A 72,089-nucleotide genomic window follows, 5' to 3' on the forward strand; every position below is an offset into this window, starting at 1 on the left:
TCCATTTGCGGCCCAAATGAACTGGAACCCATCCACATCTGTCTCTGGGCATTTCGTGAAAACATTATTTTGGAATAAGGGAACATTTCCTTCAACTTTCCCAATGGATTTTCATTGCAAAATGCAATGAGATTCCTTTCATGTTCCCCAAACTGTTCCCACCACAATGAATGATAATGGGAAAAAGTCCACCCACTTCATGTCACACACTGAGTACCAGAACACCTCCAATTCAGGGCTATTCCACAATGCTCAGCACACACCTTCACCCAGTGGACCCAAGAGTCCCCCAAAATCCAAACACTCTGCCTGCTGAACGACATTGCCATTCTCAATCCTCTCACAACTCCTACTAACAAAACTCTTGCTTCCCTCTCTTTCTGTACACCACACCCAGGAAACCTGATTGGCTGATCCTCCAATGTCCGCGGACACCACTTCTGTCTGCAGTGTCTGCAGTCCCCTTTCCATGCCAAGCAACTGCAAAAGAACCAGATGTGGCACGTGCCGTCCATGGACTACTGCAGTACTGTGGACAGATCGTCCAATTGAAGAGAGTGGAGAGGGAAATTAAACACAATGGGCCTGATCACGACCTCGGCGGTAACCCTTAAATCCGGCGGTAGCACTATTACCGCCGGATTTAAGAGTCTGCCGAATCAGGAAATCCACCGGCAGTAAGAGCGCAAAATTTCCCCATTGAGCCCAATGGGGAATGGGGCATTCCCGAATGGGCTCAATGGGGAATGGGGACTTCCAAGTCCGCCCAACTCGTGATCCCGCGCTATTAGCGCGGGGACTATGGCGGTCGCGCTAATAGCCCACGCGCTAATAGCGTTAGCGTTACCGCCAAGGTCGTGATCAGGCCCAATGTAAGTTATTTAATCTTTAGTGGTGGTTCTGAAAAATCAACACTTCCTTTTTATTTTTTTTTGCTTTTATGTTTTTTCCCTTACAGGTGCCTCTTCAATACATTCCTAAGATTGTAAAGGAAAATTGCATTTCCAACGCCTTTGAAGTGAACTCCATCTGGACAATAAAAATCACACCCTGAGAATTGATATTATCATTCTCAAAATGTAACATTCCTGCAGCATACAAAAAAGCAGAAACACCTTTATTGACAATCTGCATTGATTGTTCAATTTGCGGACTGAAAAGGTTTGTTGGATATCTCCATGTGCATCTCTGGTTTGTTTCCGAAAAAATAATCTAAGCAGCAAGAAACAGTTGCACTAGGCTTTTAATAAAAAATCCTTCAGCGCAACTTACAAAGACACTGGAGTCACACACACCAAACTGTCCCCTCCACAATGGACTATCACAATATCTGAATATTTAAAGTGAGCCATACTCTCACAGAATGAAAGCAAGTTTGTCCAGTTTGAGCCACAAACTGCATGCCAGGAAACTTCAACTTCTGCCAATCTAATATTTCCAAGGATGCCCTGATTATCAGCATATACCTTCAATGACTGAATTGAAGAGTCCCCCAGAATCCACACAGTCTGCCTTCTCAAACACATAGCCATAGCCATTATCACTGCTCTCACAACTCCTGCAAACAAAACTTCTACTACCCTCTCTTCCTGTACATGACACCCAGCAAACCCGATTGGCTACTCTCTACAGCCTGTTTCCATTTCAGGCATTCTCAAAGGAGATGGATGTGGCACGTGCCATCCACAGACTACCGCGGTGTCTGCACACCCGCTTACAGAGGGCGGCCCTGCCACCCTTTCCACGTTCATGTTCTCAACACTCCCTCATTGGCTGCTTTCAAAGAGTCACACGTCCATCCACCAATCACATCCAAATCCTCTACACCTAACTCTGTCATCTCACTTCAGCACTTCAGATGTACACTTGAACTCTCAGAGTACATATCTCCAGTTAATGAAACACATCCTAATCAAAAACTACTGTGCAACTGCCCAAGATTAATATTTCCAGATTCAAAAAGATCTGCATGCAATGCAGCATTCATCACCTGCTCACATGAAGCAGCAAACAATTAGAATGCTCTGAATTTCAAAATGTTTATTTTTACAAGCATTTTGATGAAAGTTAAACAATGCATATATGCATGTACAGCAGCACTGTGTCACCTTTCTATAAAATAAGGGAAAATACTAGATAAAATAGACCTGTAGACCATTTTGAAGTGGCCCTTCGTGTCTCACAGTTCAATATGTTGGCATCACATGCATACATCCCAATATCACTCATTCCAATGTATAAGTGCTTCTTAAGTCTTTCATTTTTCCTTTGAATTCTGTCACTTCCAGTTGACATTGCCCGTTATAAATCTGAAACTACAAGTCCCAGAATGCAACAAACAAATGACTGAACTTCAAGATTTGAAACTGTTAATGCATATCAAATAAACATATGAAATGCTGTGCTTTTCCAAATTATTCTTGGATGCCTTTTTAAGAAAGTAAAGAAATGCATATATGCATTTCCAGCAGCACTGTGTCACTTTTTCATAAAAGAAAGTAAAAGCAGAAAAAATAGATGTGTACACCATTTGTAATTGGCATGTGGCATGTTGCAGTTTAACATGTTAACAATACCTGGATACTTCCGAACATAACCCATTCCAATCTTCAGCTGCTCATGCACTTGTATGTTTTTCTCTACATTCTGTGACTTGTACTCCAACTTTCACAATGGTAAAAGTGGAACTACAAGTCCCATAATGCAAACAAAAACTCTAGCACTACATAAACACCTACATTTTAGAATGCATCATGTTGGCAAGTATGCATATACTCCTAACACATACAACTTATACACACCATCTGCCATTTACAAGTGTACTACAACTCTTTTCCATGAACTTTTCCTCTCTTTTACAAAATCTCAGAGTTTCTGTAAATGCACATACACATTTCTTAAATTTCATGAAAATGATCCTAAAAGCAACCATTTTAACCGTCCACCAATTTTATTAACTTGTTCCTCACCACTCCTCCGTCCATTAGAAATATAAACCTTGCTTCCTAACAGTACTTCGCCATTCGTAAATTTCCCCACTAACTTTTTTTTGCAATTATAGGAAAGATACACTTCACAGCAATCAACAACTGAAAAATGAATACACTTCACATCTGACAAAGTAAGTACATTAATGTACCAGGTATATGTATGTAATTATAGCAGCAAAGTTCCAATATATATGTTACGTCAGACTACTCTTTCAAACCAAAATTTCTTTCACTCTAGCCCATTATATTCCACAATTGACATTCCTACTATTCCCATCTACACACCACCATTGCAACACCCACTATGTTCCTCAAAACAGCACAAACACCATACAGATTCTATCACACCACCACTGCCTTCTCACTAACCCAACACCAACACACCACTGTACACTCGTATTCTCACAACCTTCCGAATCACACCTAATATACCACCTCACAATAAAACAGCACTCCATTCATTTCTACAATCACACCCACACACACCAATGCACCATACATGCATATTCATTGCACAACTTTCCAATACAACCGTTTTCTTTTCCTAACAGACACAAAAAATGCCTACTAAACAGCAAATACGTAGAAAAGAAAGAAAAGGTAGAGCAAATAAGACTAAACTGACACTACATACTCATCCACCTCAAAAACAATTTATAGAAAACATTAAGACAAAAGTTTTAGTAACCTCACTCAAAACAAACCTAAACCAACCATGACTAAAAAAGGTAAGGCCCCTCTTGCAAAAACAAAAGTAAAAATTATATACAAACAAAAGCATTCCTACTAATGAACCCAATCCTCTATCTACCATTGTTAACATAGTCACGGTAAAGCAATCCAAAACAATGATGTTACAAAAACTTTTCCACCATAGAGTTTGTCCCAATCTTATAAAAAGCTCTGAAAAGTCACAATATTCCCTTAAAATCTACCGCAGGAGAGTAATGCTGCAAGCTCTAATCGACAGCACTTTTCCACTGAAGAAACATTGTTCATATTAATTTTAAACATAATGAAACCAACAATTAAATTAATCAATACATTACAAGTACTTCTAAACATGTTCAGTGTCAATATAGAGACCTTCTCAAACTTCTATGATGGTGAATGGATTCACACAAGCAGCACAGAACCATACTACAATGAATAAGCGTATGAACAAGAACAAACAATTGCCATAGACAATAGTGGTCAAGGGTATTAAATGGTGGAACAAACCATTATGGCAAAAGAAACCCTTATTGAAAAAAAAATCCCCAACAAACTTTGAACCAAATGCTCCTGTCAAACAAACTGTCCATTGTACAAATGGTCATGCAGCTCAATGTCCAATGCACACCAACAATCCTTTAAATCTTTATAACAGTTCCTCAATCACTATGTAAAACTGAAAGACAAAAGTAAAATGAAAACTTTCCAAACCATAGACTCCTGTCCAGTGCACAGCCACACAGGTCTGTGAGGACATTCATTAGCCAACATTTTAGTGCTGCTTGCAAAAGCACTTTCGACCACATCAAAATGTTAGCGATAAACCATTCTACTATACGTAATCTTATTAATATACCATGCATAAAGTTCTGCTCTAGAGTTGCAACATTTAAATAACATTCTCCTACATGGAAATGCCAAAGAACTCCTTCAAGAAATGGAACACATCCAACGTAAATACTTTAGAACTAAAGGTGACTTATAAAATGTAGTACCTTTTGAAAACATTACCAAAAACGTCATAAATACCAATATCCTAATAAGGACATACAAAAACGAAATAGCAAAGTTTCAAAACACATCTGCTGAAATACCAGACCAAATATGTATCTGTTGCTGTAGAACATTTTATTAAAAGAGCACAACAATAGTATCTCTAGCTTACAAAATAGAAGACAATGAAGAATCCAAATGGTTCCCATTAGGTTTATATCTAAAAACAGAAGGTAAATATTAAATAACTAACCCCTCAAGAGTGTGCACGTACTGCAACACAAAGTTTGGCAATAACCAAATGCCATAACGTGCTACCACTAATAACTTAGAGCATTGTAATACAAACAGTGCACCCATTTCAAGCTACAATACATCTTCAACCAAAATCAGCCAAATTACCTTCATTCGAGCTACAAATTGGCATCCGTGGCAAAGTAGTATATTTACCATTGGATCTAAAAGAAAATGTTCAAACTCTAGGACTACAAGGGCAAACAGAACAATCTTTGATTGTACTAGTTAATGGTGTGCCAACAAAAGACAAAATAAGTTGGCAACAACTAGTCGACTTAAACAAAGTTAGATAAGCCCTAAAATATCTAAAAGAAAACAATGAATACTACAAAGATATAAACATAAAGGAAAACGGAAGAGAAACCATACACATTATTCAAGAGTTACCAGAAACTGGCCAATTTGAAGCAGTAAATCATGTTAAAGCAGCCAACATTTTAGACCAGTATACCATTCACCCTCTGCTCTCTAAAGACCCAATTGATGATGCAACATAAACATATGAAATGCATCATACCAAAGGATCCCCAATGAGCATATGAGAAAAAAGTGTAGAGGCACGTTCTTTTCCTCTACTCTTTCCTACAGAAAAAGGAGGAACATGTGACGAAAACTCCACAATCAGTGCATCAGAATATCGCTCTTTACGAATGTATTCTGAAGACCCCAGATTCAGGCAAAACGTCTAATACATTTTCCACCTCCTCTTCGAAAGTGAACCAGCAACTCTATGTTATGGAGTTGCACACACACATTCAAAACAGTTTATTGAAAAATACATTACCTGTGACATCCCTTCAGAAGCCACAGCTAATGACCTACATACACAAGTGTAATACTTCCAAAAACATAAATGTGGCAAATGCTGCTGAAGTACATATAAAAACTACGGGAAATACTATATCAAATGTTGGTTTGGCTTCCCTAGACCAGTGTGCAAAAAAGGACAAGTATATAGCTTGATGTTTTCTGTTAGATACAGCATAAAAGGCACATCCCCTAAAAATATACACAACATTAAACGGGACAGAGCATCCAAGTACATCAATGATTACAATTCAATAATTGCCAAACATAGACATACAATACATTGCAGACAATTCCACTGTAGTTGCAAGATATGTCCCAGCCTATCTCACCAAAGCTGAGAAAACAGAGCTAAAGGACCTCTGGGATCACATATCATCTGACAAAACACTATCACAGAAATTATACAGCTTCGGTGTAAAAATGCTCTCCCATTGCCAAATTGAGTCCTACGATGCTGCAGACCATTTAACAGATAGAGCCTTATATGGCAAATCTGAGCACATTGTCTGGCTGAACCTTGGACCAGCTTAATCCCGAAAATGAGTACTAAAATCATAACAGGAGATATAAAACAAAGCCATAAATGATCCCAACAGCCAGGACATTTAAAAAAAACAATTAACTTGCCACATACTACCGAAATAGAAGTACTGCTTTGTAAAACATGTGTCTGCACGACATTTCCCAAAACTACACCTACAAAAACAATGTCACACCAAATGAGACAACTGGCAAATATTCAGTTTCAACTTGTGAAGGAAGCCTAGTGAAACACACCAAACCCAGTATAAGTAATCATGTTAAGTTATCATTGAAAGCTCCACAACATAGAGAACTGTGCTACATGTCCCTACTCCAACCTTTTAAACCTTGGAGAAAAGAAAAATAATTATTAGGTGAATATGACTCATTTGAAGGTGCATTTAAAGCAAATGAAAGCAGTATAACAAATGTCAAATTCAAGCAATCTGAACAAATGTTGGACAATGAACGCCAACAAGAGGAAGACATTGAAGATTAACTAGACAAAGACACTGCTGAGGGCAGTCAACCTTCGCTTACAGGAAGCCAAGACCAACTTGGAGAACCGCTCATTCTAAATGAAGCAGAGATAGCCATGACTGAGGTAGAATATACCATCTATCAATATGAACAATCTGAGGAAGACTTGTCATTTCTGGAATCTCAGCTAAATGATGAACAACTCACCATTTATCTAGAAGTCACTCAAGAAATTGAACATTGTTTAAACATGAAACTAAAATCTGTAGCTGTAAAAATTATAAACCTCTGCTCCTGTATATAAATGGTGATGCTGGTTCTGGCAAAACATTCTTAATTAAAATAATCAGCACATTTCTACAAAACTTAACAAACAACCTTTCAGATGTACTAACATCCTCCAAAGGTTTAGCTGCCTACAACTTTACACCAAATACTACTCCTCCTCATAGAACAGCAAAACAAATTAGAATGCTACAAATTGTCAGCTGCTACTGAGGTACTCAGAATTATAAATCAAATCAAAGTACTCCTGACAGGTGAAATAAGCATGGTGTCCAAACTCATGTGGACTTTAATTCATCTCAGTATGCAAGAAATCCTAAAAAACATCTACGAAGAACTTTTTGGAGGAAAACATGTTATTACTTTTGGAGACCTACTACAGTTAACATCAGTTAAAGTGCAACCTATTTTCAAAACATCAGGACACAAAGGGCCTCATTACGACCCAGGTGGTAACCATGGAGCAATTACCGTCCCATTCCAAGGTTGGCAGGGCGGTAATTCCCCATTCACCATGGCCCTTCCCTATTCCCATTTTTGCCCCATAGGGCTCAATGGGAATGGGGAAGACGGTAATAACGGTACTGCAAATTGCAGTACCGTTATTACCTCTAAAGTCCCTCTGCGGGTCCCACCCTTAACGGCTGGTTTTACCAGCCATTAAGGGAGCACCCGCAAAGGGAACTTGTAATAGGGTGGTAAGGGATTACCGGTAACGGTGCCCTTACCGGTACCGGCAATCCCTTACCGCCAGGGTCGTAATGAGGCCCAAAGAATGCCTCAATACTCTTGGCAGCATTGGAAATGTAAATCTTTGACAACATTTTCACTAAAGAGAACTAACTCAAAACATGCGCCAGTCTGCAGACCTCACATATGCTAACATTTGAAAAAGCAATAGAACTGGGCTGCTTACTAAAAATGCAAAATCCATCTTAAATAGTAGACTAATTCATGAGCTATATGGGCAAAACACATCTGCTCCTGATGTCATTGAACAATTAACTCAACAAAATCTATAATATATGTCCTTAATGCCAACCCTTGCAAGCTTAGTCAATTCAGTGAGACAATGTAGAAAAAGGAAATGCAACCTATACTGCATATCAGCTCCACAGACAAACTAGAAGTGCACGGCATGACACTTTCTCAACAAGAAACAGCACAACTAAATAGCTTAGAAAAATGTATCTCCAACACAGCCGGATTGGAGAAAATATTGACTTTGTGTCGGACCAGAGAGTAATTCTAAAACGTAACCTTGACGTGGAACAAGGCCTAGTCAATGGAGAAATTGGTACAGTTGTTTGCTTCCAGACATATCCGCATGAAAACAACATTCATTTTGCCAACAACCACTTTGACAAACTTGAGAAGTAAAAAAAACTGTCCCGGCAATTGGACGTTTGCTTCTTTTCGAAGACATGTACGTACACAGAGAGCTATTTTCTCTGTTTCTTGCATATCCTGTCAGTATTCACAAACCACAATATCTAACCCTAGCTCAAGCATTGATTGACATTGGCAGAACAGTCTTTAAAGAAGGTATGAGTTACATAGCACTTTCACATCACCATACACTAAATGGTCTATTCCTAGTTAACTTTGATGCAAACAAAGTCAATGCTGAAATTCATTGCATCCTTGAATACAACAGGCTACGGCCATTATACACCCCCATTTAAATATGTACCCTGCAGCTCAAAAATAGGCACTTTTTAAAAGACATATAATAGAAACAAAAGCTATAGCAGATTTCCCAACAATATCACTAAACAAACAACAACCAACTCCTTCTTTATCAAACAATACAACCACAAAACTGTCTAGTACCAAATCACCTACACATTATCAGGAAATAAACACACTTCTCCAGAAACATCTGCAGGCCCAGAAATGATCCACAAACAGAACTCTGTGGTCTATTTAAATTCAGAAAGAGAACTGGAGTAAATTGTTAGGCTAATGTGACAATGAATCTTCTCTTTCAATTGCCACCAATTGTTCACAACAATTACTTAAACGCTCTGACCAGTTCTGTTTGCAAAGGCTTGTCCTTCACAGAAATGCCACAAATAATCTTGGCAACACTTACAGTGTCTCAGGTATAAGGCAAGAATTGCACTATTGTGCAGTAATGGTAACATTTACCATAAACACACAGGAAGATCCACAAGAATTCCTAATGTACTCACTACAAGCATTGGAAACCAAAAGCATCCCTGTCAAAGAAATCTTCCAGATTTCATACATGTGGAAACATACATGCACTCTCTGCATACCAAATTATGAATCCGTTCCATTTCAGCAGCTTCTGCAGAATACAAAGCATGGCATATTATGCCCTGTTTGCAGTTCATACAATCGTTCTACCATACAAATAAATTCACATAACCAATATGTCATCATAATGCATCTAAGGTGCAATGCAAATGATACCAAAAATAACTAAGATTACAGGTGCCACACACAGCCAAGTATCACTTGGAAAAAAAAAGCTTCACAACAGTTGGTATAATATACTGGTTCCGCAACCACTTCAGGGAACTACACTGCATATGTCAAATAAATAAGTGGTAGGTTTGAATGTAATGATTCCTCCATTACTCCAAAACATAGGTTACCAGCAAATTTATCAAATGCCTACTTAATATTCCTTCAACTCAAAATGAGTGACTAAACTATAGCACAATTAACAGTTAGAATATGCCAGCAGGTATCTAACTGCATCCATACTACTACAATACCACTTTTAAAAGTCAATGGGCCTCATTCCGAGGTTGGATGTAACCATGGAGTAAATTACTCCATGGTTGCCTCCAATACCGCTCCGACTCCTCCATGGTGAATGGAGTAATTTCCGGTCCATTCCAGGGTTGGAGGGACCGGAAATTCCCCATTCACCTTTTGCCCTTCCCCATTCCCATTTCAGCCCCAGAGGGCTCAATGGGAATGGGGAAGGAGTAAATTACGGCACCGTAAATTACGGTGCCGTAATTTACTCCAAGGTCACTTTGCGGGTCCCGTAATTTACTCCTGCTAAAAGCAGGAGGTAAAGTGGGACCCGCAAAGGGAACTCGGAATACGGAGGTAAGGGATTACCGGCATAGGCACCATTACAGGTGCCGGTAATCCCTTACCTCCAACCTCGGAATGAGGCCCAATCTAGTTAGAATACGCCAACAGGTATACAACTACTTGAAAAACACCCTTCAGTGCAAAGTACTTCAAAAATGCCATCTCAATTCTTATATATAAACATCTTCTAACCTCCAATGTAGTTAGAATATGCCAACAGGTATCTAACTATTTCAAGAATTCCCTTAATTACAACATGTTTCAAACAAACATTCTATCACCCTTACACTCATGTAACTGTAATCCTTCTTTTTTTTATCCAGGATGGATTTTTTCTCAATGATTATGTAATATCAAAACAACAGCAGTGTGTCATACACTAATGTTTTACCAAACATAGTACTTACAATGTACTGTTTATGAGGGTCTAAAAAAGAAAGTGTATATTTAAAACTGTATTCCACTACAGCTTTTGAACTAACATGTGTAACCAATTGTACTGTTTTGTTTCCACAGAAAAGAAACAAGTGATTGCAGCTTCATGACGCTACAACACTAACTACCCACACAATTATGATATGATATGATATGATATGGCATTTATAACACGCCTATACACAAGTGTTTCAAGGCGCGATGAGGCAAGGGGGCACAACAAGGGAGGACAGACAACGATCCTACTAGGGCAGGTGTCATTTAGATCGCGCAATTGCATGGAAAGGGGGGACAGGAAAAGTGCGCGGGGGAAGGGAGAGGGGAAAGTGCAGTACACGGGAAAGTGGAATAAATAAGATTAAAAAAAGACAAATAAACAGCCAGTTATTGGCAAGTGCAAGGAAGTGCAGACATAAGTGCTGGTAGGGGGACTGAAGGGATACAGAAAAACGGTCCCCAAGTGCAGGCGTTGCTAGGGAGGCAGTGCAGGTGGGAAATTGACGGGTCCAGGGCCAGAGATCAGAAGAGGGTGGCCAGGTAACCAGTGCAATTTCAGTCAGGAATTCAGCAAGGGAGGGGAGGAGAGAAAGCAGAAGCAAAGAGGAAGGTTTTGAGGTGTTTCCGGAACTGGAGATGGTTCTCCTCAAGTTTCAGGGAGGCAGGAAGGCTGTTCCAGAGTGAGGCCCCTGCTGAAGAGAGTGATCTGCCACCAACTCGTTGCTTGGAGAAGCGACTGACCTTGAGGGATTTGGAGGCAGATGAGCGAAGAGCTCGAGAAGGAAGATATTTAGGAAGAGAGAGTTGAAGGTATTGCGGCCCAGATCCCAGAAGGCCTTGTGTCCAATGTAGAGGGTTTTGAACTTAATCCTCACAGCCACTGGGAGCCAGTGCAGAGATTTCAGTCCTGGGGAGATACGCTGCCTGGGCTTGAGGACAAGAACACGTCTCGCAGTCCTGTTCTGGATAAGTTGCAAAGGGCGGAGAGTGGAGGCAGGAAGATTTAGATAGAGGCTGTTAGAGTAGTCCAGCTTAGAGAGGACCAGGGCTCTGGAGACAGTGAGCTTCTGGGGGAAGGAGAGGATAGGAAGAATACCTCTAAGGAGGTGCAGCTGGTAGTGTGACTTCTTAGAGACGTCAGAGATGTGAGGGGAGAAGGAGAGTGCAGAGTCAAAGATGACCCCAAGGTTTTTAGCCTTTCAGGTGGGAGTGGGAGGAGGGCCAAGCGAGGCCGGCCAGAGAGCTGCAGGGAAGGAGGGAGTGGGTGTGCCGATGAGTAGAATCTCAGTCTTACTGGCATTAAGGCAGAGGTCGTTGGTGGCACACCATTCATGGATGGCAGACAGACAGTCAGAGATGAGGGAAGGAGAGGAGGAGGAGGCCGAGGGTAGCCTGAAAATGAACTGGATATCATCCGCATAGCACTGAAAGGTGGGACAGAGAGCGTCGATGCGGTGGGCAAGGAGTGCCAGGCATTGGTTGAACAGCCAGGGAGAGAGATTAGATCCCTGGGAAACACCACAGATAGAGAAAAAGATGTCGGAGAGGAAGGACCCAAGTTGGACCTGGGAGGGTCGGTCGGAGAGGAAAGAAGTCAGCCACGCCAGAGCCTGACCAGTGATACCCAGGTTGTCACGGAGACGGTTGAGCAGGATGGCATGGTTGACAGTGTCAAAGGCAAAAGAGAGATTATAATCAACTACATATTCTGTGAGCACTATCCTCAATTGTACTACAATCATAAGTACCATATACAGTTTAATTACATCATTCCTCCATATTACAAACACTTTGTACTCCCACTACATTACCTATAATTACTGTACACATATTGCTACTATGGTGATTCTGGCGATACTCCTACTACATTACCTATAATTACTGTACACATATTACTACTGAGGTGGTTGTGCCCAGCGCCCAAATTCTTGGGGCAATGGCCTGTGGCCAAGGCCCCACAAATTTGGCCACTGATCACAACACAATTAACAATATAACAAGTATTTGCCATACACTCTCAACTAATAAAAGTCACCCTGACTCTCTGCAATCTAAATGATGTCCGCCGACACCGAAATTGACCGCGGACTCAGCAGCATTTCCAAACCCTTTTTTACCTTTAAAAACAGCTCTATATTACCTGCATTCCGCTTCCCTACCATTTCTATGCCCTCTTCAAGCCATCAATTTACCACAAATCTCTTTTCAGCGCTGCCCATGGATTACCGCTCTGTCCGCAGACAGCTACGACACCTGCCTGACGTTTCTCATCCTACAAAAACAGCACCATATCATCTTTTTCCACTCACCCACCCTCCACATCCCCTATTTCTACCACCAAATGACCCACAATTTGTTTTCCAGACTTTCCCATCCAAACTGTCCGCGGTCAGCTTTGGCTGTTCGTGGATCCAACATGGTGGGTGCTTCCAAAAATATGACACACCTCACGCTCTTCACCATCCAATCAGCAGGCGTGACCGATGTCCGCGGACCTGAGGTCATCCTCTGGACCAATAGGAGGCCCGTCCACGGACCGAACAGGGAAGTCAGTCTACGGACCTTACCCAAACATCACTATTTTCTTTTACCTACATTTTGGTTTTTTTAAAAATTAAAAATACTGGACGGATTTACACTAAATTTACTAAAGCAGCTTTCGGGACCACTCCTGCCACTCCTTCTGCAGATTTGGTGAAACTCCGTCCAGCGGTTTGGGCTGTAGACGTGAGCACATTTGTTTTCCATTGAGTCTATGTGAAAAACCACAAATTTTGGGATCCCCGTATAACTTTGCCCCCCTTGACAAAACCTCACCAAACTTCGCAGGATCCATCAGACAGGGCCATATACTTTTTTTGCAAAATGTTGTGAGGATTCGTCCAAGGGGGGCGAAGTTATAAGCCAATCAAAAAAGTGCTATTCCTTGAGGTTGAGCAACGTAACCAGAACTACAGGCCCTGTAATATACACCAATGATAGGATTTACACAAAGTTAAAATATATGTATTGTCTAACTATATCCCCCTTAGATGATCTAATTGCTGTGTATTTGTGAACGTTCATGATTGAGAAGCAGTTTTATTTTACCAGATACTCTTGGCACATGTTCGCATGGCATGAGAGAACACATTAGCATTCCAGGCTAAGGCACTTGGCAGCCAGTAGCACTACAAGGTGTGAGTAAAGGCTGAACATCAGTGAGAAGGCGCATGTATTTAGCGTCCTGTTTCCTCATATCTGGAACCACCTTCTTTTACAGCCTCTCACTCAGCATTCCACACCTCATCCGATTGCAAAATGATCAAATTTGTCTAGACCGGGCAAGGCCGCACGTTTTGTGGGTGAATGCTTTCATGTCATTAATAACATGTTCTTTGCTCACGCCTTCATACCTGAAACCCTTTCTCAAACATCATTTGGCAAGTGAAACTAAATATTTATTTTTTCTTAGCACAGGCGCTGTTCGAAACAGTCAGCTACTTCAAACTCATTCCAAAACTAGAGCTCCTAATCCCAAATGAAGCAAATCATGATGCTTCGTTATTATTTCTAATTGAATTCCTCCTTAAAATAATATCTTGTTATGGCATTTTTAGTGTCTTATTGTTCTGATGTAATATGGGGGTGGATTGGCTGTAAGCATGTTTTAAGATTGATTGTCAGGACATTATTAGTTGTTTTCTTTTTATGATTTTTAAATGAAATGTTAAACAACAATTTGTGTATAAACACAAAAATAAGTACCTACATTTTTATGCAAAGGTAATTTGCTGGATTGCAATTTCTTTTTTATATCAATATTAAGTACTATTCACTCCACATACAAATGTTCCAAACAGAATGTCTGGTAATTAGAGCAATCGTGTTTATTACATTTCTGCTTGGGTGATATGTGCCAGGTGAGTGGGAAAGCTTGGAAACTATATGCTTCCCACACTTAGGTGGGGAGTAGGTTTGAAAGTAGTGCCATCTGAACTGGTGGGCCGGATTCACAACAAAGTGCCCAAATGGCTCAAAGTCTAATTGTCAAATCAAACGACTACGATGAATTCACTTCTTACTTCCTGACAGTTTGGCTTCTGGACACACCATTCAACAGAAACTGCAAATCTAGCTGTTTCTGAATCCCTTCTTTATTTTCTTTATTCTAAATTGTCTTCCCATTTGGTTCTCCTAAACTTATCAGCCAGGTTTAGTAATTCTTCTTTCTTATATTAGTAAACTTGGTTTTCGTGACTCTGTCCTTGAATGGTTCCATTCTTGTTTTACCAATCACACTTGTTCTGTTCCCTGGGCTGGGCGCTTTTCTCCTGTCTTTCCCCTCTCTCATGGAGTGCCCCAAGGCACTGTCCAATGCCCTCTAATGTTTCTCATTCATACGACTTTTCTTGCTTGTATTATCTCCTCCTTTGGTTTTTCATGTCATGTGTATGCGGATGATTTGCAAATTCATCTGCCTTTTTCATCCTTCTCTGATTCCATGCTCTCTATTCAATCCTGGATGACGTCACACTGTTTACACCTCTATTCGTCTAAAATTGAAGTTCTTTTTTTCCAGCCTCCACCATAATTCCTCCTGTCCCCCTCTACTATACGTTTCCTCCTGCTTTCCCCCTTTTTCTTTTTTCTCCAAGTGTTTATTGAAATCGCGATGAACATGGCATAAGATCAGTGCCATAACATTGAAAGATGAGTTAAAGAAACATCGAAAATTACATTTTACATTTTGTGATTAACCCCCGAAATAAGAAGAAAATAGCTTAAATAGCTACAGAAATAACATAAATATTGTCACAAGTAAACCCAGTCCGTCTTCTGAGTTTCCTAGAATACTGGCTATTCTAAGCACCATAGTACCCCTTCTCATTTCCTTCTCCAGAGGTCTTCCTTTCGCCCTCTGCCCTCCAGCCGGCTCTCTGCAACAACATTCATTCTGAAAGAGGTGTTTCATGACCTGTGGCTGGAAAAACATGTGTTCCTTTGCTTGAACAAAATCCAAGAAGAGATTCCAAGTGTGGGAGAATCTTGCCATTTGTTCTGAAATGTGTGCAGTTAGTTTTTCCATGACTATAATCTCCCACACCTTTACCCACCAGTCTGAAATGTAAGGGCCTTCCAGAGTCTTCCAGAAGTATGCACGATTTATCCTTGCCGCCATTAGGGAATGCAATACCAGCTCCACTCTAGCACCAGTTAGCGAGAAAGAACCATCCTCAGGGACATCCACCAAAAGCGGGGCTAGCGGGTTACATAGGGAGCAAGCTACCTGTAATGTCCTTTATCCTTGAATGAATCTTCTGCCAATACGTTTGCATTATTGGACAGTGCCACCACATATGTGCAAGGTAACCCAATTGCCCACATCCCTGCCAGCAGCGATCTGGATAGTAATGGTGGATTGCATGCAATCTTTGATGTGTCCTATACCACCGAAACATAATTTAATGGTCCCTTCTTTGCAGTGCAGTGCAGCAGGAGCTATTATGGGTACAAGACAAGGGGCCTCATTATGAGTCAGCCGGTCCGGAAAGATCGGTGGTGGTAAATCCGCCTTTCCGTTCTTTCCGGACCGGCTGATCTCAAGTTCTGCAGGCGAGATGTGTCACTCCCGCCAGGTCTGACCATTACAACATGGTGCCGGTGTTTCCACTTCCCCACTCCCATGGTCCTATGGGACTCCATGGGAATGGGGACTTACAGAATTCCGCCTCGGTTACTGCCGGACTTATAATGAGGCCAAGATCTTTTGCCAAGATTCCTCTGAAATGCCAATCCCCAATTCCCTCTCCCAATGTGCCATGCATTGTAATTATCTTCACTGAAGGCCTTTTCTAGACGTTGGTAACAAGTGGAAATCTTACGTGTCTCCTGGCTCTCCAGAACCCTGAGTTCTATCCCCATAGGCAATCTGCAGCCTGCCTGTTTAACCTGGTTATTTGACACCCACTGTTTGAGTTGAAAGTACCTAAAATACTGTGCTTCAGATAAGAAACTTCTTCTTACATTTTGTAAATGTTAGTGGTGTACCCTCCTTATATAGGCCGTAAACCCCAGAGTGACTACCCTTGTACGAATATCCTCCCCTCAATGCCCGGAGAGAACTCAGGATTATGTAACACCAGGGACAGCAGATCCAGTCCAGATGTAATAACTAGTTGTGAGAAAGCTTTGTCCTGATGACCCATGGTAGCGCTGGTAGACTCCAATAGGCTTTGTTGGATTCTCCATGCAGATTTAAGGAGAGACTAGCCTGGGGGTAAACTGAGCCAACCTGTTTTAGTGTCTCCCATTTTTCGACACCTCTCTTCTGATGCCCAGTCTAGCATCGGCACAACCTGTGCCAGCCGAAAACAACTTTGAATAGATGGGTCCCCCAGCCCTCGAGATCTAAGAAGCACTTTCTGAGGAATTCTCGGAGGTTTACCTCACCAGATGAATCGACCCACCACTTTCTGTATTTCTAGTAAATCTCGTTCCGGGATAGTAATTGGCAGAGCCTGGAAGAAATACAGGAGTCTAAGGACTATTGTCATCTTGACTGTGCTGATTCGCCCCAGCCACAAGATTTCCTGCATCTCCCAACGTTGTAGTGCCTCATTTGTCTCCTTACATAGTAGGGGAATGCTGGCCCTTAGAAGTGACCCATGGGTATTGGTGATACGAACCCCTAGATATGTGATTTCCCGGTCAGACCACTGATTTCCGGTGATTAATTTGGAAGCCTGATATCAAGGCAAATCTCTCCAGTAGCTCAAGGAGTGCTGGTAGGGAGGACAAGGGATTTTGAAGAAAGCAGATAATATCATTGGCATATAAGGCCACCTTAAGTGTCCCCCCATAGGTTGGGCCAAAAATGCGGTGATTGCCATGTGTCATCTGTGCTGAGGGTTCTATCGCTAAAGTGAAAACTAAGAGGGACAAAGGACAGCCTTGTCTCATGCCTCTACGCAGGGGCAGGGATGATGACCAGAGAGCATTGACTTTAATACTGGTAGATGATATTTGTAAGTTTGCCATGATCAGCTTAGTGGAGGATGAGCCAAATCCATATGCAGGCAAAAGGGCCTTTACAAAGTCTCATGACATACTGTCAAAGGCCCGATGGCTGTTTAAGGAGAGAAGGGACAGTCCCCCTGGGATTTCCGGGGCTAGAGCAATTAGCTCTACCACCCACCGAATATTGTCATGAGCGCCCCTATTTCTGATGAAACTAGTCTGGTCACTATTTATTATCTGCGGAAGGGCCTCTACTAATCTGGCAGCCAAAATATTACTATATATTTTTGCGTCAGCAATTAAGAGTGCTATGTGACAATAAGAGCTGTAGTCCTCTGGGTCCTTCTTGGGTTTCAGCAACAAGGTTGTTGCTGATTCTGCCATGGATTCTGATGCTTTCCCCAAGCTTAACAAGGAATTAAAGAGCTTAGTGAGTTGTGGGATCAGAAGGCCTGCAAAAGATGTATAGTATTTGTTGGTGAAGCCATCTGGGCTGTGAGCTTTCCCTGTCAGGAGGGATCAAATTGCGTGGGACACTTCTTGAGCAGTTATGCCCCCCTCCAGTTCTTCCATCACTTCATCAGGGTGTGGAGGAAGATTTGCTTGGTGCATACATTCTTGTATATGAACCGGATTCCCTTGATGTGGGGCTGAAGCCTTGCAAAAGAAGTCCTCCATAACCTTCAGATTTCTGTCTCAGTAATAACCTGGTTCCCGTTCCCGCTTCTCAGGGCAACAACACAGTTGTGAGTGGCAGCCTTCTTTAATTTAGCTGCCAGCATAAATTAGCCTTGTTGCATCTGGAATAAAAATATTGTTTTGTTCGAAGGACCGATTGAGCAGCCTTCCCTGTCAGGTGTGTCTCTAGCACCAGCCGAGCTATACAGAGGTCTCTGAGGGACCGCTGATTCCCTTTCGCTGTGTGTTCTTTTTTCTTCTCTTGAAATATTCCTTCTTATGTGGCTTGTTGCTGTTTCTCAGCCCTCCCCCAAGCTGCTGATTGGTGTATGATGATCCCCAGATCACCGCCTTCCCGGCATCCCAAATAGTCCGAACATCTATTTTCCCGATATCATTATCCCCGAAATAATTCATTATAGTCTCTTCTACATGGGCTTTCAAAGTGACGTCAGTCTATATAGAGTCATTGAGCTTCCAGGGTTGCCTATATGGTGGACCAGACTGGACCAACTCCAATTCAAGCCTAAGGGTGGAGTGATGCTTTTGGTAGAATTTCTATCCCCTTAACCATCCTGGATGAGGGTGTTTGAGACCAAAAACATATCTAGCATAGAGAAGCCCTTATGAACAGCAGAATATAAAAGTATAACCTCTTTCCTCAGAAAGAAAACAGTGCCATGTCTCCATTAGCGAATGTTCCCTCAATAGTGTTGTCATAGTGTAGTGTTTCGCCTGTCAGTGCTGGTAGTAGCCAGAAATGTATCTATATCCGGATCAATGACGCAATTTAAAATCGACCCCCCCATAATAAGCTCCCCTTCAGCATGTTCGTCTAGGACATCAGAGAATTCTGCAAGGAACTCTGCCTATTTCTCGTTAGGGCTATATAGAACAGCTACAGTAATTTTACGATCCCCCTTTCGGGATATGAGTAGTAGGTACTTCCCCTCTTTCTCACACAATACCTTCAACACCCTCAAGGGCAAGCCTCTGCAAACTGTGATGGTGACCCTCACCCCCTTGTTTAGGCTGCTAGTAGCAAAGTATGATTGTGGGTACAATTTACTGTAGATACGCTTTTCATCTCCTGTCAATAAGTGGGTCTCCTGTAGGAAGACCACGGCTGCATCCAGAGAGCAGAGGCTATGTAACAATATCCCATGTTTTACTTGTAAATTAAGACTGTGCACATTCAGGGTCAGGCACGGAAAGTCAGGGGATGCCATTATGCTCCACAACCAGCCAAGCTGTAAGTATATATAGCTTTTGCCTATTTGCCAGTCTCCTAGGCAAGAGATCTTGGTATAATTAGAGCCCCCACGCCCCGGAATTCAATTGGCTCTTTCTTTTGGGCTGCCATCATGCTCCCTTCTTTCACCTGAAAGTAGTCGACTCTTGAAAGTACATCCAGCACTACGTTGCGCCGTTGCTGAATTGAGGAGTACATGTGATGCATTCTATCTAGCTCCAGGGCAGTGGTGTCTGGTAGGTTAAATAAGGACCAGAACAGATCCCGAACATAGTCTGTCATCTTGATCTTGTACCTGCCGAGGAACACCGCATATTTGGATGTTGTTTCTCTGCAATCTGTTCTCTAGATCCTCTTGTTTGGCCAAAATCACTTTGAGTTGTTCGTCAATGCCCACCACCCTGTTTGCCAGCTTCGCCTGCTCATATGCCTATCACATAGTGTGTTTTCAACCTCATTCACGTGTGACACTCCCCCTAAAAGATGTGAGATGATATCTGCAACAGTCTTGACCAGTGCCTCTTTCGTAGATTTGATTTCAACTGTGAGATCCTGTCTGAGGGTGAAGAGCATCTCCATAAGATCCTCCATAGTAAATTAGGGATTTAAATGGGATGTTCCGGGCGGGGAGAGTGAACATCACCGTGAAGCTCACGAGCAGATTTGTTTTTGTCTTGCATGCATATAATGTGTTAATGTTGCCCGTTTTCGTTTTTATTGCCATAGATTTAGTCATCTCTCCATGCTAGCAATTATTCAGGCCAATATGGCTTCTTCTGCAAGCCTATGGGCCCCCTTCAGATGGTTCCAAGCAAAAGAGGCTTTTTTCCCTAAAAATCACGTTTGTAGCTACTGTCCAGGGCACCAATTTATATTGTAAATACACCAGTAACATTAACAGGCCCAGGTTCATACCACTGGTATAGGACCCCTTGAGTGCAATGAATTAGAGAGAACTGTCCACCCATTAGCAACTCCCAGATGGCCTCAAAGAACAGTCTTCTATGTGAAGAAGTTACCCCCAAAAGCCAGCACAAGTTTACAACAATGTCCAGGACTTTCTTTTTAGAGATAAATATGGTGGGAGCTGCCAGGCTGTGTGCCTAGTATTATGGTCCCTTACAGCATTGCCCAGCCCCACTGGCTTCAATCAGTTCCAGACCAATATCAGAGCCCTGCTTCCCTCCGAGTCCACACAGGCTGTCGTGGGAGTCGGGGAAGTCAGTGTATGTTGTGTGCAGTCCAAGTAGTCCCCACTAAAGTAAAACAAAAATGTTTCTAGCCCTCTTCTCACTGCTCCAGCCCGTCCTCTTCAGCAGATGGTGCCATGAAGTCACTCAACCTCACATGCAGGCCGGTCGGCGCCTCCTCTGCCCAGATAACCCAAGAGAGGTGTGGGACCAACCTGCCAGCTCACAGAGCTCCCACTGGGCTTCCAATGAGAAGGCTGGTGTCCTGCTGTGTGTGCCACCACCCGGACATCCCAGTGAGTAGAGAGCGCCCCAGGTCCTCGTTGGTTCTAGTCCACAAGCCAAGCGGCCTCCGAGTCACTTGAGTCTCCCACGGTCCGGCTGTGCCCAGGTACCTTGCCGCCGTGGGTCATAATATCTTCGAATAAAATCAGGCCCCCACCAGAAAGCCTCAGTCTGCATTCACAGCAGTTGCTCTATAGGTCTGCAAGGGGGCAATGCCTGTACCACCCTCCTCTTCACAGCCTCTGCCATTCTTGAGTCACAACTGAGACCTTCTCTCGATCTGTCGGGAGTTCTCAATAGAAAATTGCAATGCGAGCAGTAAGGTCGATGTCACCAGGGAAGCTACACTACAATAAAAATTGGGGTTTCATGTAATTAAAGCAGCATTTACAGGGTTTTTCAGGCTCGCACAATGAAGCTTACGGCAGGCATATCCGCCTTGGCGGCTGCCTGGCCACGCCCCCCTGTTCTCCCTTTTTCTACGTTCGCTCGTAATCTGGGCATAATGTTTGACAGCTTTCTCTTCTTCTTTCCTCATATTTCTACTTTTTTGTATTATATTTATTGTGTATGATTATTACATTTTTGTATTTAACCTTTACAAATATTATATCACAGTATGCATTAAATTCATATTCACACATAACTATTCATTTAAAAAGGATGAACCTATTTCATCAGAACTGCATGTTATGAATAATTACCAAATCTAAAAATCATTCATACAACATTCATAAAAAGCATAACTCATCATTAATAAAAAAAACTCCTAAAAAAGGATTATAGGAATTTGATTGTGTCACCATACAAATACATTGCATAAATTCATAACAATTCCACTAACACTTCATATTATAACGTTGGTTGCTATATTTAAAACAGTCATACAAGCATTCAATAAAACCTAGCGTAATTCCTCTTTGAGGGTATGTAAAAAAGCAATTTTCTGATTCCCACCCTTCTTCTTAAGTAAATCATTTAGTATATATTTTGAGACAGTCAATAAAACCCCACACCGCTAGTAAGATCTTCGAATTATCCAATCCCACAAGCATTTGCCACAGTGTGTCATTGACAATAGCATTTGAGCTGTAGACAAATTGTCTCAAGTGCAACAGTCTAAAGAACAAAAGTGCTGTACAGTGCAGTAGCAGATAGTTAAATTCTCAGGTTCAGCCTGATTACCACAATGGCGGCAATGGGGTACATCTTTTCCAATTAGACCTCTACATGCAATAATTTCACTTTTTAGAAGAATGTTAAATCAAAAACACATCCTTCTCCTTCTAACATATCTGTTCGGATAGTGGTTGCAGTAAGGAGCTAATGTCCCCCATTTATTGTGCTCCCCGCTTAAATACGATACAAAAGCATATTGATGCATCTTCTCCATATTGTCAATCCAATCGGCCTGAAATAGAGTCTGCTTAATATAGCAGAGTCGAACAAAAAGGTCCTCCTCATTCAAACCTAGTCCACTCAACATTGATTTAAAATGATCAACTAGACACCATGTAGTCACATTCTGTGGTTGCTGTTGGACCGAAATGTGATAAAGAAAGTTCCCAGAATAATCATACAGTTATGTTACTCACCAGATGGAGGCACATTGATGTAGGTCCCTCCCACCCCACTACCTGCTCAGCGGAAATCATTCCACTGGCCACCTCTTTCAGTGATGTCAGAACCTCCATGTGGGGGTTTCCACCAGTGGATTGAGAAGAACTCTCATTCTTCTTCAACTTCTCCTTCTATTGGTCACTTTGATCCATCATGCACTTCAGAACTACCTTGGAATTTCGGGTTTCCACTCCACATGCATTGATCAGATTTGTCACCTGCTGCCAAAGGTCAACATGTTCTGTCACTGAAACTGTGTGACCAGCACGACTTTAAAGCTTGACAAGATGTTCCTCCTCAAAGTCTCTCAGGATCACAAGCTCCTCATCAGTAAACCTCTTCTTCTAAGATGGGCCATTATTAATCTGGCACTACCCCATCTCATTCATGATGAAATCTTCATCTCTGTCTAGATAGACCAGCACAATTGACCTCTTACTGAAGCACACAGGCACACATACAGGTACTGAGAGTTTGCGATGCAAGTGTTATCCACATGTGCGCCTGCAAAGAGTACTACAGACTACATCCAAAGAGCGCATGGAAAGCACCCTTGACACAATGATGGCATGAACAGCCCATACTAAACAACTGCTAGTTACACAGAGGGTCTTTCTTCACTGCTGCTGCCTTGCTGCACGCATGCTCGACCCTAAATCCTCCTGCGCTTCCTCACACCCCTGTCTGCCTATCCAGTCAGGCTAATGCCTAATGCTGTCTACAAATCTGTCCTGGGTGACACACCACTGGGACTGTCCTGAATTGGGTCTTTCAACATCATATCTAGTCATGCCCTGGTAAACCACTCACTGACCGCTGCACACATAGCATCTACTCCTCCAAGTAGTAATGTCTGCTTCATTTGGAGAGCAACATATCTCCATGGCAAATCACTGCTTCTCTGAACAGCAAAAGTCAGGAACCCCTACCAGCATCCCAGCATCATCCTATCCACAATGACAGTCAAGGTGATGAGGCTGAGGGTTTTCAACTTCTCTGCACCCAAAAGGTGGCATCCTGGATGTCCAGGCCTAGATCTATTATAAATATTTAATTAGCACTGAGAAGCAGCTTGGGGGCAAGGACATAAGTGGATCAAGGACCATTTTCCAGCTGCTGTCAATGTGAAGGGGGTCACAGTATGAAAGGTTGATAACATCAGGAAGTGCCGGGATGATATGAGGATCCAGAGTCTAAAGAAGTCAGGCTCTGAGCGAAACCCAGTCGTAAGTTCCATTCCCATGGACACTGTTGAATGACATCATTGCAGGTCTAGATTCTTGGGAAGGTGAACTCACCCTCCTTGCCCAGGTCCTTGAAATACAGGTCCTGCTCCAAGCTGCTGATCAGTGCCCAAAGGGCACCACAGTGAACAATATTCCCAACGCATGTAAGAGATGACCTCAACGTCTCAGGGGTATAGTCATCCTTCCACTCAAGGGTTTGGGTGGAGGTGCTGTACTGGTTCCCTGCTGGCATTGAGGGATTCTGGATTGGCATCTGTAGGAATGGTGATAGTCACCATGCAATGTCCCATGCAAACAAATACATATGCAACAATGGATGACATTCATTGCTGTGGAAAGTACATTAATGTCATGTGTATTTTGGGGTATGTAGAGAGATGAAATGAGTGGGCCATAGTCATCAAAAAGCCACATGTCACCAAAGGTTCTGGATGTCAGAGCCTGGTGCAGGGCTCACTGGTGAATTATGTAGTTGTGATGTGAGTATATAGGGTAATTTTCATTGGCATGCATGATGTGCTCCTGGGCGGCACATGTGACTTGGACATCGATGGAATAACAATTTTTCCAGTTCTGGTACAGGTGTTATTAATTAATGTATGTATTTATTTTGTCATTTATAAAGCACACAAAGGCCAGAGGCATATAGTTGCATTACTTAATAGATTGGTTACATTGGTAGCTTACAGGTTACAGTCATTGCTGGTAAAGACATCCTCCCCATGGTAGGGGAACAAATTCACAATGTGCAGTACATATTGACATAAGTTCAGGTATATTGCTGTGCCAGTCTCCCCTAGTAGTAGAGGAGTCTCCCCTAGTAGTAGAGAGCTGACTAAGAGCATAAGGGTACAGCTAAGTACATGGCAAGACATATGTTCAGATACATGGTATGGACAGCATCACCTCATGGTATGGGGAACTATATCCAGACATGTGGTAACAAGTAAGTACAAGGTGACGTAAGATCAGGTACATGCTATGGACAGCCTCACCTCATGGTATGGGGAACTGAATCCAGACATGTGGTAACAGGTAAGTGCAAGGAGACCGAAGATCGGGTACATGCTATGGACAGCCTCACCTCATGGTATGGGGAACTGAATCCAGACATGCGGTAACAGGTAAGTGCAAGGAGACCGAAGGTCGGGTACATGCTATCGACAGCCTCACCTCATGGTATGGGGAACTGAATCCAGACATGTGGTAACAGGTAAGTACAAGGAGACCTCATCTCATGGTACAAGAAACTAAATCCAGACATGCAGGTGCTGGTAGGGGCATGGCGACCTGAGTTTAAATGCAAGTTATGTTTAGTTATGTTAGATATGTTTGTTGTGGTGGCTGCAGTGCAACATATGTGCAGTCAGTGGCTCCTAGGGGTATTGGGAAATGTGCAATGGCAAATAATGTATGTCCCACACGTTGCCTTGCCTGTATGGGATGGGCATTGCTAAGTGGATGTGAAACCACCCCTTGATTCATTGCAAAACCTGATATAGGCATCAGAATTGGATGGGTTGTGAAATGCCCAGTGTGATGGCTGTGGTGCACTGGAATGGGCCAGTGGTAAAGAAATGCAGGGCAGATTGCACTTTTAAGTGGGGTATCTTACAAGTGGCCACATGCTGTTGGATGTTGAATGTGATCCCCACTGCCTCATCATGTCCATTATAATGTGTGATGGTGATATGTATACACCACCTCATTTGCCATCCCGAAGATGGTTGTTCTGATGTGGAACAGCCTTCGTTTATTCCTCCTTATAGCATGGTGTGCTTATGCCAGTGCTAGCAGCATAGGATCCACCATTGTGGGAAACTTTCGTTGTACTTGCATACTGTATTTGTACTTTTACCCTATTCTGGAAAGGTAGAACATTTTGGGCCCTTTCCCCGTAGCACAATGGTGCAATTCTTTTTGTTAATTAAGGTATGTTTTTCTACTTTGGTGGGTGTGGCTGTAATGTTGGGATGCACGTTCAGATTCCAGCCACTTCCAAACAATTTAGATTGGGGAAAATATACAAATTCACGTGAAATGCCTATGGGTGGGCAAAGGTGTGAGGGGGGAGCTTGTGATAGATAGTTAAATGGTACAGGACACGCTTACTGTAGGATTTTCATGAATTTAAGGTAGACGAATGACCAGCTTTATAGAGTGATAGGCGAATATATTGCATGCACAGGACACATGCACATAACATGGATCCCAATAACAAGAAATGTAGAAGTGATATTATATACAAAAGTAGGCCTGAATCCCTGCAAGCCTGTTGGAAATACAAAACAATGAAACCCTGTGGGCAAAAGTCCACCCCCAACCCAGGTGAGGTAGGGAACACATACACATACAGATCACAGATATATCTTGTTAGAGCTTTGTGAAATGAGAAAGGAATGTGAATGGCCCAACACGAGCAATGGAGGTGGCTGGTTGTGAAGGGCAAACGCATGGGAGTCAGGGCAGAGGTCTTGAGCTGCCAAAACCCAAGCTAAGATTTAGGACACCAGGGACTCCCAGGATAATGGCCGTCCCATTTGAACTACCAGATGACCCTGTGTAAAACTCCTAAATCCTTCATTATTCAGATTGATTAGTAGGACCTGCAGGGAACCCAGGCCTACCCCTTGGGAGGAGTAGCTGAAAAAGGGGGAGCCGATGACAACAAGGCCCATGATTTGTATCAGGGAGCGCAAAGAGTGGTGCCAACTGTTAGACGATTGCGACAGGCAGGCATAGCAGGGGCGCCTGTGTGTCTGGGATGAGAAAAGAGTTGCTTTATTCACAGACTGACCTCAAAAGTATCCACTGAGCTCATGTTGACGACTAGGTGCACATCACTTGATTAGGCCTTAAGGAAGGGCATTATTCTAATTTTCTTAACCAATCACCTAACAACCCGAGGTGAAGAAGTCAAAGTGCATGTGTGAAGAAGTTGAAGGAGAAGTTGGCGCGGTCAATGACATGGGTGTCTATATGTGATTATAAGCACGTAAATAGGCGGCAGCCAATGAGAGTGGGGGATGAGCACCGTGTATCAAATGTGTCATGAGTGACGATTTCCATGGTTATAACGTGCTGTTAGCTTTGAAGAAGAGAGAGAGATCTGTGGCAGTGGACTTATAATACCCTGTCACCATTTCCTTTTTGTTTATAAATAAAGCTCTTTTTCTTCTCACAAAAGGGTGCACCTAGCCATTTTCGCTAATCTCTTTTCTGTTTTGGTTGTTTAGAGGTTAGCCTACAGTTGCTTTGCCTGTTGCCTAATATGTGTCAGGTTATTTAATGTAAATGGAACACCTGTTACAAAGGAGAATATGTTGTGCACTGCTATATCATCTCTAACATGTATAACTCACAGATGTTGCCCTTAAGCTAAGTGTTAATTTCAAACAACATTCTTTCTGCACCCATGTCACACAAAAATTACCTACAAAGTGTATTTTAAATATTCAAGAAGCCAAACTTGTATTTTAAATTGCAATATGTATGACATATTTTGTAGTAAATACAATTAGCAACTTCTGAAGTAAGTAAAACAAATAGCACATAGCTTCCCTTTCTATTTTACATGTCACTTTCAATTGAAAATTCTCAAACACAGTTGAAAGCTGGGCCGTACTATTTCAAGCAGATCTCAAGATCAGAGATCAGTGCTATGGCAGCACAAAATCACACTATCAATCAGTAAATGATCTATTAAGCCAAGCTGCACATACAGATGGAGTATTCAGAGCATTTGTTACTTTTAAAACAAATACTACAAAATATTGCCTTTTGCATTCCTCCATCCTTACTTTTGCAGTGTTTGAAAGATTGTATGACGACACAGGTCATAAGGAATGCATTTGATTCTTAAGTAAGCTAATGCATCAAAAGGATACAATTTCATCAGGTCTCAACCTTTTTAACTTTGGCAGAGTCATAAATGACCATCTGTACATGTCTGTTTGATGGCAAGAATCCCAAGGAGACTCACATTGCAATTCAGTTAATATCTATTTTAGATGGGTACCTGCAATGCACAAGAATGGAAAAACTTATCACAATAAGTAGATTGAATTGAATTCACTGAAACTAAATCACCTTAGCGGTCATAACTTTGGAATGATTTGCTTGTTTTTAAAACTAAAAACAGATGTTAACTCAGAGAAGCACTGTCCATAATATAAATACACAAGATGTATTAATATGCACACATTATTAGAAAATGCACATATTTCAACAACTTTGTCATATTATAATGCAATGGAACTAATAGGAAAACTACAGGTCCAGAATTCATTTTATTATCCTGAATATATGAACCCAAATAAAGGGAATTTGTGACAAAAGTGAGGGAAAATAAATGTATGTCTAAACTGCCCCTGCCTTTTCCTTGTAGCCCATGCTGATGCCAGTCCATTCAACATATGATTATACATGTCCAACAATTGGGGGCTGATTTCAAACAAATTGTTTTTTTCTCAAAAAATGTAGTTGCATCAGTTTGTGGTTGCACCCACACATAAATTGCTTGAACAAGAAGGTTCATAAGGAATCCATCTTCTCCAAGCACAATTTGCATCAACCACAACAAAAGAAAACACTTGTACCACTTTCAAAGAACATATTTGAAAACATCATTTGGTTCCTGCTGACTTGCCAACATTCCCAGACTGACTTAAGTAAGGTTGTAACAGGCGCACAGTGCTGTAAAATCAATGGGCCCCCCTCTTTTCTGGGAATCAAGATTCTCCATTTGAATTTGAAATCTTGTCCTCCTTTTGAATTGCCAGGCCAAACCCTCTCACCAGACAAGCCCATTTTGAATTTGAAAAGTAAGTCCTAATGGAAGTTCCTCCCACTCCTGACTTTAAAGTCCCATATCTACATGTGCTCAAATTATGAAATCGCAGTGCACATGTGATGCTTTGTGCCCAGTCACAAACGGCTTAATTCAATGCTAGTGAATCAGGTGCAGTTAGCTCAGGGATGAATTCAATTGTTTCCAAAAATACAGTTTGTGACTTAAACCATAGCTATAAGTGTCTCTGCAGCTATGCAAATGTTGTTTCACTTTTCCAGAGGCAATGAGCTGGACACTGCCGCCGATGTAGGAATGTGGCTACACCCTAATATCATCCTGTCCCCTACCTGAAACCCTGCTCAAGTATTTTTTGTCCAAGGCTTTTAAGTCTCAAAGAGTGATTATCAAAGTATGGCTAGATTTTAACATCCTCCAGAAATTCCAATTCTTCCCTCTGAGGTTCCAGCTCAATTGTAAAATAAAGGAAAAGCCAATGGATTGAAATGTTTTCATATTTTCTATTGGTGGTATCTTAGTGAAGACTAAAAGGTGTTTGATCTTAGTACAAAAGTTGATACACACATGTCCAGTAGCTCTATCATGAAACATGTCCCATCTTCTCAAGCTGCCTTTTTAATGACATGTAGCTACAAGCCAGGTCTGCTTCAGAAAGTAGTGTGATTAACTCATGCATGCACTTTTTTATCAAGCCCCTTTCTCAATGCATTTTGCATTCAACACAGCTATACCCTTTTTCCACAAATGCCCCTTTAGCCCTCTTTGGGCCCTAATACCAATAACCACTGAAGCACCATGTTGCCTCTCATTCTGCAACCCACCCAACCCATCAGTGGGTGACCAGAATCAGTGTATTAATGCTTAACTACCATTCCACGGACCTGTAACAAGCTTCCTACATTTCTTCCTTCACTCACCTACCATTTTCTCGCCTCACTCTCCCTCTTTATTTCCCATTGTACCTGCATGTGGGGGAACCCCCACATCCCTCTCTCCTTTTCCTTACTTCTGCTCCCAACATCACCCATGACCCATCAACGGGCCCCACTGCCATGCAGCAATACAAGACCACAACAGCTTGGCAATACCTTATTAAGGTATATACTTCTTGTTTTCTGTCATATTAAAATCTATATGTATATTCAGTGAAAAAACATTAGTTAATACAGAGGTATGAAATTCCCTGTTTGTGGGAACTGATGGCTGTCTTAACTTTGTGTGCCCTGGCAGATGTCCCCCATGATGTCCTTTTCTACCTTACTGTCAATCCCTGCTGTGATGTCATGTATATGTGCTCCTGGGCTAACTGATGGGACTCTTGAGTTAAGATGGTCGTAACTTCCCAAACCCAATGCATATCATGGGTTATGTATAGATAATCAGATCATCTTAACTTGTATTAACTAAAGATGATCACTGAATTTTAAGGGCCTCACCACCTCCCCATCTCTACCTTAATATAAAGACCACCCTTGTTCCATCCTGAATATCATTTTGAAAATGTTAATTATTGGCTTCCCTCGGGATTACTGCAGGAATCGTTTGTGAAAAGCTTTATTAATCCAATGCACCATGGGTGGTGGATAAATGTTTGGGGGACCACAGGCACCATATTCTCTATTGACTAATTTCAGAACTACTGCATGGTTTTACCCCAGATGAAAAAAAAAGCACATCGACGTTGCTTGTTACCCAAGCTGTTTCTTATATAGTGAAAACTCTCCCTACATTGTTAGTGCTACGTGTGTTCAACGCAATTAACTTTTTCTCTAAGAGAAAATGAAAGGGATTAGGCTGAAAATAGCTTTTTTTTGGTTTTTGTTCATAACTTTTGGACTGTTTAGCACATTTTCCCCAAAGTTCCCAGTTTGGAGCAACCCGAAGCAAGCAATGGGTCTCATTACAAGTTTGGCGGAATCCGGCTGTAAATCTGCCAAATTACCACCAAACGGAATTACCACAACTGCCAGTTGGACCCTTGGATTTATTGCAGAATTGCAGGTGCTTGTGGGGTGGTGTAAGACCCATTTTCGGAATCTCCATGGAGGCTCCATGTGGATTTCGTGGGAATTGCCATTGGTGGTATTTCCGCCAGCAGTAATTCTGGCTATTTTGCTGATTTTGGGCAGTAAGGTGTAGGATATACCTCCATCTTTTCGCTGGAGGTTTATTCTCTGCCTTACCACCAAACTGATAGTACGGCGGTGCGGTAACATGCCAGTAACACATCAGTAATGAAATTTCACCACATTACTGCCATTTTTACCAATGCTGTTGAAAAGTTCACCCAAATCCTTCGAGTGGCTCAGCAGCCATTAGGAATAGAAAAGTCGGTGCACATTGGTTTTACCTCACCTATATGGAGGTGATATGGTATCATATCATCCCTTCACAGTCTATTTTCATAGAATAATAACAACTCTATGGCACAATACGTAATTCTCTTTACATTTAAGAGGTAAATCCTTTGAATTTCATTTCCCTCTTGTAAACCTTGACACAGTTTTAAGCTCTTAGTCAAATGTGGTTAACCACAGAAATGGCTAAACTAATGCCGAGTATTTGTGCACTCAAACAATAGACAATGTTTTGCAACAGCCAATCAATGCGTTAAAATCTCGTGGTTGTATTACAAGCCGTCTCTCTTACACTGAATAAACAATAATGGCACATCTATTAAGTTGTAGTGTAATGCTTTAGTGAGCGCCAAAAGCTGTCACTGCAAACCGGAATTTGATCTAGTTAATAGGTCCCACCCGCTTAGTGAATGAGCAAGTGAACTTACACGTTATGAATGGGTTAATGGTTCTGCTCGACTTGTACAGACCTGACCATAACACCCTGAGAGCATTTCGATTGCTTGCCGAGGTATGCAATCCATAATAGAGCAAATAATAATCCAAATAATTCTCAAGGCAGAAGCTTGCCATGCTGTCAGATTGCAATCACTTAGTCGGTGTAGCCAGGAGCATGCGGGTGGATGGCTCATGAGCTAAGCGCAGGTCTCTGACATACGGACCAGTCTGCACTTTGCAAGTTCGGATCATGCGGCATGTTGGGCTCAGTCTTTCCTCCCCCAGAGTTTGATACATTGAGTGCCATGAAAATAGGTAATAATCACATCTGTCATTACGTTGCCTAGAATGGGGCATGAAGTGCTATATAGGAACACAGAGTATTGTTTACACAGAATAGAACAATCATTTGCGAGAGCTTAACTGAATTTAGAGCCCTGGTCACAGGTGCTGCAAAAATGTAAAATGGAAAAGCTTTACTGACAGACGAGTTTGCATTATTTTAAACAACATTGACGTTTTCGTCAAACTGGCACAGTGATGTTCATAATATCGAAACTACATCAGTAAGTGACCTTGACTACCCCCTTAGAAATGTAGAACAATGTGCCCCGGCCATTTTTTTAATTTAACTGGAGCTGGCTTTAACTGCTTTAGAGTGGTACATATGACGCTTGGACCGCCCACAATTGCCCACAATTTCCACTAGAACGTGACCGTCCACTTCCTGTGCAACAGATGGTACTTGCACAGGAAGTGGGCAGCAACTTCCTGTGTAGTTTGCCAGTTGGATTTCAACACTGCTGGTCACCACAAGGATGTTTGACTTAACTTTTAGAGTATTTTTCCAACAGGTCTGCATTTTATTTGTAGCTAATATTATTTTCAGGTTTTTACATCCAAAGATGGGCCCTATTGCATTTTCTGTTAATACCACCATTCCTAACAATGCGGGAAAACGTTTAAATAAACAGAGCACTGACGAGAACAAGACAGAGCCTTTGCCTTTCAAACTCAACATCATGATGTGTTCACGAGGGCACTATGGGTGTCCATTGCTCACCCCCTTACCTCAGCACAGGGCACATCTATGATCCGCCCTTCCTTGAAGCTTTGTAAACATAGTTCCTACTTTTTTTTCCTTCAAATTTGGGCTTCAGAGCACAAGGTATGGAGCTCTCCGATTGTCAAGCAAGAGCCCCCCCAAAAAAATCATTCTATTTTGAAGTCCATTCTCACAGAAGTGCCGCCATACTGTGACTCTTTTTAATTTTAACACTGATTACTTTGGACCAGATGCTTACTCTGGGCCACAGAATTATCTCTTGCGGCACTTGCGCCCCATCGCCAGCTGTGCCTGCTATATTCATCTAGCAAGGCTTGTTGCAGCTTTACCTGTCTTTGCCACCTGGGCACCATTACCGAGGGTGCAGTAGGCGACCATTCCAAGATGACGGCCCAGCCTCGCTGATTCCACCTCCACCTGGCCCCTCCAACAATACCTCTGCCCATTGGTCTACAACGGCTACAAGGTAGCCAATCGGGTGCCGGGAGGCGTGAGCTGGCCATCCTGAACAAAGGCCAGCGGGAACAAAGGCTACTTCCTGTCTCAGCCTGTCTTTGCCTGCCTTGCCTCTTGCCAGGGACCCTGCACCACGCAACCCCCGCCTTCACCGGACAACCACTAACCAAGGTACTGTTGCTCCACAATATCTCGTGGACCTTTATCCCTTCTCAGTTCATAACAGTGACCTCTGGCTACATGCACTGTCATGTTCTGGCTACTGTCTATTCTACCTCTTAGTTCTCTGAACGTCCACTACTTCCAACTCCGCCTTGCCCTCTGATCACGCCTATGTCTATGATGTACTGCTCTATTTACCCACCATATACAACTTTGCTTACAACTTACGACGGTACAACCAAATTGCTCGAACCTTTTCTGTCAATCTAGCCGTTTCTGATTGCATACACAATTGTTGTTTATGCCCAGTCTCCTTAGTCCAGATTCCTCATCCGTACACTGCATACAGTCTAGAGCCTCGTTCTGTACCTGCTCATATTAGACCTACATTATGTATGCCGATCGCTCCTCTCGGCACACAGCCCTCAGCATCGCAACCATCCACTAGGTAGTATACCCCGTCATTGTTGGTTGCAAGTCATTGTTACATTGCTGCATTATGCTGATTACTGCTTCGCCATTCCTGATAGTGAACTGCATCCTGTCTTCAGCATTGGCCGGCGTGCATATTGCCATTTGAAAGCTGCATCTCGCCTGTGTGTATATTGCCATTTGGAGGTTGTATCTTGCCTGTTTGCATATTGCCATTTGAAAGTTGCATCTCGCCTGTGTGTATATTGCCATTTGGAGAACCAGCCTGTGCTTGTATCTCGCCTGTGTGCATATTGCCATTTGGAAGTTGTATCTTGCCTGTTTGCACATTGCCACGTGAAAGATGCATCACACCTGTGTGCATATTGCCATTTGAAAGTTGCATCTCGCCTGCTTGCACATTAACCTGCCCTTGGTATGCTCTACGTTGATTCTTTGTGGGTATTACCATGCTGTCATCTAACTAGATCTCCCGCACTTTGACACTTACCACACTTGACCTGCACCTTTCTTTTGCACCCCTATGTGACTTGTGCCACCTTCCTGATGTCATGTATTTGTAACCTAGCCCATGACTGTAGTCCTGCTTACGTTGTATGAATGCCCGTTGACTGTGCCTGACATGCTGCACTAACTGCCATAGTTGCCTCGCCCATATCTGAGTTTTCACAACATTGGGACTTACTTGGGCAGGCTAGCCCATGCTCATCGTCCAATCCTGGCAATATTAATGCACCATCTGCTTGCGCCCTACTTGCTACACCACCTGACATAGTTGCCCCTTGCCGCATTGAAGTTACTCTTAACACCATGGACATGCTGCCCCATCCATCGGCAAGTACTATCCTACTCATCCTAGCCATCACGTGGACTTTAGCGAAGGCATATTGTGCAACACTCACCTGTACCATCTGCATTCCTCGCAACATCCCCGGTGTATACTCCACTATAATGCACCACAGCACATATCCTTCAACCAATTCCTTCACATACACACATTCCTCCAACCCTTACCTCAATGAACCCGCCCTGTGGCTCAAACACTTCGCAACCAAACCCACTCCTAACCAACCTTGCTCACTTCCACTTAGGAATGATAGACTCAGATCTAGACTGCCTCGCATTCCCTGTGCCCAACGCCAACACACTAACACCCCCTGTGCCTCTACTCAGACCGCACCTAAACCATCCTTGCCCGCACCTAAAGAATTTAAAGGAGCTCTTATCAATGCCAGATGCCCCACTGCTCATGCCCTCGATATCTCTGACCTCATTATCACCCGGAACCTTGATTTCCTCGCTATCACAGAAACATGGCTACATGCTGCTTCTGGCCCGCTCTTGTCCCTAGCTATTCCTGATGGATACACTATCCTCAGAAATTACCGCCTATCCAACCTTTCCAAAGGTGGTGGCGTTGCCTTCATACATAAGGACAACATTAACATGAGACTGATCCCCAACATGCATTGTAGCTCAGCTGAATGACTATCTGTGAAACTTTCAATCTCACCTACCAATACAGCGTCACTACACCTCATTTATAGACCACCCGGTACCCGTCTCCTTCTTCGCAGAAGATATCACTTCTATCCTATTCAACAATACTAAGCCCAACTCACAAGTTTTGCTGCTAGGAGACCTGAATCTGGCATTGTCTGACCCTAAGGATTTCATGGCCACAGAAGTTGCAAGTATTGTGTCAAACCTAGGCTTTCAACAACGCAACCTTGAACCCTCACATAACAAAGGCAGAACGCTTGACTGGATCGCAGACTTGAACTGCAATACTACGATAAGTTCCAACTCAGCCTGTGCTTGGTCCGTCCACCACGTCATTATCTTCTATCTACCAGCAACCATTCCTAGCACCAAACCTACAATAGCCCCCTCCATTCCCACTAGGAATAAAAAGGATATCACTAGGGACAAGCTACTCCGCTTATCCTACCCATTCTGAACAACTGTGCCACAACCCACAATGACCCTACGGTATTAGTGGACACCTTCAACCGAACACTGCTCAAAGCCATTGACACCATAGCCCCGCTTAAACTTAGGAAAGCTAAACAATGATCTCACCTGAATTCGTGGTTCACTCCACAACTTAGAGCTCTGCGTAAAGAAAAACGCAAGGTGGAATCACTCTGGAATAGTCTCCCTTGTGCTTCTAACAAAGATAACCTCTTCATCGCATCCCTTAACTACAAGGAAGCGATCATACAGGCCAAAAAAGAAACCTATAACCTGCGCATCTCGCAAGCTGAATCCAACATGAAGGAGTTATTCAAAATTCTCAAAGAATTAGAATCCCCTTTGCCCATACCAGATACCTGTAACAAAGACAGCTCCTGGTGCAATAGCATCCAAAATGCCCTCCTTTCCAAAATAACCACCTTACAAGCCAAAATCAATGCCAAACAAAACTCCCTCCTATCTAAACCTCTTGCACCCAAAACGTCCACCACTTTCACCCAGCCTCCATTTAGCGTCCTCCCTCTCACTATCCATGAGGTTGAAAAAATTATCAAGAACCTCAAAACTTCCAACTGCCAAGGGGATTCCTGCCCGGCACCTCTCATTGAGGAATCTGCCCAGGACCGTGCTACCTTCATCACCACCTTCATCAATTCCTCATTTCACTCTGGAATTGTTCCTAACAATCTGAAGGATGCCTGGGTCATCCCTCTGCTGAAAAAGCCTACACTTGATCCGTCCATACCTACCAATTTCAGACCGATCACCACAGTCCCATTCCTCCTGCAAATATTAGATAGAGCGGCCTACCTCCAGATACAGAAGTATTTAGAGACTAACAACTTACTTGGCACAAGACAATCTGGCTTCAGACCCAGGCATGGACAGAAACAGCCTTGTTAGATCTGAAAACCCAAATAAAGGACTTAAAAGATAATGACAAACTAGCCCTTCTACTACTCCTGGACTTCTCTGCGGCATTTGATCTGGTCAATCACCAAATCCTATGCCAACATTTGAAATCTGCTGCCCGCTTTTCGGAAAATGTCACTAACTGGATCAGATCCTTCCTGGACAATAGACTCATGAGAGTATTCTCTCCCACTGCATCCGCAGACCCATCTCCGTTCCCTTGCAGCGTGCCTCAAGGGTCGTGCATATCTCCTACGCTCTACAATGTCTTTACCAAACCATTGTTCGATATGCTTGACTATCTGGTGTTACCTACACCAACTAAGCGGATGACACCCAGATACTCATCCCCATCACTGGTGACTACATTGCAGACGCCAAAGCATTGAACGACGTATACCAAGTCGTCCAAGCTTGGATGGCACATCACAAGCTCTGTCTCAACGATGACAAGACTGAGCTCCTCATCCTTGGCACCCAACAAAGACTCAGCAAGCTTGACCCATCCTTCAGCACTTTCAACATTGATGGTAACTCCATCAAAGTGGCCAAAGAGACCAAAACTCTAGGCATCTACCTTGATTCCACACTGTCCCTAACTCGACAAACGAATGCAGTCACCGCTGCCTCGGCCTACACTTGTAAGCTGATTACAGGCTGCCGCCCATTCCTCTCCGCCCATTCCTCTCCACCCAGAACTCCATTACTCTTGCTAGGACGTTGGTTATGTCTAAACTTGATTACTGCAACGCACTTTATCAAGGAACCAACCAACGCAACCTCATCAAACTTCAGATCTCCCAAAATAATGCTATCAGAGCAGCCCTCAATATCCCTAGATCGGCGCACATCTCTGACACTAGGAAGGGCTTACACTGGCTCTCTGTTGCCCAAAGATTTTCGCTCAAATCACTGACTCTTACTCATAAATGTGTCAACAACCAGGCAACTATCTTCTTAACTTCGCGCTTTCACAGTAAATTCCCTCACAGACCCTAAGATCTGCCCAAGCTCAATCGCTTACTATTCCCAAATACAACCTGCAGACAGCTTCCCAGTCCTCGCGTCCAAACTCTGGAACTCCGTACCATTGTCCATCAGAACTCTCCCATCTGCCTCACTTTTCAAAAACAAAGCTAAGCTCTGGCTATCCTCTACACCCCACCTACTACCAGCTTAAGCCACCTGCTCCTCTACTACCGTACGACTTGCACTTTTCTGCTTGAGATCTGTAGGGTATTTTGTGGAGATTTGGGGCCTGACGGTATTTTATTACCGCCGAGAAATAACTTAGCAATAATCACTCTTTGTATTCAGATTTGGCCATGTGCAACAATAATACAATGGACATGCATTATTTCAGCACCCAGACCTGCATATTTGGTATACGTGGTTGGTGGTATTTTGGTGAGCATAATTCCCTTGTTTTATTTGTGGCCCCAATGTCCAGAATCCCTTATCTTCGCTTAGATTTTTCGTGTGATCACTAGAGAGACCTCAGACCTGCATTCTAGGGAAACCACAATTTCCAGGGATAGTGTTGGTGCGCCACCATGGGCAAACTCACTGACTTATTTACGACAGAGAGCTATATGTGGTAGTCTTGTGGTAATTTCCACTACCTTATATACGGTAGGGAGCTATGTTCAGAGAGTCTCTCTTCCCGTTGGCTCATGTACCTCCAACAAGTTATACTACAGTCATTCACAATTATTCATACTGATTCTGACATACACACATCTGTCTTAAAATGACCATTGCACTGTTTAAAAATCTCCCCACATCATTGGCATTGTAATGGTAAATAGAAAATAAACCACCCGTCTGTTTTCAAATATTTTCTGTATTATAAAATTTACATTTAGGCATGATCTCATTTTTTACAGCAATAAAAGGGAACAATCAAAGCATTTTCAATGACACACTGCAATTATAGTGGCGGAGAACAGAACTTAAATTGCAACATTAGCACTTGATAAAGACACGCACGGGACTTTCATTTTTCTAAACTGACTGCATACTTTCGTGCACACACACAGCTCCCCCAGTTAGGTAATTACCTTATCTGTTCAGATTCTTCTCTCTGTGAATGTGGCTCTCTTGGCGTAACTCCAATAAAAAGGAACGCTTGCCTTCTCAAGCCGGGGTCATTGCCTGGAATTCTCAGCTTTTTCAGATAGGACTGCCTCTGCCAGTGGAAAGGTAATTCTTTCAGCTTTCCCCAGTCTCGACTGCAGCAGGACACCCCCACAGCCAGGTCTTCTCCCCAGTAGTGCAGAAAGATGTCCGCCTGTCTTTTTCCCTGCTACTGCCCACTAAAACTTTCCTCTCAGCCCTCTTTATGACGTGTTCCAATGAAATCCATCATCTCTCATCCTCCTACTTTTCAACAATAGCTTCGCTTATACATTTGCAATTGTTGCAAATCTGACTTCCTCCTTCCTGCCGTTACTGTGCACAACAACACGGATAATCAGGCAGAGAAGAGAAAAATCTGCACACTCATTTAAATGGTTTTCAAAGTATGCCTAATTCTGCAGTAGAGAACACATTTTATTAGTGGGTTATATTAAAATAAGGTTTTATTAGTCAGGTTAATTGTTAATATGTTAGCTGTTAATTTTCAAATGTGTCTCTAGCAATATAGGCATTTCAGGTGAAAAATAGTGTGCATTTTTAAATGAACACGTGTGCTTTTAACTGTAAAAATAGCTTTGCATCTTATATATTAAAATCGTTTTTTTGACTGAATAGCCTGTCTTTCCTTGTTAATCTGCTAACCCATATAGCAATGCACCGCACCCTTGTGGTGGTGCTGCAAAAAAAAAAAATGCTACTTGTGCAGTAGTACTGTACTCTGTGCTGTAACATGCCAAATATCCTTACATATACCCTCCTTTTGTTTTTTAGAACTTGGCTATAATCCAAGCCAATCTCTAAAAACAACTTGTTCTTTCTTTTTCTCTTAACATGCATGTGTATTGGGATATCTTTCTCTTCCTGACGTAGTCAGTAAAATCAGTAACATTTTCATTTTTACTGATAGCACAATCAACCATCCACCCATGATTAGCACCAAGATAGCCAAACCCACTATTGAGCGTTCCCCCCAGGTTCCCCAATTAAATCTTTCCACTTCTATTATGCCCAGATTACTAATTGTAATATTGTTTTTTCGCAAATTCATTTTCATAACATGTCTTTCTTTGTGATTCAATAAATATTCCACATCTGGATCTATTGGAAAAGTATCCCTTTGAAAAAAATCGATATTTTCCACTTGGCTTTCCCAAACATCATTTGTTACATGGAACAATGTTAATCCCCCAATTGACACAATTGCATCCTTTGGAACCTGTAAATAAAAAACATTATATTTTACCTGTTTAACCACGTATGTTCCATGGTTTAAATGTACTACCGTCATGTTCTTTAAACAGGTACTGACCAACCATTTACCTCTGACCATCTTAGCCTGTGCCATTTCTTCACTCCCCATATTACTAATAATCACTTCACATCCCTCTGATATACTTGGGTCAGATTTCAATCCACAAATAGCATCTGTGGCATCAGGAACAAACGGTTTACCTGGACACATATAATTTTGTTCTTTAAATGTTACACATGTTTCCAGGTTTGGTATTAAATAAACTTCAGGTTCCCATGACTGAAATGCCACCACTTCTGGAGTCTTAATCTTAATGAATTTGTCCTCTTGCCAAAATCCCACGTTGTGTACCCACTTCGTTTGATAAATAAGTTCAGGGGCTACAAATGGGATGCATAGCAAAAATCCGATCTCTAGTCTTTCCAAGTCCACATATAACGGCATTGCATTCCCCATTTCGAATGCAATTCTTATCTGTATAAGGTCAATTTCCCTCCTGGTCAATCTTTCTATCATTTGCCGAATGATATCCTGCGAAACAAAATACAAGGGAATATGTCCTTGAATCAATTGTGAAACTGCAGTTTGAACTTCTCTCATATAATTCGTTAATAGTCTATCAACAGGACTCATTATGTTCAATATTTCATTTAAAGTTCTGTCATGCTTAAGTATTATTTTAGTCGCCCGTTGCATCACATCCGCTTGTTCATTTAGAATGATTGCAGTTTCATTTATGAATCTTACTTGTTCATCCAGTCCCCCTCTAATTCCATCTAATGTCTTTTGTATTATTTCTAGGTCAATACTCAGTTGTTGTGCTTTAGTACTCAGTGTTCCTACCGAAATAGAATTGGCTGTTGATATTGTAGTACCTATTATTGCCCCAATTATAGACATTACCATTGATATCGCGAGCATCACCGCACCTCTCTTTCCTCTCTTCTTCTTAATGTCTGCTGAATTCACGAATGTTTTTTCCAATTGCATTAATATATCTCTTATTGACTGCTTAGCGTCCTCTTTTCTTATTTCCAGCCACTCTTTAGTCTGTTCAATCTTAATTCCGGTATTGTTCAAATGTTTTTCAATCAAAATCTCAGGATCCAATGGTATGTAGATATTTTGGAAAATCATCCTTCTATCACTCATGATGAATCCTGGTGCTTCTTCTACCGCGATACCAGATGCTGGTCCAGGTTCAATGACAACCTGTGCTTCTGAATTCTTGAAGATCCCTCCAAATATCACTATTGTTAAACATGTCATCGGTATCATCTTCAATGCTGATCGCTTTGTAGCCTTGGTCTTCACCCCTCTTTGGGGCTTTCCCGGAATCCGTCCTCGCGGTCTCCAGTACTCCATCGTCTCCCGTGGCCTCTGATCCCGGAACCTCCGACCAAATAATGTTAATTGTCTAAATCAAAATAGAAAATAAACAGATTAAGTACATAGCACAATACTAATTTCCACCTTTTTGCCAAAAATAAAACATGCTTGGTAAAAATACTTCTTTTTTTTTTTTTTTTTTTTTCTGAAATTAAACACAAGTTAAAAGAAAACAAACACATATAAAACAGCATTCAATATTTAATACACTTTCTCTCTGTACACCAACCACGAGCTTCCGTTATATGTGCATTTATTTATTTATTTATTTATATTATATATTTATTTATTTATTTATTTATATTATATATTTTCACATATATTACAGTGTTTATGTGCCATCATAACAATCAACTTTTTTTTTTTTTTTAACTTCTTTGTCACTGCCTCCTGATTACACCCATTTATTTTCTCAAGGGACTCTATCCGTTTCCACATGCTCAAGCTGCCTGATCTCATGTCTGGGATGGCATGGTTTGATTTGATTTACATGGACAAACTGCTCTATTGCTGTTTCACCTTCATTTTTCAAAATTTTATACACTACAGGAGAGACTTTATCTATAATTCGGAATGGCCCCTGCCAGGCTGCCAGAAATTTAGAATTTTTCTGTTTACTTTTCCCAAAATGAAACTTGTACACCTGATCCCCTACATTGTATTCCTTTACTGATGTCTTTTTGTCATAATATGACTTAGCACTGTCAGCAGCTCTTTCCAGATTTCTCTGCACAAAAGCAAATGCATGTTGCAAATGCCTCCTCATTTCATCAATATATTCATGAACTGTGGATGCACTCACTAGAGTTTGCTCATGTGTTCTGTATAGTAGGTGTTGTGGTAACACCATTTTCCTACCTGTTAAGACCTCATGGGGGCTAACACCTGTTGCTTTGGCAGGAGTCGACCTGATTGCCATCAAAACCAATGGTAAACGCAAATCCCAGCTGGAACCTGCTTCTGCCACAAATTTCTTTAAAATGTCCACAACAGACCTATTGCTTCTTTCAACTGTACCTGAAGACGCCGCCCGATATGCGATATGTAGTTTCCTTTTCACACCTAGTATTTGCCATACCTTACTCATTAGAGTACTTGTGAAATGACTTCCTCTGTCTGACTCAATTCTTTGTGGCAACCCAAACCTTGAGAACACATGGTTCACCAGCAATGTGGCTGCTGTTTGCGCACTACAATCTGGTGCGGGAATGCACTCAATCCATTTTGACATCAAACATACCACACTCAAAATATAGCGGTGTCCCCTGCTCGACCTTTTTAAAGGACCTACATAGTCTATTTGCAAATCTGACCATGGGAGAGTTAGGCCTCTTTTCATCAATGGTGCTCTATGCATTGGTGAAGCAGGTTTAAATTGGGCGCATACTAGACATCCTCTAGTATATAATTCCACATCTTGGGACATATGTGGCCAGTAAGCATAATCTTTTAGTATTTCTAATGTCTTTTGTGAACCTCTATGGCCTGCAGTTATGGCATCATGTGCATGGTGTAGCATTAGTCCTCTGAATGAAAGGGGTACTACCCACTGTATTTGCCCTGTTATGGACTCTCTAATCATGAGTCCATCCTGTAATCTAATTCGTGTTTTGTTCTTTAATAACACCCTCAACTCTTCTTTTCCCATACAATCATTTTCTGTTAAAGGATTTTGTTCAGGATCCATCAAATGATTATAATAGATTCCCAAAATTTGATCATTCTTTTGTGCCTCAATCAAATCTTGGTCTGGCGTGTCATGACTCCACTGCACCACCGGTTGATCTACCTCCTTTGGTGCTTTAGACCGTGTGACTGCATCAATTTGTATTTCACCCATTAAATAATCAATAGGTAGCAATTCTCCCATCACAGCCCCAATCTTAGCCAGATGGTCTGCCTTATCATTTCCCTCCTTATCCTCTCCTGGTGTTTTTAAATGCCCACGAATTTTTCTCCAGTATATTGTTAAATTATTTTCTGACACCAATTTGTCTATGGCTTGTATCATTTTTCCATGTTTAAGTGGCTTTTTGTTGTATGTAACCATGCCTCTTGCTTTCCAACCAGGCAAATACTCCACAAAGCTATTCCGTGCATAGTCAGAATCAGTCACCAGGACAATTTCACTGAACTTTTTATCAACTGCAGTAGCAATTGCTTTATAGATGGCTGCCAATTCCGCCACCTGACTGCTCCTATCTCCAATCCTCATCCCTATACTAGGAACGCCTTCACATTTCAACCAGACATTTCCTATTCCTGCCACTAATTGTTTATTACTGTCATTTTCAATGTGAAAAGCACAACCATCCACGTATACAGTTGGCAAATCCTTGCATGTTTTTTCATCAAAAGCTTTGTGTGGTGATTGTTCAAATTCCTGTAAACTAGCTTCCACATCCATTTCATTTGTTATTTGTTCAGCTGCACAGTCATGTAAGTCAGCTAACCCTTGAGCAATTGGGCTCTTTTTATTTTGTCCATATCTTACTTCTACGGGAAAACCTTGTAATGCCAGCGTCCATGAAGTGATTCTGGATTGCGCTAGATTGCCTGATCTAATTCTTTTACTTTCTAAAAATTGCAAAGGTTGATGATTTGTTTCAATAATCACCTTTTCTCCCTGAACAATGGGGCGAAAATGTTGTAGCGCCCACACAGTGGTTAATAGGGCCTTCTCACATTCATTAAATTTCATTTCAACTTGGGAAAATGCCTTACTTGCATATGCAATGGTTTTGTGATTCAAATCGTGTTTTTGTGATAACACTGCTGACATACAATGTTCAGAAAAGCCTATTTCTATAAAGAAATCCCTATCCTTTATGGGGTATGCTAAACATGGTGCCTTTACAAGACATTCCTTCAATCTAGCCACTGCATCAGATTGCTCTCTTTCCCATCTCCAGGGAGTATTTAGTTTAAGCAGTTTAGTCAATGGTTGAGTGATTTCTGCATAATTCTCAATGAACTTTCTGTTATAGCCTGTCATCCCTAATAAACTTTTTACTCCTTTCACATTTTTAGGATCTTTTAATCTTTGTATGGCCTCTATTTTCTTCCTTTGTGGATTTAGCCCATGTTCAGTCACTTCATGCCCTAGAAAGTTCACTTTTTTCTTGCACCATTGTGCTTTTTGCAAAGATACTTTGGCGCCTGCTTTCTGCAATTGGCCAAGCACATGTCTTATTTCATCAAAATGGCTTTTAAGGTTTTCATTTTTTATCAAGACATCATCCACATAAACTATTGTCCCTCTTTCCGCTGCATCCGGCATGGCCTTTCTCAAAAATATGCCAAATTCACTCCCACTATTGATGTACCCGAACGGAGCTCTAAGCCAGGCATATTGAGTCCTGTCAAATGTAAAGGAAAATAGGTGTTGTATCTCCTCTGCCAATGGCACACACCAATATCCAGATGTGAGATCTAACGTGGTAAATACATTTGAACCATGTATCTGAGCTAGGCCCTGATCAATGAATGGTAGTGGCCATCTAGATACTGGTACTCTTTTATTTAACTCTCTTAAGTCTGCACACAGCCGCCATTGACCATTTGGCTTTAACACACCTAAAATAGGCGTATTGGATGTGCTATGAATGGGCCTAATTATTCCCCGTGATTCCAAATTTTTAATAATCTCTGCCAATGATTCTAAACATGCCAGCGGTAGTCTATACTGGCGTACAAACACTGGATTTCTGCTACAACCTTCTGGTAGTGTGGCCACATGTAAATCAGTTAAACCACAATCATAAGCATCTTTTGCAAATACATCCTTGAACTCCATAAATATTTCCCTCAGAGTGCGTCGATCCTCATCGCTGTTACATGCATCCGCTAAGGAGATCTGCTCTTCTACCATTCTGGAAAATTCTGGAAACTCTTCTGGTAAAGGAATCTCAGCGCTTTCCTCTAACTGTGTGGCTGTGTCTTTTTGTAGAGCTGCCACTTTCAAATATTTTGGCATATCAGCTTCCACTTCAATGGGCTGATTTCCTGTTTCATTTTCATTTAAATTAAATATTATGCAATCCTCTTGATGGCAGCACACTGTCTCATTTGAATCATAAGGATACACAGAATGAATTTTAAACATTCCTTTGGGCTGAGAGTCCAGGTGTTCTGGCAACTCGCCCTTGGCATCTACATATTTTTCAGGAATATTCCCAATCACCATGTTATTTAAATCTGCCGTATAATGTGATTTTTGTATGGCCATTCCTAATGGGGAGTTTTCCTCTAAATGAATATCCTGACAACCTTTATTATTCACCATGATTTTTACAGATCCCTCACCAATGTCTACCAATGGAATGTATTCATAATCCAGGCCTTGCTGTTTTATGGATTCATTCAGGCATACAAATGCATCAGAGCCTTTCATCTGCTGTCCATTTTTGCATTTCAGTGTTATTGCAAACTGTTTTGTAAATGCAGGAATAATAGTATTTTTCCTCATCTGTAATTCGACTGCATAAGGAACTAGTTGTGCACAATGATAAGCCCTTCTTTTGTCTTCAAATTCAGGCGCCGGCCCACCTAGGCGCGACCATATTTTTTGATTAAGGAAATCTAACACCATACACATTCTGTGCATGATGTCATTGCCCATGTAAAATTCATTTTGTGCTCCACTCACTATCCATACATTATGGTAAATTGCTTTCTGCCCAATGCTAATTTTAAGCATGCATCTGCCTGTAATTCGGTTTTCAAAGTTTGGACTGTCCAACCCAGAAACATATTGGTTTTTAATCCTAAATTTCGGGATTTCTTCCCTCTCCATAATTTTTTGCAACAATTTCTCATTAATGAAACTCCTTTCATGTTCAAGCGCTAAAGTGGCTTTTATTGTTTTAAGATAATCATTTATACCAGCGTGAACCCATGGTTGCTCATCTTCCATGTGTATCTCTGCCAGAGTGGTAATGTGTTTTTCTGAATCTGTTTTAGGAACAATATTCTGTTTGCATGTATTCTCTTTTAAATAGAAACGTAATGTGTGTTCGTCTATGGCAGTCTGCCAATCTTTCCTTGGGTCCAAGTATATTTGTACAGGTAGTTTTTCATTGTCGCTCTGATCTTTGTCTTGACACCTTAATATAACAGTGACACTAGGTATGCAGCTATTCTGGAGGTATACCTCCACAGCATCATTTGTTTTGGCAATGGTGTGACATTCTTTTATATTGCTGTTTTGGGATTTTAGTTTCTTAGGCCTCAATGGTTTTTTGGTTAAGGACCACAGCACTCCATTCACCCCATCTATGAGAGGAGACAATCTTTTCAGGCAATCTGTCCCCATCAGAAATGGAATTTCACAAATAGATGTGATCAATACCTCTTGTTTCATTCTGTGCTTTCCTATTTTTATGTCAACCTCAGTTACACCTATGATGGGCACCTCCTCCCCATTAAAGTTATGCACTGGGCCTTGATTTGCCTTCACTGTGATCTGACTCTGTGGAGGCCTCCCTTCATTGATACTCTTTACCAGCTCCTTGGACATAATTGTGGCCTGTGCGCCAGTGTCAATCATAGCAAAGGTGTGGCATTTTTCTTCTACAGTGATGGGTGCATAATATCTGTCCTCAACTTCCTCTAATACACATAAGAAATGTGAATTCTTACTGATTTCAGGGCTCACCTTTCTCAGGTCTTTTTCACTTTTGGCTAAGCACATTGGTAAATGAAAAGACATTTTTCCCTCCTTTTTACCCATTTCTGTGCGAGATATTTTATTCATTTCTCCATGTTCAGAGGTTTTTTGGAGTGTGGCCACCGTTCGCCCATCCATCTGGGTAACGTCAGAGACCACATTACAACCTTCCAACTGAACATGTGTCACAACATCATTCAGCAATTTGTCATTTTTTAATTCTGTGCATTTGTGATCATTTAGTGTAATACCAGCCCTTTCAGCCTCTTCAAAAATATGTGGCTCAAAGAATTTTTCAGGTGATTGACTTGTATCCTCCTTGTGAGTATTTCCTTTTTCTGTCTGTGTTTGGTAATTGTTTTGCTTGCCCAGGGAAGGAGCTATGGCATCCCCACTTACTCCCTGTTCACTGGTATTCCCCATGCATGAGTCATTTTTCTTAAATCTGTCCCTTTGTTCTTTTGGAATTCCTAATGTTTCTTTTTCATTTGTGCAAATCTTTACTGTTTTATTTAGCTCTAAGTTAAACCGTACCTCTTTTTTAGAAGTATTTGCACTTTCTGTCACAATTTCATTTACTGGTACTTTCATTTTTAATCCATTAGACATCTCAGAGTCGTTATGCAAAATTATATCAGAGCTATCTGTCATTTTGGCACTGCAGTTATCATGAGTACTTAGTCACTTTTCGGAAGCCCCCCGGTCATTGCTATGGCCATCAGCCCCCTCTTTGGAAGGTTGTTTTTGCGCTGTATAGAGCTTTCCTATTTGCTCAGCTAACATTTTCACTTGGGCCTCAAGGCATTGGAACCTTTCCACCTCTCTAGGATCCTCTTTCTGTGGCCTAGGTCGATATTGGTTGTTTTCCCCCTGATTGGATCTATTCTGATACCTCTCAGGTGATTGATACCGGTTGGGATGGTTTCTGAACTCTTGATTCATTTGTGGAGGGGAGCGGGTTGCACCCATCCTTTGATTATAGTCCCCTGGTGGGGAATCATTGTACTGGCGTGGACTGTAGTTCACGTTTTGCTTCATGTCCTGTCTCTCAGATTGTGGGTACTGGCCCCTATATTGATTTCCATTATCAGTAAATCGATCCACATATCGGGGCCTATCCTGATTACCATATATCATGGTGCTGGGATCAAATCTGCTCTGTGTCCCCAATGACTGGTAGGGACCATCATTTCTTTGATCTTGATTTTGTCTCTGGTTATTGTTCATACCTGCCATATCAAACCGGTATCTTACCCGGGGTCTATCTCCTAAATATCTAGGGCTGATGTAGCTCTCTCTATTACTAGGATCATGTGATTGGAACATTGGTACAGGCAATGGCGATCTTTGTTGATTACCCCTTTGTTCAGGTGTCACATTATTTTTACCTTGGCTTTGAGCAGACTCAAGGGACATTTTGGCTGACCTGATTTCCATTACTGTGGCTGAGGGTTCTTTAGATTTAGGCCTAGTATCTTTCATTTTATCACTTTCTCTACCCTGACAATAGAGTACCTCATATAGCTTGGTGCTTTGATGTACAATCCATTCAAGGGACTTGTCACGGTCAAATTCACGGACCAATTGGGATATGATGTCTTTCTGTAGCCCATAGAAGTATGCGGTTTTAAACTCATTGGAATTTGAGTCAAAAGATACATCAAAGCGAGAGAATGCTCTTTTTAAGTCTTGTAAAAATTGGCGAGGTGATGTATTAGGTCCAGCAGTAATAGTGTACGCAACTTTCTTTGCCTCTTGCAATGACTGAAAAGGAGAAAAATGACGCCTAATTTCTTTTTCAAACTCCAGCCATGTCATATTCTGCTGTTCATTTAATCCCCTTATGATGCTGGCCGTCGGGGCATCTAAAGTTAAATGAAAATATTGTCTGTACTGTTCCTTAGGTATCTGGAGCGCTTTAAAAATGTCATGCACCGCTTCTAAGTGATCCTCAATGCAGCATTCACCTCCCTTTTTAAATGGTTTGATCAGGGCTTTAATGGATTTCATTATTTTTATGGGGCTACTTGTTGCAATGCATGGAATTGCACTATTTTGTGATTCAATCCTGTTTTCAGGTGTATGAGATTGGTGGCTGCCCCCAATGGGAGTATCAAATCCCCCAAGGGCGCTGCAACCAAGTTCAGTCACCGGCCCAGTCACTGGGGCACTAGCTCTTTGGGCAGAGCTAGAATTCACCTCCACTCCATTGAATGTGGTACCCTGCCGCCTCTCCTGTGACCTGGGAATGCACATTTGCTGTTCTAAGTCCTTACACTTTTTAAGGAGTCTGTTGGCTTCATCATGCAAATAATTATTTTCATCACTCATTTTATTAATTGCCTCCTGCATGTCACACATTTGAATTTGGCATTCATTGAACTCTTTATTTCTTTTGTCTCTTTCTTGAATCATTTTAATCATTTCTTGTTCTACACTCTGGAGATCACCTTCTTTTTCACAATGTTCTTTTTGTAAAATCTGCATTTCTGAAACAACCTCATCTTTATCCTGCCTAATGTGATCCACTAAGGCTTTTAAGTGTGTCAATTCTTGCTCACTATCTTCAAATTGTTTCTTGCTTTTGGATAACTGAGTATCAAAGTCTCTGCATTTTAATTGCATGTCTTTTTGGCATACATCCAATTCTGCTCTCAACATTTCCTGATTTTTACTTGCCCCATCTATTTCAGTCTTTAACCTGTTAATTAGCTGAGTATCATTCTCTTGCATTCGCAGTGACTTGTTTAAAATAAACCATATTTTGCCGCATAGACGTATTAAACAGTCTTTCTCTGCACTTTTATCGGCTGCATTCAATAATCTCGTAAGGCAGACCTGAATTATGCTGCCTTCTGCAAAAATATTGTCTAGTTTTTCTTTCTGCACCTCACCCTGAATGCGGTTACTCCATTCTAAGGTACTGTTCGAAGACCAATTCCCATGTGCAAATAACTTTGCCTCTAAATATTGCACTAGATCTGAGAATGTGGTTTCCCTTTGTGACATTCTGAAATTCGTTTTTAGTGGCACACTGCTATTATAAAATGGGTTCCCTTTAATGTGCAAATGGCAGTGTGAGACACGCTTGCCACGCCCAGTAGGTACTCTATGATCACTTTCCCGGCCTGCAACGCACCATAAATATGTAGGGTATTTTGTGGAGATTTGGGGCCTGACGGTATTTTATTACCGCCGAGAAATAACTTAGCAATAATCACTCTTTGTATTCAGATTTGGCCATGTGCAACAATAATACAATGGACATGCATTATTTCAGCACCCAGACCTGCATATTTGGTATACGTGGTTGGTGGTATTTTGGTGAGCATAATTCCCTTGTTTTATTTGTGGCCCCAATGTCCAGAATCCCTTATCTTCGCTTAGATTTTTCGTGTGATCACTAGAGAGACCTCAGACCTGCATTCTAGGGAAACCACAATTTCCAGGGATAGTGTTGGTGCGCCACCATGGGCAAACTCACTGACTTATTTACGACAGAGAGCTATATGTGGTAGTCTTGTGGTAATTTCCACTACCTTATATACGGTAGGGAGCTATGTTCAGAGAGTCTCTCTTCCCGTTGGCTCATGTACCTCCAACAAGTTATACTACAGTCATTCACAATTATTCATACTGATTCTGACATACACACATCTGTCTTAAAATGACCATTGCACTGTTTAAAAATCTCCCCACATCATTGGCATTGTAATGGTAAATAGAAAATAAACCACCCGTCTGTTTTCAAATATTTTCTGTATTATAAAATTTACATTTAGGCATGATCTCATTTTTTACAGCAATAAAAGGGAACAATCAAAGCATTTTCAATGACACACTGCAATTATAGTGGCGGAGAACAGAACTTAAATTGCAACATTAGCACTTGATAAAGACACGCACGGGACTTTCATTTTTCTAAACTGACTGCATACTTTCGTGCACACACACAGCTCCCCCAGTTAGGTAATTACCTTATCTGTTCAGATTCTTCTCTCTGTGAATGTGGCTCTCTTGGCGTAACTCCAATAAAAAGGAACGCTTGCCTTCTCAAGCCGGGGTCATTGCCTGGAATTCTCAGCTTTTTCAGATAGGACTGCCTCTGCCAGTGGAAAGGTAATTCTTTCAGCTTTCCCCAGTCTCGACTGCAGCAGGACACCCCCACAGCCAGGTCTTCTCCCCAGTAGTGCAGAAAGATGTCCGCCTGTCTTTTTCCCTGCTACTGCCCACTAAAACTTTCCTCTCAGCCCTCTTTATGACGTGTTCCAATGAAATCCATCATCTCTCATCCTCCTACTTTTCAACAATAGCTTCGCTTATACATTTGCAATTGTTGCAAATCTGACTTCCTCCTTCCTGCCGTTACTGTGCACAACAACACGGATAATCAGGCAGAGAAGAGAAAAATCTGCACACTCATTTAAATGGTTTTCAAAGTATGCCTAATTCTGCAGTAGAGAACACATTTTATTAGTGGGTTATATTAAAATAAGGTTTTATTAGTCAGGTTAATTGTTAATATGTTAGCTGTTAATTTTCAAATGTGTCTCTAGCAATATAGGCATTTCAGGTGAAAAATAGTGTGCATTTTTAAATGAACACGTGTGCTTTTAACTGTAAAAATAGCTTTGCATCTTATATATTAAAATCGTTTTTTTGACTGAATAGCCTGTCTTTCCTTGTTAATCTGCTAACCCATATAGCAATGCACCGCACCCTTGTGGTGGTGCTGCAAAAAAAAAAAATGCTACTTGTGCAGTAGTACTGTACTCTGTGCTGTAACATGCCAAATATCCTTACAGATCTTATAATGTTGTTCCTATACCTGCATATCTGCCACTTTTTGTACCTTGTGCATATGATTTGCACCTGTGAACTTAATCTTTGCCTGTAACTGTATCAATGCCATTTTTGTACCCTGTGCCTTACGATATGCGCCTGGTTGCCTTCGGGCCTAGCGCGCTATACAAATAAATAAAATACAAATTCAAATACAAATTGTAAATGGTCCGGTTTTGGCATAGTTCTATTTGGTTTTCCCATTACAATAGAACCCGTCATCTGTGATACTGTCAATTCCCTACAGAAGAGTGATCACTCGTAGACACCTTGACATTGTGTGTGCTTTGGCCATTCAAAAAATAAAAAAAAAACTTGGCACAGGACATCATTCTTCCGAGAGATAAATGCCGGTCAGCATCCAGCCATTGGCGGCCAAACTCTTGGGGGAAAAGCAGGTGACAGAATTTCTGAAACCACTAGACCATCACAATCGTCTACATCAAGCCAACTAGACCATCCACTGGATCAATGCAACATGTGTCAGCCTTCTGATGACCTACCCAGACAACTGCTGGTGGTAACTTATAACGTTTGATGGTCCTATGCCCCTTGGCAACTTTTGACCTGCCTAACATGGTGGGTTTGTGAATTTAGCCATTGTGGACCAGGTTTGATTGTAAAGGTGGATTCATTATCTGAAAACAGATGGGTGAAAGTGACTGTGGGCAGGATCTCTGCCTACCTTGCCCACTTGTGTCTGGGGCGTCAGATCCTGTTGCATAGTTAAGTACCCAACTACTCAACTTCATTCTTGCAATAGGAGCCTTCTTATGCTAATGTTTCTTTCAAGGCTGGCATTCCGCTTTATTTTCTATGTGTTTGCTATTGCGATATAATGACATATTCGCCAAAGTTCTGTGCATAAGAAGAAGACAGTGCATATATAAGTAAATGATGACATCAAGTAAACAGTTTATGAATCAGTGATAATGGAAATGAGATAATATTTAGGATGGAGGCAAAACATGGAAAGGGGTGAGGAGGACCTGATAGGAAGAGGAAGCCGATTTCAATGACTAGGGGCTAGAAGAGAAAAGGAACACAAACAGGATTGGGCAGAAGGAGGTTTGGGATTAGAAAAGATATATTGTGAATGGGATCAAAGTTGGAGAGGTGGCTGATAAAAGAGAGACCAAGGAGGAGAAGTAGCTGGGAGTGAAGCCATGGCTGCATTTCAAGACTATGCATAGAAAGTGGAAGAGGAGACGGAAGTCATAGGGCACCCAGGAAACATAGAGAAGAGAAGGAGTAATAAAGGTGCAAGTGGGGAGGAGCACCAGGAGACATACAGCAGATTTAAGTACATCTAAAGGCGCAAGATGGGAAACAGGGATTCCAACAAAGAGAGTGAGGCAAAAGTTCAGACAGAAAAAGATAAGAGAAGGCATACGGTGTTTAGTGGCATAACAATAAAGAAATGAGCGAGATGTGTGAAGGTTTAAGAGGAAGAATCGAGAAGTCTGAGCAGAATTAGAAATGTGGAGAGAGGAGAGAGTGGGATTAAAGTCGCCCCAAGATTTATTGCTGATAAGAGAAAGGAAGGGGGGGGAGGAAAGGACAATGAAGGGGGTGAGAGTCAGTGGAAGAGATGAGAGGGTAATGACGTATGCTGATGTTTTAGCATGATTAATATGTGAGAAATGTTAGTTCATCCAGGACTGGCTATCAAGTAGACCGTTTAAAAGTGTAGCATGGAGATAATCGGAAAAGGGGAAAAAGTAGGTACCAATCAGGGAGCCATTGGTATAGAAAAAAAACAAAAGAGATTGAAAGAAAGGATGAGGGCAGAGAGCGGGATGCGGTAGAGAGAGAAGAGAAGGGGGCCAAGAACAATATGCTTATGGACACAGACCTGAAGAGGGAAAGATGATGAGTGGTTATGTGAGAGTGGAATCACAGAAGAACAGAATGAGAATACCCAGCTGAAAAAAAGTGTAGTAAGAAGAGTGTCAAAAGCAGCTGAGAGGTCAGGGAGAATCACAGTCGATGAAAGTTTAATATTGTCAGCAGAGAGCAGGGATTTAGTGACATGGGGGAGAGCAGATTTGGTGGAGTGTCAAAAGCAGCTGAGAGGTCAGGAAGAATCACATTTGATGAAAGTTTAATATTGTCAGCAGAGAGCAGGGAATTAGTGACATGGGGGAGAGCAGATTTGGTGGAGAGTGTCAGAAGTAGCTCACAGGTCAGGAAGAATCACAGTGTATTAAAGTTTAATGGGGTCAGCAGAGAGCAGGGAATTAGTGACATGGGGAACATCAGATTTGGTGGAGTGTCAAAAGCAGCTGAGAGGTCAGGAAGAATCACAGTCGATGAAAGTTTAATATTGTCAGCAGAGAGCAGGGAATTAGTGACATGGGGGAGAGCAGATTTGGTGGAGAGTGTCAGAAGTAGCTCACAGGTCAGGAAGAATCACAGTGTATTAAAGTTTAATATGGTCAGCAGAGTGGTCAGCAGAGAGCAGGGAATTAGTGACATGGGGAACATCAGATTTGGTGGAGTGTCAAAAGCAGCTGAGAGGTCAGGAAGAATCACAGTCGATGAAAGTTTAATATTGTCAGCAGAGAGCAAGGAATTAGTGACATGGGGAGAGCAGATTTGGTGGAGAGTGTCAGAAGTAGCTCACAGGTCAGGAAGAATCACAGTATATTAAAGTGTAATATGGTCAGCAGAGTGGTCAGCAGAGAGCAGGGAATTAGTGACATGGGGAACATCAGATTTGGTGGAGTGTGTGAAAAGCAGCTGAGAGTTCAGGAGGAATCACAGTAGATGAAAGTTTAATATGGTCAGCAAAGAGCAGGGAATTCGTGACATGGGGAACATCAGATTTGGTGGAGTGTCAAAAGCAGCTGAGAGGTCAGGAAGAATCACAGTAGAGGAAAGTTTGATATGGTCAGCAGAGAGCAGGGAATTAGTGACATGGGTAACATCAGATTCGGTGGAGAGTGTGAAAAGCAGCTGAGAGTTCAGGAAGAATCACAGTAGATGAACGTTTAATATGGTCAGCAGAGAGCAGGAAATGAGTGACATGAGGACAGCATATTTGGAGGAGAGTGTCAGAAGTAGCTCACAGGTCAGGAAGAATCGCAGTGTATTAAAGTTTAATATGGTCAGCAGAGTGGTCAGCAGAGAGCAGGGAATTAGTGACATGGGGAACATCAAATTTGGTGGAGTGTCAAAAGCAGCGGAGAGGTCAGGAAGAATCACAGTCGATGAAAGTATAATATTGTCAGCAGAAAGCAGGGAATTAGTGACATGGGGGAGAGCAGATTTGGTGGAGAGTGTCAGAAGTAGCTCACAGGTCAGGAAGAATCACAGTGTATTAAAGTTTAATATGGTCAGCAGAGTGGTCAGCAGAGAGCAGGGAATTAGTGACATGGGGAACATCAGATTTGGTGGAGTGTCAAAAGCAGCTGAGAGGTCAGGAAGAATCACAGTCGATGAAAGTTTAATATTGTCAGCAGAGAGCAAGGAATTAGTGACATGGGGGAGAGCAGATTTGGTGGAGAGTGTCAGAAGTAGCTCACAGGTCAGGAAGAATCACAGTATATTAAAGTGTAATATGGTCAGCAGAGTGGTCAGCAGAGAGCAGGAAATTAGTGACACGGGGAACATCAGATTTGGTGGAGTGTGTGAAAAGCAGCTGAGAGTTCAGGAAGAATCACAGTAGATGAAAGTTTAATATGGTCAGCAAAGAGCAGGGAATTCGTGACATGGGGAACATCAGTTTTGGTGGAGTGTCAAAAGCAGCTGAGAGGTCAGGAAGAATCACAGTAGAGGAAAGTTTGATATGGTCAGCAGAGAGCAGGGAATTAGTGACATGGGTAACATCAGATTCGGTGGAGAGTGTGAAAAGCAGCTGAGAGTTCAGGAAGAATCACAGTAGATGAACGTTTAATATGGTCAGCAGAGAGCAGGAAATGAGTGACATGGGGACAGCATATTTGGAGGAGAGTCTCAAAAGAAGCTGAGAGGTCTGGAAGAATCACAGTAGATGAAAGTTTAAAATGGTCAGCAGAGTGGTCAGCAGAGAGCAGGGAATCAGTGACATGGGGAGCAGCGGTTTGGTGGAGGGTGACAGAAGCAGCTGAGAGGTCAGGAAAAACAACAGTAGATGAACATTTAGTATGGTCAGCAAAGAGGAGGGAATTAGTAAAATGGGGAACAGCAGGTTTGGTGTACAGTGTCAAAAGCAGCTGAGGGGTCAAGAAGAAACACAGTAGATGAACGTTTAATATGGTCAGCAGAGAGCAGGAAATTAGAATTAGTGAAAATGGGAACAGCAGATTTGGTGGAGAGTGTCAAAAGCAGCTGTGAGGTCAGGAAAAATCACAGTAGATGAAAGTTTGATATGGTCAGCAAAGATCAGGAAATTAGTGACATGAGGAACAGCAGATTTCATGGAGTAGCGAGGACAAAATACAGTCTGGTAGAGAAGGAGAAGTTGGTCCAGAAAAAGACCATGTGCTCGAGAACTTTAGAAAGAAAAGGTAAAAGAGAAATAGGACAGAAGTTGGCTGGAAGAGCAGGTCCAAGAGATGGTTTCTTTAGTACAGTGAGACTAGTAGCGGGCCTTTTTACGGGTTGGGCGGTATCCCGGCGGTAATACTGCCAGGAAACCATCGGGGATATCAGCGTTACCGCAAAACCCCCTGGTGCTATTAGCGCCGGATCACGGGTTTGGCGGAACAGTATTTCCCCATTCCCCATTGGGCCCATTCAGGAATTCCCCTTTCGCCTTTGGGTACAATGGGGAATTTTTGGGGCCGCTATCGACAAATTCACAGCAGATTTACCCCCAGCCCAGAGCTGGGGTTAAATCCTGCCAAACCCGTGATTTCACGGACCCTTAAATGCGGCGGTAATAGATTTACTGCTGCATTTAAGGGTTACCGCCAAACTCGTGATGAGGGAGTCTAAGTTGGCTGTGGAAAGGGAGATATTAATAAGGGCAATTAAATAAGGGAGGAGGAAGGGATAGGCTAGGGGGATAAGGAAAGGGGTTATGGGACAGTGATGGAAAGACATAAGATGGCTTTTTTTCCCTCCTCTGCAGCATGGAAAAAACATCAGTATTCACTGTGCAACCAATGGCATTTCCCTCACTGGTGCAGAGGCTGGTCACAATTACAGAACTACGTGTTCTGTCAAACACTGGGTGGTGAGACATAACCACACCACAATCCAGCACAGCCAATCGTGTGTGGTTCCAAGTCCAAGCGCTTGTTGACCTGGAAGAAAAGAAGCCACCATGCATTTCCACTCCACTTCTCAAATTAATTATTGGTTGCAGGGTAGTTCTTGGTTCTGTTATTCTCAGTGCTGTTTTACCAAGTGTCCTTTATCAGTCTAACCTGTTGCCTACACTAGCCCACTTGTTGGATCTGTCTGGATATGACATTGCCGAGTCACAATCCTGAACGGTAATTCATTCCAGTCTATATTATTTGGATCTAATTGTTGAGTATTTGCTGCCCGCTTGTTGCCGAACTTGCATGTTGCTCTGGGCTGTGTTTGGGTCCGATGTGGTCCAGTGCTAGCCTGCATGTTATCTGAACAAGGCTTCTTACACTTGGACTCTTGTGATCTATTTCATCCAACTGTTCCTGGATCAAGATTCACCTTGTCTGTCTACAAGTCATTGTGTTTCTGACACATGTGGGAGTAGAGACTGAGTATGCTCCTCCTTCCCTGTTCTTTGAACTCTGCCAATCACAGAACTTGATCTTCCTCCTGCAGTTTCATCACCAGTAAGCCTGTGACGCTAATTTGAGCTCACCTGACCATTTAAACCAGTATAAAGACCTTTTTGAACTTTGATGGATCCTCTGGTGGCTGTGTTCCCTTTCTTTATTAAAGTGCATCTGCATTCTGTGCAGGTAGCACCCTAGCACTAAAGCCCTTTTTGTTTGTCTAGTCTTCAAATTTTTCTGATAGAGCGGTTACTTACTGGTCTCAGGACTCTACACCCACCAAGGATATACCACATAGGTTTCAGGTTGATTTGAGCCTCCTTCCAAGTAGGACACAGACTCCCAGTAGGTAGGTGGGGGTTTAGATCCTGGGTTTTCTGTTATACTCTTATTCATCAGTGGTTCTATTTGTTGTATCTCAATGCCATTTGTGTCTGATAAAATGTATTTCTATTGCAAAGTCTGTTTGTGAGTCCCATCATGGTTTGTTTTGGGTGAATGTTCAAATTGTGTAGGAGATATTTCATGCCCATTTGTTTGCCAAGCCTTCCCTATAGTATCAAAGAGTAATTCCACAGCCTGTCAAGTAGCAACTACTGTTCCCAATCACCACCCAAAATATATAAGGTTAGTAGTGGAAAACATTTACGCAAACACATTCATATGGCTAAATGATTAGCATAACACAACAATGATTTACTAATATTTTGTTGCTGCCCTTGATTGTTTGTAGAAGAACACAATTGCTCTTTGCCTCCATTTCAGCATGATAACGTTGACTACTGGTTTTTGCATACTCCCTGCCTTACATTGCAGTGATTTGATGTGCTCACTTTTGACGGATGCCTGGATCATCTTCTATCTATAAATATCTTCTTTCCGTTTATATGGTATAATTATAATTGTTCTTTGATAATGCACGATGGACCAGGATTCCACCCTATGTTACTGTGTTGTCTTTCTTCCAGGACAAACACGTTGCCCCTGAGCTATCCCCCCTCTCTACAGTAAACATCCTTCTAGTAGTTAATCATCTTCAATAGACATTCTCCTAAATACCTATGAACAATCATTCAATCCCTCCCCGAACTATCACTTGCATGACTGTCTAAATATATGTGAGCAAAAAGGTTGCACTGATTTCTACCAGCTTTATTGCAGTTGTATCCCAATCCAACAAAAAAGTGGATTGCAATCACTAGACCATCAGTCCAAGACTAGAAAATGCATCCAGACTGATGTTTTGAACCCACTAAGAATATTTGACCTTCTATTTATTACCCATATATTCCCAAAAGAATAAATAACCCTTAAGTGGTGATGGCCAAATTGTATGATCCTTCTAAAATGTTAATCAAGGCTTCAAAAAGAGGCTTTGATTAAGCATCCACCCAGACCTAGTGCAAGGATTTATTACGCCCTTGTTGAATGATGTTTTGACTTCCTCTTCCCATCCAATGGAATAAAAACTCAAGTGTTCTGGGATGGTATGGTACCCTAAGCGATCACCACAAAATTCCTCATTGCAGAACTGGTCCTAGATTCACTGATAATAGGGAAGATCGAACCTATGAATGTCAAAAACATTATCCAAGGTGGCAGATTTGTGGCTCTGCTGATGATACTGATAGATTATTTAGCAACTTTATCTGGCGATTTGGTAATGCATACATTCAGAGAGAATCATATCTAATGGCCATCACTTCCCTATAGTAAGAGCTTCTCCTCATTCTCTCAGAAGGCTTTTGCCATGTTCCCAGTGGCTGGAAACATTGTCTGGAAAAAATACTGTTGTGGAATTCTGAACTTGCACCATGATTTAAAAATGCATTATGGGGCGCGGCCAACTTCGCTGTAAAATGGCTGCTTGGATCAAAAATCAAAAGCTGCCCCCCATGAATATACGCACAGTATGTGACCATATATTTTAAAGTAAAATATCAATGTGTAGTTCAATTGATCTCCTTAGAATATAGTGTGCAAGACAAAAACTTTTTTTTTAAAACGATAACCATGGGTACTGAACTGCACATACACTTGGCAATACATAGTACTTGATAACCGCGAATATCGGAAAAATGGCTGAAAGAAAAAATGCTTTCCTGCCCCTTAGGCCCTCACCAGGCACCCGCCTCATCTTTGTCAGCTCCCCCCTAAACCCAGATGGTCTCCTCACCTCCATGCTCTCTCCTTTCCCCCAAACAACAATACACATTGTTCTGTGATATAGTTTACTTTGAGATGTCGGCTTGTCAAGGCTATAAGTGTGGCTACAGAAAGCTTTGTGTCGTAAACTCAGTCCATAACCTCCCCTCGGCCCCCCAAACCCAAGTTTTTATTTTGAAAGAAGTCTTTACAAAACTTTGCAGTCTGGGGGACCCGCAAGTCCTTACTCACTTTCCGAATTTTGGTCAAATAAGTTACTCGAATCAAAAGTTATTAACAATTGAATTTTGAGGGGTTCCTATGGGAGTCTGACTCACTTTAACTACAGGGCGGCTAGAGTTTGTTAAAGGAACATTATGGTTAAGTTGCACTAATAAAAACCTATGAAATTCAGTGAAAACACGTTGTTAAATCGATGTTTTGGATATAAGTAAAACCAAAACCCTTTAGAAATTTGCCAGTTTTCGTAAGCTAGGCAACCGAAACTTGCACCACCACCGTGCACTGGTAAGACTAACACCCAGGAAATCAAAGATGACATCACAAATGTCATTGAGGACATCACTAATAACATAACATATCTGGTCCACTTGTTTTTGTTCACTGACATATCTAGGCCATGTGGTTTTCTTCACTGATAGAGGGAATTTGTTCTATGTTGTTAAGGTACTTTGCTTAGGATTTGGCCTGAGCATGAGGTCATGTATGGTGCACATACATGGGCAAATAAACAAGCCTCAAACAATCAATTAATTTCTTTACATGATGATTAGGTCTAATGTTATTGTCATTTTTTGGAGGTGTTGCTTATTTCCTACTTAGTGGTTTCCGTGAATAGACAAACAATTATTCAGTACACTGAGCTTGCTCCTGCTAAAACTTCCATAACAGCCACGGAGTAGATTATTTATAAATACCCTATGTACATGCACGCGAGTAGTTGAAATCACATTCTGAACCCTAGTTCTAAATGATCTGCAGTATCCATGATATGACCATTTGTACAGAACTCATAATGTTGACCACACTTCGTACAAATGAGAAATATTTACTTTAATCACATACTCATCGGCATGGAATAGATTAAATACATTATGAAGAAGTCATTCTAAGATGGCCAACTACATAATTGAAGCGATCCACTGTTACCCAGGGAACGCTGTGTTGACTTGTATTAGTTAACTTGCACACACACGCATGCTGCTAGAACACAGGCAGTAGTGAGGACGGAGTCTACAATCACTATGGTAAGTGTGATCTTACTTATAAAGAACATTATTGAAGTCAATAAAATGCTGTATCAATGTCTGTTAGCAGAAAGAACAACACATATTCTTTTTGCATTTAGAACCCTCTGTATTACAGAATCTGAAGATTGAGTGCATCAGATGGCCAGAAGCAGGACACTTGTTAGGACATATGTGACAGTGCTATATCATGTTCTATCTAGTGTTTAATTTACCGATCACATTTACACAGACTTAATTCACTCGACTGGGTAGTAAAGGCTCTGTATTCAAATAATAGTAAAAATGGGAGAGCACCTGTATAGCACACTAGGTACATGTGATATTAACTAATACAACTATATTATGAACTATGCAACTTAATTTCATTGACCCTTGTTATACACATGCATTATTTATTTTCTCCTTCTTTTTTCTCATGTTATTTGTATGTTGTGTGTTTCTTAAAACGTATTGTGGCCTTATGATACATGGTACTATGTTCTAATTGTCTTAATGTACTTAGAATGTATATACTATCATATGTTGAAATACTTCTTGTCCTGTTTTTTTGACACACATTAAATGTTGTAGTAAATGATGTTGTGTAAAATGATGAAGTTACTATTTGATTAACTAAGTTGACAATACACTCCCTGGTGAAGGACTAATTAAGTCCGAAATGCATTAGCCATTGATGCCTCTGCCTATAATTAAAAACTAAATAAATATCGGTCTCTTTTGAAGACCATTATAACCAGCTAGTGAATGAAACTGATGTATTTTGAATTCCCTGGATTTTTACATTTGTCTACATGATTAGAACTGATAAAAACGATTACGTGGAATTTAGGGTGTACAGCCCACACTGAAGGCTGACAAGCTTAGATTCTTTCTATCTTCCAATGATATTTGCACCCTACACAGAGGCACTTCACATTGGGTTTACACCCCACTCAGATGTAGAAACAAATAGAGATATATGAAATACATCAAACTACTATCAAAACGACAGCTGTGCCCACTCATCTATCTCAATTATGGTTTGAATATAACAACACATCTGTTACTCTAAAACATAGATTACAAGCAAATCTATAAAATGGCTACTTAATATTCCTTCAACCCAAATTTACTCACTAAAGTATGGTACAATACACACTTAGAATATGCCAACCATTATCTAACTACATGGATAATACTAGCTTAGTAATTTTAAAATCCCAAACAGTTAGAATACGCCAAAAGGCATCTAACTACATCCATAATACTACAAAAGTAATTTTAAAATTCAATATGGCTAGAATACGGCAACGGGTATCTAACTACTTTAAACATACTTTTCATTGCAAAACACTTAAAATATGATATCACAGTTATTGTTACTGCAAAACCTCTTATAAACTCCAACATAGTTAGGATACGCCAACGGTTATCTAACTACTTTAAGCATACCCTTAAACACAACATACTTCAAACAATCATCCTATCACACTTACACTCACATAATATATCCATGCTACCACACACAAGTATTCTGTAACATGTACATTCTTTAGAACTGTGTACATTACCCAAAACTGTATGCAATTAGTTTTTTTTTTTTTTAATCCACTGTGGATTTCTGTTTCCAATGACCCAATCAGTATTGCATGTCAATACAACAACGGTGTATCACACATTAATGTTGTACCAAACATAGTACATAGAATGTACTATTTCTGAGGGTCAAAAAAGTATATCTATATGTACAACTGTGTGCATTTGAAGATTTTGAACTATCTTGTTTAACAAATTATACTTCTTTTTTCACAGAAAAAGAACCAGAGATTCCAGCTTAATTACCACAAGCAACTAAGTAACTATACCCAATGTGATCCTATTATTTTTTTTTCACAAACAACAACAAATAAAGGATTCCATAGCACTATCCTCAATTCTAAAACAAAATCATACATACCATATACGCTTCAATTATATCATTGCACCATATTACAAATACTGTATACTACCTCTACAGTACCTATAATTACTATATACACATGTTACTATGGCTGTGGCCACTTTCCAGATACTTGGCCACTGGCCACAGCCACCACAATAGAAATACACCATATAACAAGTACGTACAATACACCTTCAAATAACAAGACTCACCCTGAAGCTACCCACTCCCAATGACATCTGCGGACATTAAAGTTGAACGCGGACTCAGCGGTACCTGCACCACTTTATTTCACCTAGAAAATCAATTCCTTATCAACTTTTTTCCACTCACCCAACATTTCCAGGCCCACTTTTGGCCACAAAATAACCCCAAACATATTTTCTAGACTTTTTTCTCACTGCGCTGTCCGCAGACAATGGCGGCTGTCCATGCTTCCAATATGGCGATATTACACAGACTCCAAATCAGGAAATGAGGTCCAGACCTAGAGATCACTATTTTGTTTACCTACTTTTTAGCCCTTTTTTAAAAATGACTTGACGGATTTACACCAAGTTTGCAAAAGCATGTTTTCGGGACCAAGCTGCCACCGCTCCTCACACAAGTTTTGTGAAAATCCATACAGCGGTATGGGCCATAGACGCAAGCAGATTTTTTATTCCAATGTGTCTATGTGGATTTAAAAAATGTTGGGATCCATATAACTTTGCCCTGTTGGACAAAAACACACCAACATTCTCAAAATCGTTCCGAGAAGCCATATGCGGGTTTTGAAAAAAGTTTGGTGAGGATTCGTCAAACGGTGCTAAAGTTATAAGCCGCCCCAAAAGGTGCTCTTTCTATGAGTTGAACAACTTAACCATAACTACAAGGCCGCTACCGCAGGACCTGTAATGTATTTCCCCGACATGTCTGTCTGGCTCTTTGTTATTTAGTTGTTCTGCAGTTGTTTATCTTTCAGCAGTTAGTTTATTCCCTTAGTCTTTGTACCTCCCGTTCCCCTATTGGGGTGGCTTATAGCCATACTATTAATTAGAACTCCATGCAGAAGATGAAATGCAGTGAAAAGGAACATAATGGCTAATCAGGGAGGATGGGAGGACTGGCTTGGATATAAGTGAACGTGCAGAGGATAGGAACGCTTTATGTTATGCCAAGTGAACCACTGGATTGTTGAAGAAAGACCTGTCCAAACTCGGTTGCAAACTCGGTTGCAAGTGTTATAAAGAATATTGTTCTGTACTTTTTTGCATGCACTTTATAAAAATTAAGATCTTTAAAAAATTGCATTGAAATCTAGCATTGACTGAGACACACTTCAGCAGCTAGAAGAATATTTACTGTAGAAGCCCCTCTGTACTGAAGTTAGAAAACTCTGGGGGATAAGTCAACCATGCATATATTTCTCCTCACAGAATCCAGATGCACCATTTCCATATCATTAAATGTATAATCTCGTTTTGTTAAGACATTGATCTTGACATGCAATAGTGCAATATTATGTGTAATCTTGTTTCACACATGAGCAAATACTGAAGCATGTTGCTGGCAAAATTCCTGAGGGTGTTTACTGGCATCTACTTGCTGTAATTATCTTGGGTGTACATTTCTGGTTATTACTAACAGAACACATCATTATTGAAATAAATGAGTACACCAAAACACCTTTTATGTTGTAGTTTGGCACATACCTGAAACCTTAAACTGTTACAGGATCAGAATTTAAACTCTTGGCGTCACTAGACTTTTTAGGATAACCCCTGCACTACTAAATCTCATGATCGAAGAGTGAGCCCCCTTTTCTTAAGGTCACTATGTAAAGGTTGTTGATTCTGATACCCCTCTACAATGGTGGTCATTTAAACCTAATGCCAGCTTCACAGAACTATGAGGGAGCATGGAGTGCAGCTGCTTTCACTGTGTTCCATCTATAGTTGCTTAAGTAAGCATGGCGTTCTCCCTCTTTCTCTCTGGCTCCCTTAAGGGCAACACTTAGTGGTTCCACTGCACCTCCAAAATGCAAGACTATTGGTACTCCAAAAGAAAGCTCGCCATATTCTCTTTTCAGCCATCCTCAAAACCTGCCAAACTAGGGGACCGTAGGTAGCATATTTCTTAGCCTGTGTGCTTTGATTGCAGTTATCCTAATGTCTCATATATCAGCATTCATGAAAAAGTTCAAGCAAAAACTCCAGCTTTCTCTACATTTTTCTGAACGGTTCTATGTGATTGAATAGTTTAAATTTGAAGGTGGCAAATCTGGTCGACTCTGATCAGTCTATTGTCAACCTATTGTTTCTGTTATGGGATGTTCGTATTCCATCCTACCTTCTCCATGCCCCACACAGCGCAATGCCCACCCCCTGACCTCTACCCCTTATAAACAAATGCACAAACACACACATATATCAATAAAACAACGTTAGTTAAATCTGATCCACTTAAGTACACCTTAACTAGTTTTTTCAATGAATATATATATCCAGCATGAGCCAGTGTATTCACACAAGCAGGTGTGAGTCGCACTCCCAGTCAGTGTGTTTCACTGCAACAATCGTCAGTCAACAAAATCACCAGAGTCCACAACGTAGGTGAAGTTTAAAATGTCTTCTTTATTCCAAAAATAAGTGTTAAAATGTCCATGCAGCTCCTCAAAGTTGTTAGAGGATGCAGCAGCAAAAATGATGCATTTTGCAACAACTTGTTGCTTGTTCACATGATTTGCCCGTCTGCAAGAACCCATTAAATAATGTACATGGTTGAAAAAAAGGGGGTGAAAGAGAAAGAGGTGTGCGTATACCTGCAGTAAGAATAATCCTATGTTTGTGTCTCAGTTAGACTATGGGCCTCATTACAAGTCCGGCGACAGCCGTGCCGGTAAAACCGGCAGGCTGCCGCCAGACTTACACATTTTTCCAGCGCCTGGCTTCCCGGAATTATCGGGGTATTACGACCCCACGGTTCCAGAAGTCAGGCACTGGAAAAATTGTATTCCCCATTCCCATTTGAGTCCCCTAGGACTCAATGGGAATGGGGAAGACGGTAACACCGGCACCATTCATAATGCTACCAGTGCTACTGTCAAGGTCTGCGAGCAGGTGCCGTTCCACCTGCCGGGTCAGACCTGGCGGGTGGGAGGGCATCCAGCCCGCAAACTTGTACTCTGTCGGTCCGGTAACAACGGTGCCGGACCGGTAGGGCTGTAATGACCGCTTATGTCTCTCAAAGAAAGTAAGAGGAAGTCAATGTAGAACTGCCCATACATGAGAAATCTAATAGAGTGGCCATCTTGGACTGTTATATATCGATGCACTGTGTGGGCAATTCTGATGTTCAGGTTAGCCAATTGCCTTGTGATTTGTGTGCCTTAGGGGTCACCCAATTCTAAAAAAAAGTGCAATGTGCTTCACAAATGATGCTGCACAAATAGGCTGTGCAAATAATGCTGTGTGAATAAGCCTGCCGTATATACTAAAAGTGTCAGATGGAAAACTTGTATAAATTAACGGGTGCTATTTACATAAATTTGCATCATTTCTAAGACTAGTTTGATCTAAATGAAGGTCAGTGCCTCCAGAAAAGTCTGGCAGATGGCTCAAAAGTGCAAAGTGCTGAACAGCGTTACAAACACTGTCACTTAACCTGGTATTTTAAATTGGAACCTCAGTGCCCTCATGAAGATCAGGCTTATGGCTGAAAAATGCAGACCAGCATAAAGTACAATGGAAATGTGGCTCTGATGTCAGGTACATATTTAAAGAGCAAAATGTAGAAACGATGTAACTAGGACTCTCATACGATTGAAGGTCAGTACCTTCAGTTGAGTGGGGCAGATGACTCTAAAGTGCTAAGTGCCGAGCAGCATAAGAAACTAAGACTGGTATTTTCAATTAGATGGTCCGTGCCTTCAAAGTAATCAGGCTAAGCGCTCAAAGTGCTAATGTCTAGTACATATATAAAATACAAGATACTAAAACAGTATAGCTAGGACTCTTAAGGTGTATCCTGAGCACTGGCAGGCTAAATGATGGCATGGTCTCTGTTTATTGATGTGTGCTCACTCACTTCTCAAGCTCAGTATAATGCAGGTCTAGTGCCTGTAAGCAGACACCAATTAAAATCGATTAAGTGAGATTAAAAGGAGGGAAAAAAGGAACACCAACAGAGGCAACATCCCAAATGTATAACAACATGAAGCGAATATTGTCTGGTGCTAACTCCCTGAACAACTATGTCAATTCAAACTCTTCAGAACATCAGTTGTCAGTAGGTACCCGCATCGTGCAACCGTGATCTATAGTCCCTGCTTCAAGTTGTTTCATCTAAAGAGTGTGTTTGAATGTATGAACGGCTTTGAGTGCTGTGCTGTCTGAGTGCTTCTCTGCCCAGAGATCTTAACCTCAATTCTAACCTCATGGGAAGCTGAGTGGCCTCCCACCAGATATTTGCTATCACTCTGGCAACATTTAAACTAAAGGTAACGATCTGAGGTTTTGAAGAAAATACCCATCATTCAAAAACTTTGCAGGCCAGGTGTGTGAAACTTGCAGCTCTCCATGTGTCTTTATTTCAAAAAAGGTAGCAGGCACTCCTCTCCAGAAAGAAAGTGGCATGATAACCTGTTCTGAGATGAGAGTTTGCAGCACACACTTTTTGCTCACTGTACCTTTCACAGATGGGAAATACAGTGAGGTGGAGCTGTGCCTCTCTGAGCACCGTGAGCAGGGAGTCCACGTCTGGTTGCTCCCCCCCCAGGTAACTCAGGGTGACCATGTGTCTTGGACTATAACTCTCATGCTCTGCCACACACAATTGCGGCACCGTACTTAGCACCAAGGTCCCTTTGCGGCACCCTAATTTAACGGCTGGTAAAACCAGCCGTTAAGGTCGGGTCCCGCAAAGGGACCTCGTAATTAGGCGCTAATAGGTTAACGGCGCCGCAGCCTTTTGCGGCGCCGTTAACCCATTAGCGCCTGGGTCGTAATGAGGCCCAGTGTCTTAAGATCAATGGTAATCCAAAATGTGCCTCACCTGCTATTGCCCGTTCCCAACAAACACAGAGCCCAATCTAACACGTGAACTCAAGTACCTGCAAAACATGTGTCGAGAAACTCATCAATATGTCTTGGTGGACATTCTCACAAGTGATCCATCAGCTCCTGTGAATCTCAAAGTGACATTTAGGTGGGTTTGAGGGCTCCCACAAATGTTTCTTTCTGCCTAATTCTGTCCAAATGACCTTGAAGAGCCATACATCTTCTGGGAAGGTCTAGAGAAGTTCATGCAGGTTGGGATTGTTTGTTCGAAATCAATATACAAAGAACAACTTGAAAGGCTTCGGGAAGGGAGGGACAGGTTAGGGGAATGGAGGGATGGGGTTGAGGGAAGCTGGATAGAGGGCTTGCAAGAGGAAATTGCGGCTAGTGTATATGTGAAGTGATCAAGATGGGACAGCACACTAACCTCTGCACTATGACACTCACTAGGTTAATGCACCTGCTGCAGAGATCTATGTGCAACGTGAAGGCCCCCAATTTGAATCTGGCTAAGAACAAATCAAACTGCCATCCTTCTGAAGTTAATAACATTTATGGAGTTGGAGGGGGCAACCTTGGGTTCAAATGTCAGAACAGCAGCGTCAGTCACATGCCTGCATTCCATCATTCGGAGGTTGTTGCATTAAGTGTTTTTGAGTTTTATGATATTAAAATATAGAGAATTCATAACAGACATTGGGCCTCATTATAAGGCTGGCAGCCACGGTATGAATGGTGCCGCTAAGGCACCAGCACCTTTCTTGCCGGGCCGCCGCATTACGAGTTTTGCAGAATGCACGATTGCACTGGCACCATTATCAATGGTGCCGGTGCAACCATGTTCCCCACCCCCATGCTGCCCCTGTGGGGCAGAATGGGGATCGGGAGCCCGGCAATACCGCCACCCGTGAATGGGCAATTACCAGCCCCTTCATCTCATAATGGGCCGGTTATTGCCCAATCGCGGGAGGCAGTGCCGGTAACGAGCATGGCGGTAGCCGTGCCTGCCATACAGACACGGCTACCACCATGCTCGTGACCTCTGAAAAGCCTATAGGGATGGGGGGGGTGCAGGTGTTTGCTGGGTGTGCATACAGATGTATCCTGTGCAGATGCTTCCCTGCAGACCACTAAGGTTGATGATTGCATAATATGAACAGTTCGTGGCTGTAAGCCAATTACCTCAGAAGGACCAGGAGGGCTAAGGCACTAAGGCAGGATCAGTCACAGGTGAAGCATTCATGGTGCAGACTTTCATACCTCTGCTCTCAATTGCTTTAATACATTCAATTTAATAGGGAGTATTGCAATGTTACGGGCTCTGTACCAGGGAAAAACACATAACACATCCCCACAATAAGGGAGTCATTACAAGACTTGTTGCGGTATTTCCTTTGGAAATGCTACAAAAATGAAATGCCATTACCCCATGTGGCAAACACATTGGAACAGAAAGGGTCTACATGATTCTGGATGATGTGGACGCTTCAGATTGTACCCGTTTTGGAATCATATAACACTCTATGGGCATATGACCACATGAGGTGCAGTATTCGGTAATATTGCATGCCATCTGATACTGCTTTTGTGTGGAGGAAAAATCCTGAAAACAAAAAAAAAAACATGGAGAGATCCAGTAATAAATGTAGTTTGGTGGAGCAGAAAAACCGGCAAACAGCATGTTTGACCATTACTGCAAAATGTGTAATGAGGCTTTAAGTGTTTTGTTAAGAGATCATATTTTTGTCAGGTGAAAACGAAGGGGCCGATTCATGGAACAAACGTGCGCCGAAAATCTTCGCGCAAGCAGGCGCAAGCAGGGGCAAGCGGAAAAAACAGGCGCACACGCACGGGTGCGACTCATGGAAGTCCCTGCGCGTGTTCACCTCGGGATGTGCGCCAAACCCGTGCATGGCGCACAAGTCACTGCAACATCCCGAAAGGCGTGCGCGACGCGCACAGTGAAAGCGCACAACCTCGGCGCATGCACCAGAAAGTGGGCGGGACACAGGGCGTAACACGCAGAATAGGGAACAACGCGCGAAAATAAGGGCATAACTGGGGATGTACTGCAGGGAAGCAGACGGAACGCCCACACGCACTCGAACCACATGTATTCATGGAATCAAATAGGGCAAAGCCACGCACAGCCAAAGACACGCACAAGCTGAAACACGTCCGCCACACGAAGGCAGGCGGTAGAGTCCCAGCGCATCACAAAAGTGGCAACATACAGCAATTGGGCCTGTGCGAGCGGGGCACGTGTATTGCGGGGGTGCGTGGGAAGCAACACACGCGATCGAGCGGGGTACATGTATTTCGGGGGTGCGCGGGAAGTCACACACGCGATTGAGCGGGGTACGTGTACATCGGGGGTGCGCTTGAAGTTACACGCGATTGAGCGGGGTACATGTATTTCGGGGGCGCGCGGGAAGTTACACACGCGATTGAGCGGGGTACGTGTATTTCGGGGGTGCGCGGGAATTTACACACGCGATTGAGAGGGGTATGTGTATTTCGGGGGTGCGCGGAAAGTTACACACGCGATTGAGCGGGGTACGTGTATTTCGGGGGTGCGCGGGAAGTTACACACGCGATCACATCAGGGTACGTGTATTTCGGGGGTGCGCGGGTAGTTACACACGCGATCTCATCAGGGTACGTGTATTTCGGGGGTTTGCGGGAAGTTACACACGCAATCTCATCAGGGTACGTGTATTTCAGGGTGCGGGGGAAGTATCCCACGCAACATCAGCAGGGTATGTGTATTCCAGGGGTGCGCAGGAAGTTCCACACGCAATTCCATCAGGGTACGTGTATTACAGGGGTGCGCGGGAAGTTCCACACGCGATCTCATCAGGGTACGTGTATTACAGGGGTGCGCGGGGAGCAGCATACGTGAATTGCACGTGTGGGTCCTCCCAGGTGTTCCCTCTACACCCTCCACGGCCCCTGCAGGTGGCTCACACCACATGGGCCTACCCTGCACATGTCCTGCAGGCACCCCATCCACCATGGCCATGCCCCCCAGCCAACCGACATGTCAACTTGCACTACTGCCCACCAACGCATCTCCCCCTGCATCCCCAGCCACCAGGGGCACCCTCCACCAGGCCCCCACCCATGTCTCCCACCACCCCCACCCCCCAGCACTGTGGGGCACCTGCCAGCAGGCCCCCACCCATGTCCAACTCATGTTCCCCACCACCCCCACCCCCCAGCCACCAGGGGCAGCCTCCACCAGGCCCCCACCCATGTCTCCCCCCCCCAGCAGTGCAGGGGCAGCCTCCACCAGGCCCCCACCCATGTCTCCCACCACCCCCACCCCCCAGTCACCAGGGGAAGCCTCCACCAGGCCCCCACCCATGTCTCCCACCACCCCCACCCCCCAGCACTGTGGGGCACCTGCCAGCAGGCCCCCACCCATGTCCAACTCATGTTCACCACCACCCCGACCCCCCAGCCACCAGGGGCAGCCTCCACCAGGCCCCCACCCATGTCTCCCACCACCCCCACCCCCCAGCAACCAGGGGCAGCCTCCACCAGGCCCCCACCCATGTCTCCCATCACCCCCACCCCCCAGCAGTGCAGGGGCACCCACCACCAGGCCCCCACCCATGTCTCCCAGCACCCCCACCCCCCAGCCACCAGGGGCACCCACCACCAGGCCCCCACCCATGTCTCCCAGCACCCCCACCTCCCAGCCACCAGGGGCAGCCTCCACCAGGCCCCCACCCATGTCGCCCACCACCCCCACCCCACAGCAGTGCAGGGGCAGCCTCCACCAGGCCCCCACCCATGTCTCCCAGCACCCCCACCCCCCAGCCACCAGGGGCAGCCTCCACCAGGCCCCCACCCATGTCTCCCACCACCCCCACCACCCAGCAGTGCAGGGGCAGCCTCCACCAGGCCCCCACCCATGTCTCACACCACCCCCACCCCCCAGCAGTGCAGGGGCAGCCTCCACCAGGCCCCAACCCATGTCTCCCAGCATCCCCACCCCCCAGCAGTGCAGGGGCACCCACCACCAGGCCCCCACCCATGTCTCCCAGCACCCCCACACCCCAGCCACCAGGGGCACTCACCACCAGGCCCCCACCCATGTCTCCCAGCACCCCCACCCCCCAGCCACCAGGGGCAGCCTCCACCAGGCCCCCACCCATTTCTCCCAGCACCCCCATCCCCCAGCCACCAGGGGCACCCACCACCAGGCCCCCACCCATGTCTCCCAGCACCCCCACCCCCCAG

General features: G+C 42.5%; 1 protein-coding gene across 1 annotated transcript; it reads right to left on the reverse strand.

The window, feature by feature from the left end:
* Window positions 1–38,309: 38,309 nt before the first annotated feature.
* Window positions 38,310–51,150, reverse strand: LOC138580595 (uncharacterized). The gene is made up of 2 exons (XM_069651259.1): window positions 50,908–51,150; window positions 38,310–41,290 (listed from the first exon to the last, which is right to left on the reverse strand). Exon 2 carries the CDS (start codon window positions 41,236–41,238, stop codon window positions 39,448–39,450), a length of 1,791 nt encoding a protein of 596 aa, XP_069507360.1. The 5' UTR covers window positions 41,239–41,290; window positions 50,908–51,150; the 3' UTR covers window positions 38,310–39,447.
* Window positions 51,151–72,089: the final 20,939 nt, after the last annotated feature.

Source organism: Ambystoma mexicanum, chromosome 3p, assembly GCF_040938575.1.
Source record: "Ambystoma mexicanum isolate Mex_15411 chromosome 3p, UKY_AmexF1_1, whole genome shotgun sequence".
Taxonomy (NCBI): Eukaryota; Metazoa; Chordata; class Amphibia; order Caudata; family Ambystomatidae; genus Ambystoma; species Ambystoma mexicanum.

What these genes read in the sequence shown, in the direction of transcription:
- LOC138580595 (XM_069651259.1), bottom strand. Translation starts at nt 41,238, where the DNA reads ATGGAGTACTGGAGACCGCGAGGACGGATTCCGGGAAAGCCCCAAAGA.